This window comes from Dendrobates tinctorius, unplaced genomic scaffold, assembly GCF_039654945.1.
Source record: "Dendrobates tinctorius isolate UK_male_01 unplaced genomic scaffold, ASM3965494v1 ptg000019l, whole genome shotgun sequence".
NCBI classification, from domain to species: Eukaryota; Metazoa; Chordata; class Amphibia; order Anura; family Dendrobatidae; genus Dendrobates; species Dendrobates tinctorius.
Genome location: NW_027361687.1, coordinates 71,990,433 through 72,062,521, shown reverse-complemented (window position 1 = coordinate 72,062,521; position 72,089 = coordinate 71,990,433).

Below are 72,089 nucleotides of genomic sequence, written 5' to 3'. Positions count from 1 at the left end.
AACCAGGGAAACCCCAGAACAATGGTATCATGCAAATTATGCAACACCAAAAATCTGCAATTTTCTTGATGGTCTGGGGCGACCCGCATGACCACCTGAGTCCAAAACTGAGGTTTATTCTTCGTCAAAGGAGTAGCATCAATACCCCTCAAAGGGATAGGCGTCCGCAGAGGTGTCATAGGAAACCCACAACGTTTAGCAAAATCCAAGTCCATCAGGTTCAGAGCCACTCCTGAATCCACAAAAGCCTTAGCGGAAAATGTGGACAGGGAGCAGATCAGAGTAATTGCCAGAAGAAACTTCGGTTGTACACCACCCACAGCAAATGTGTGTGCAAAACATTTCTCTCATTTAGGGCAGACAGAAATATTATGAGATGCATCTCCACAGAAAAAACACAGCTTATTACGCCTTCTGAACTCCTGACGTTGCGCCCTAGACAAAACTCTATCACATTGCATAGGTTCAGACATTTGTTCAACAGGTGGCAACATTTCTTGTGTAATTTTACGTTCACATAAACGCCGATGAACCTGAATGGCTAATGACATAGAATCGTCAAGACCAGAGGGAACAGGAAATTCCACCATAATATCTTTTACGGTTTCTGACTAACCCTTCCGAAAGAGAGCTGCCAAGGCACCATCATTCCAGTCAGTAAGGACCGCCCACTTTCAGAATTTTTGACAGTATAACTCTGCAGAATCCTGACCCTGGCTCAATGCCAACAGGGCTTTTTCAGCATGATCAATAGCATTAGGTTCATCATACAACAACCCCAAGGCTTGAAAAAATGCTTCCACTTTAGTTAGAATAGGATCATCAGGTGTCAAAGAAAACGCCCAATCCTGGGGATCGCCGCACAGCAAAGAGATGACAATTTTAACCTGCTGCACAGAGCTCCCCGATGAGCTAGGCTTCAAGGCAATAAATAATTTACAATTATTTTTAAAATTCAAAAATTTAGACCGATCCCCAAAAAACACATCAGGAGTAGGGATCTTTGGTTCAGCAGCATGTGAATGAGCAAGATAGGTGGAAATTCCCCGCACTTCAGCAGCGAGCTGCTCCACACAATCAGACAATTGCTTAATCTCCATTAAGAAAAAATTCCTCCTACGGCCCCAGAGAAAAAGAGGAAAAAATATGAATTAAAAAAAAAAAAAATTCTGACACATTTTTTTTTTTTTTTTTTTTACAATTCCTTCCTGCTATTGAGTACCCTAGAATCTGCGGTATGGCTGGTGATTCTGTTATGAATGAGTCACCGGAGGAGGAAGAAACAAAAATGCAAGCTAAGTCCAGAAAACCGGAGAGGTTGGTAGCTAGTGGATTGCAGACCCCTCATCCTATTCACAACAACTAACAGTAGCCGTGGAGCATTCCTACGGTGGTCCTAGATGCCTCTTCACAGCCAGAGAACTAAATAAGCCTAAAGAAAGAAAGGGGAAATCTGAACTGCCCCAGAGCAGACCCCAAAGCAATAGACAGCCCCCAACATGTATTGTCTGTGAAAATAGATGAAAACACAAACACACACAGAAAGACAGGCAGAGCAAACGATGGGGCCCAACTAACTAGATAGGAAAGGACAGAAAAGATGCTGGCTGCAATCCGCAAAAACCCTACCAAAAATGTCCCAACACGTCTGATAGGAAAAACAGCCCTGAAGTCACTAGACTTCAAAATCCCTATATCAGCACTTCGATATATTCTGAAGACAGAGCAAAAGAGATTTAACCGTTCAGGGACAAAAATGGAAATTCAGCAGAGCCCCAGCTGGGGCTGGCAGAGCACAAAACTAAGCAAATCAAACAAAATCTCATGGAACAATAACAGAGCAAAACTTAGCTTTAGAAGACAGGAACTGAACTGGAGGCCAGAGCTCAGAGCAGAGAAATCACCAGCAACCCTACAGGGCATCGGCTGCCTTATATCCACTCAGAGATTCCGGATGTCCAATCGCAATCCACCTGTTCAGGTGACAGGTTTCTCCCATCCAAATCAGTTTCACCACCTCCTTTCACCAGCAGAGGGAGTTCATCGGACAAGGTGAACGAGAAAATGAGCTCACAACAGGTGAGTTAAAGGAGGGTGGGAGTGTAAGAAGGAAGACCGGCCTGCGGGTACCTGCGTCATGCCAGGTCCAGAACTGTCAAGTCTGCATCCAATGTTGGCAGGGGGAAAGAAAGGGGAACCAGACAGGTCCCATGACACAGGGAGAGGGGGTGTGGCTAAGCACAGCGAGAGAGGCAGCACGGAGTCGTGCCCCAGCAGAACTTGCGCGAATGGTCTGGTGAACCAGTGTGTGTTCAGTGCGCCATGCACCCGGCTAGCCAGAGTTCAGTGCTCATGCGGAGGAGCGGGTGCCAGATGCAGGACCCTTAGGTGCTTTCTACATTGCTGACAGACGTGCAGCAGCACACATTGTTGACAGAGACTCCAGGAGCTCTACCCACTTCTTCTGCACAGATTTATGGACTAGGGGTTCAGCGGGCAAAACCGGTGACCGTCCGTTGCCGCCAGAAGCTGGACCGTGATTTGCTAGACTTCATTTGAGGACATCACGACGGCCGTTGCTGGTACCCCAACTCCCATCGGACTGTACATGGATGAGGACCAGAGAGGACTATGATTAGTGCCGTTTAAATATCAGACTGTCGCGTTAACCCTTTACTTCCCTTTTTGATTGTTTACTGTTCACTAACTCCCTGCGAGGAGGTCATTGTTAAAATTTGGCTAAAAAATTTAATAACATTGTTATACAGTCTTGTTCTGCAATCCCTGCGTTACTGCATTTCCGCACCTGCTTATACTATCACCATGGATGTAGAACTGTAACGTACAATCACCAAGGACTGGGTCCAACACTACATCACTGGTACTCAAAGACTACGGAGCTGCATCATAACCCTCTTCTGCCTCAACCAATTTGCAATTTTGCACTGAGTTCACACCATACCCCAATCTTGACACAGGTCGTAATAGCACATCCTATATTGGGAAGGGGTTAAATAATTGCTCAGAGGGTAAATTTTTCTCATTAATTCATCTATAGTCCAAACAAGCGAGGTTCTTGTACACATCAGTCTTGGTTGAGCATACTATTAATCAATCTCAAAATATTTTAAAGCTTAATATCCCATGGGAGGTGTATGGCCACGTTAACAAACTTTACATCGGTAGCCCGAGAGCTTCAAGTTACTCCTCTGCTGCCAAAATACCAACCATGAGTAAATCCTGCTTACTTCTATATACAGAACCCATATTTGGGTAAAACTACAAATTCTACAAGAAGACTCATTGGAGATGTTGTGAAAAAAGCCTCAAGGAATTTTGTTATCTGTGTGAATTAATGTTACTGTACGAACAAGTGTTTTTCCACATCTGGGCACGGTTCAGGACAGTAGTCCTTCGTGAGCATCCTCAAAGCCCCTATAGATCTCATACATTAATAAAAAATGATATCCAGCCTTGCCTTTGGTTCCAATTAAAGTTGAATAAATCTTCCTAGATTTGCCGGCCGATTGTCCTAACAGAACCAATTTCGATAGATTCATTGAAGGTTGGTGGGTTACTCATTATATGCAGTAATAACCACTTGGAATTGATAATGAATCTTCAGAAGACAAGGTTATTGGGCCTTGAGTATTGTACAACTTGGTGCCTTTTTTATTTGATTCCCCCTGACAGTCACCATCATGCTCACCTTACTTTTCAACAACAGAGAATTCTTGCTAAAATTTTTGGTTCTTGGCAAAACAGAGACTTAAGAAATCCATGATCGTTCCTGTTCCTCTGCCAAATATATCTAATTACTATATAGGTGGCTCAATCATTGATATCTCTTGTGGTCAACTTTACTTGGGATGGGGAGGAGTGACCTGATATCTGAAAAGGGACTGCCGAAAATGGTCCTTTAGGAAGAGAAAACCATATAGCTATCAAATAGGTCCAGTTTATCATCATTGGTTGTCCTAACAGCAATCATTTCAGTGACGCCTCTTGTGGTCAACTTGACTTGGGAGTGTGAATAACCTGATGTCTGAAAAGGAATTGTCAAAACTGAGTAATGTGTTTAAGATGAGAAGATGTGCTTAGTGGTCAACTTTATTTGGGAGGGGGGCATCTTTAAGAAGAGATGTGTCTTGTGGTCAACATGACTTGGGAAGGTGAGTGACCTGATATCTGAAAAGGGACTGTCAAAATTGATTTTTTAGGAAGAAATGACCATGTAGCAACCCAAGAGGTCCAGTTTATCATCACTGGTTGCCTTAACAGAAATAATTTCAGTAATGTCTCTTGTGGTCAGCTTAACTTTGGAGGGGAAATGACCAGAAATCTGACAAGGGACTGTCGAAACTGGGCAAAGACTTTAAGAAGAAAAGATGCCTCTTGTAGAAACTTTGACTTGGTTTTCCTATCAGAACACTTTTCAGAGAGGGAAAGTGACCTGATATCTGAAAAGAGACTGTCGAAACTGGGTGACATATTTAAGAAAAGATTATGTCTCTAGTAGTCAACTTGATTTGGGAGGTGTAATGACCTAAATTCTGAAAAGTGACTGTCGAAACTGGGTAAATGTCTTTAAGAAGAAAACTTGTTTCTTGTGGTCAACTAGACTTGATAGGGGAAGTGACCTGATATTTGAAAACAGACTGTCAAAACTTGGTCTTTTTTCTTCGCTTTAACCTGACAGTCACCATCATACTCAGTATCTCCTTACTATTCCACAATAGAAAGTTCTTGCTCAAGTGTCTTGAAACTATGGAAACTTAGGAAATCCAAGATTATTATTTTTTCTCTGCCAAAACATTTAATTATAGGTGACTCCATCAGTGATGTTTCTTGTGGTCAACTTGAGTTAAGAAGAGGGTGTGTGATCTGATATTTTAAAAGGGACTGCCAAAACTAGGTGACATCTTTAGGAATAGAAGATGGCTCTTAAGGTAAAGTTGACTTGGAAAGGAGAGTCAACTGATATCTTTTGAGCGATTATTTGAAAATGGGTCTTTAGGAAGAGGAAACCATTCATCCACCCAAGAGATCCAGATTATCGTCATAAATTGGCAGTGATTAATCCCATTTCCGTAACTATGTCTAAACCTGATGTGGCAAAAATGATCCTGCTCCACTTTGAAGATGAGATGTATTTCTTTGCAGTAAAGTTCTTGAATTCAATGGTGGTAGGTGGTGTTCACTAGGTCATAATTGATGTCCAGGAATGCATGGTCAGCTCACCTTTCTGTGTATAATGCCCCCAGCAAGGGGGGTTTAATGAGTTGCTGTAGTTCTTATCCCACTAAGTCAGAGATGCAGATTCATAAACTTTTGTTTCAGTCTATACATGTGTAAGCAGGTTGCGGGATGCAGTGACAGACAGAAGGCAGAACAAGGGTTAACAAATGTAACAGTTTTAATTTAACAGGGGTTAACTCCTCGCAGGGAGATAAATGAGCAATAAACAAGATAGCGGCAGTTCTTTAAATCAATTAGGGATACTTTACACACAGCGAGATCACTAGCGAGATCGCTGATGCGTCACCGATTTTGTGACGCATCAGCGATTTCGCCAGCAATCTCTCACTGTGTGTGGCACGCATCATCGACCGCCCCCGCGTGCTAGAGCTGGGAGCTGGTATCCAAGGTAAATAGCGGGTAACTAAGCGCTACGCGTGCTTAGTTACCCAGTTTACCCTGGATACCAGCTCCCAGCGTGAGCACGCTGGTATCTAGGGTACACAGCGGGTAACTAAGCCACGCGCGGCACTTAGCTACCCGCTATTTACTTTGGATACCAGCGTCCTCGGTGGTCCTGATCGCTGGTGAGCCTGCCTGTTTGAGATCTCACCAGCGATCATGTAGCGACGCACCAGGGATCCTGACCAGCTCGTATCGTTGTCGGGATCGCTGGTGCGTCGTTTAGTGTAACGGGACCCTTATCGTGTCATAGGCTTCCCAGTCCACAGCTGAAGCTTTGAAGGCAGTGGTGCCAACGGATGACGCGGTGCTATTCCAGTGGGGTCCTGCAAACAACGGTCCGTCTTCTGGTTGCAGCGGTCGGTCTCCGGCACCTACCGCTGAGCCCCTAGCCTATAAGTTGGTGCAGCCAAAGCAAACAGGGTCGCAGCACTGACAGAGTCCAACATGGAAGTGTCAACTGGCAAGGTAGGCCGTAAATGTCTGTCCAGTACTTGTCTTTCTCTATGTGGCATGTGCGCTGTACTCACAGTTGCGAAGCGCAAGTGTCTCTCTCTGAGCAGCTGCCGTCACCTGAATGGCTGCTCTACACGGCTCTGCTCGGTTTGTGCTGCTCTGCGCGTCCACCGATACCATTAAATCTCTCACACAGTAAGTCTCTCACACAGCTGTCCCAGATCTGTGCTTTGCGGCCGGGAGCTTTTCTCAACCAACTCTCGCTCAGAGTACTCTGACCAACACGCCGGGCCGTATTTGCCAGAGGTTACATTTTTCTCATTAATTCATCCATAGTCCAAACAAGCGAGGTTCTTGTACACATCGGTCTTGGTTGAGCATACTATTAATCAATCTCAAAATATTTTAAAGCTTAATATCCCATGGGAGGTGTATGGCCACGTTAACAAACTTTACATCGGTAGCCCAAGAGCTTCAAGTTACTCCTCTGCAGCCAAACTATCAACCATGAGTAAATCCTGCTTACTTCTATACAGAACCCATAGTTGGGTAAAACTACAAATTCTACAAGAAGACTCATTGGAGATGTGAAAAAAGCCTCAAGGAATTTTGTTATCTGTGTGAATTAATGTTACTGTACGAACAAGTGTTTTTCCACATCTGGGCACGGTTCAGGACAGTAGTCCTTCGTGAGCATCCTCAAAGCCCCTATAGATCTCATACATTAATAAAAAATGATATCCAGCCTTGCCTTGGGTTCCAATTAAAGTTGAATAAATCTTCCTAGATTTGCCGGCCGATTGTCCTAACAGAACCAATTTCGATAGATTCACACAGCTGTCCCAGATCTGTGCTTTGCGGCCGGGAGCTTTTCTCAAACAACTCTCACTCAGAGTACTCTGACCAACACGCAGGGCCGTATTTGCCACTAGGCACTTGAGGGCACGTGCCTAGGGCGGGACTCTGCGGGGGGGCGGCACCTGAGCGGTGTTTTTGGTTTATTTTTGTTTGTTTTTAGTTCGGCGGTGCCATAATCATCCCTGCAGACAGGGGGCGGCAGAGTGGCAGTCAGTACACGTGGTGCTGGTGGCGACTCTCCCTCCTCCCTGCTGACACAGACACAGATACGTGCAGGGGCGCACCTACCATGAGGCAAGTAGAGGGCAGCATATTCTCTCCTACATCTGCTTGGGTTGCTCTCATACATGGCTACTCTGTGCGCACACGACCTGTGATGAGGTCACAGGAGGGGAGGAGTCAGGGGTCACATGATCAAGGCCCTCAGTGGATGCAGGACTCTGCTGTGCTGGTTGTCATGGTGCTGGATGAGGGGAAGTTTCGGTGTCGGGTCAGGAGGGGTTTACCCTACAGGGTGGATGTAGCAGAGCCATGTGTGTATGAGGTGTGCAGAGCGGAGCTGCGTGTGTACAGAGCGGAGCCGTGTGTGTACGAGGTGTGCAGAGCGGAGCTGTGTGTGTATGAGGTGTACAGAGCGGAGCCGCGTGTGTACAAGGTGTACGGAGCGGAGCCGCGTGTGTACAGGGTGTGTGGAGGGGATTCACATGTGTACTTGGTGAGCAGAGCCGCGTGTGTACGAGGTGTACGGAGTGGAGCCGCATGTGTACGAGGTGTACGGAGCGGAGCCACGTGTTTACAAGAGGTGTACGGAGCGGAGCCGCTTGTGTACGAGGTGTATGGAGTGGAGCCGTGTGTGTACGAGGTGTGCGGAGCAGAGCCACATGTGTACGAGGTGTGAGGAGCCGAGCCGCGTGTATGAGGTGTGCGGAGCCGAGCCGCGTGTGTACGAGGTGTACAGAGCCGAGCCACATGTGTACGAGGTGTATGAAGCCGAGCCGCGTGTGTACGAGATGTACTGAGCCGAGCCGCGTGTGTACTTGGTGAGCAGAGCCGCGTGTGTACGAGGTGTACGGAGCGGAGCTGCGTGTGTACGAGGTTACGGAGCAGAGCCGCGTGTGTACGAGGTGTGCGGAATAGAGCCACGTGTGTACGAGGTGTACGGAACCGAGCCGCATGTGTACGAGGGGTACAGAGAGGAGCTGCATGTGTACAAGGTGTGTGGAGCGGAGCTGTGTGTGTACTTGGTGAGCAGAGCCGCGTGTGTACGAGGTGTGTGGAGCGGAGCCGTGTGTGTACTTGGTAAGCAGAACCGCGTGGGTATGAGGTGTGCGGAGCAGAGCCGCGTGGATACGAGGTATGCACAGCCACGTGTGTACAAGGTGTACACAGCAAAGTCGTGTGTGTACTTGGTTACGGAGCGGAGCCGTGTGTGTACGAAGTGTATGGAGCTGAGCCATGTGTGTATGGAGCGGAGCAGAGCCGCATGAGTATGAGTCACATGAAGCAGAGCCGCATGTGTACAAGGTTTATGGACTGGAGCCATGTGTGTACGAGGTGTATGTATCGTGGCTGCATGTGTACAAGGTGTGCGGAGCAGAGCCGCATGTTGTGCGAGGTTTACGGAGTGGACCCATGTGTGTACTGAGTGGAGCCGGGTGTGTGAGAGTTGCATGGAGAGGAGCCGTGTGTGTGCGAGGCATGCAAAGCGGACCCGTGTGTGTATGAGGTGTGCGGAGCGTGAATGTACGAGGTCGGTGTATGGTGGGGAGCATTCATACCTTCCAACAGTCCCGGATCCAGCAGGACAGTTCCGATTTTGAGAGTCTGCTCCACTGTCCCGTCTGGGAGCTTACTTTTCCTGCGGACTCAGGTGTACACGGCGGAGCCCCGAGGAGCACTTTAAAATTCGCACGTGACGTTCCACCGGAAGTGACGTGCTGGAAGCTGACCAGGAATTAGGTAATTTCAGGAGGAGATTGTGACGGAACCATGGAGGCACTTCAGGGAATGCTTCAGATCCATCACCGTGTCCTTCTCCGACAGCGCGGACAGCGGGATCGCCTTGGAATCGGGGATGCTGGCCATGTGAGCGGATCATGATATGTCCTGCATCGGGAAGCTCAGGTGGGCACTACAATGGGAGTCGGGCTGCTGTAGTATCTTTATAGAATCTTTTGTTCTCTCACTCTTCTTTCTTTCCCTCTTTAATCTTTTTTTCTCTCTGTTTCTTTCTTTCCCCTCTTTCTTTCTTTCTCTCTGTTTTCTTTCTTTCTCTCTTTGTTCTTTATTTCTCTCTCCTTTCTTTCTTTTTTTCTCTCTCTGTTCTTTATTTCTCTCTCTGGTCTTTCTTTCCCCTCTTTCTTTATCTCTCTGTTCTTTCTTTCTCTCTATTCTTCCTTTTTCTCTCTGTTCTTTCTCTCCCTGTTCTTTCTTACCCCTCTTTCTTTCTCTGTTCTTTCTTTCTCTCTCTCTATTCTTTCTTTTCGCTCTCTCTTTGTTCTTTCTTTCCCCTCTTTCTTTCTCCCTCTCTCTGTTCTTTCGTTCTTTCCCTTCTTTCTTTGGGTGTATGCACACGCTGCGGATTCTGCTGCGGTTTCGCAGCGGATTTGGCAGCTGAGGATCCGCAGCAGTTTTTGCTGCAGTATACAGTATCATAATATCCTATGGATATTAAAAACTGCAGTGCAGACGGTGCGGATTTTTCCGCGCGGTTTTCCTGCGGTTTATAACCGCAGAAAGAGTTGACATGTCAATTCTTTCTGCGGATTCCGCTGTGGTTTGCCATCTCCTCTATTGTGGAGGTCTTTTGACCTGCAGATCTGCCAAATCCGCATCGTGTGCGCATACCCTTTCTCTCTGTTCTTTCTTTCGCTCTCTGATCTTTCTTTCCTCTCTTTCCTTCTTTGTTCTTCCTTTCTCTCTATAGATCTATCTGTTATTTATCTGTCTGTGTAAACATTCTTCACTGGAGTATGTAAAATAAGAGGTTGGACAAAGAAAGGACATCACAATTCTTTTTTCTTGTTAAATAATAGATCTTTATTTAGGTTACAAACGCGCATACAAATCTGGATTAAAAACGCACCAAATCCGCGTGGATTTTCTCATGCGTTTTCTGTCAAGAGATGCAGAATCCATGCAGAAAATTCCACAGGCAAATCCGCAACGTGTGCACATACCCTTATTGAAAAATCTGACACACTGACCATACACCAATGGCACCGATACCATTTTTTCAAGTATGTGTTTAAACCCGGAGTATGAATAAAGCCGTAGTCAGAGACTGGGCAGAAATAGAATAATAAAATCCATATTGTAACCCTACAGTGTCTGCTAGACATGGGATAGGGAGAGTTTATAGTTCAGTTACTACAGACACCAGACTTCTTGATGTTAACCAGTTAATGCTTTCTTGTCCACCACACTGCAGTGTCAAAAGAGGAAGACAGGTAGCAACATCGCATCAGAGAGCTCTTGACCTCGAAACAGAAGATCCTCAGATCCTGGTATTGTGACAAAATATTAAAAATAATATTTATTCATTGATATTACGCTATTACTGGGAACCTGACACCTCGTTTTGCCGCTATAAGATGCGGCCACCGCCATCAGGGGCTTATCTACAGCATTCTGTAATGCTGTAGATAAACCCCCAATCTAACCTGAAAGATAAGAAAAACAAGTTTTATTATACTCACCCGGGGGGCGGTCCGGTCCGATGAGTGTTGCAGCGATCCGGCAGTTTTTCAGCATCTGCCACATAATGGATCACTTACGGAAACACTGCGTTCAGCCTCATTCATTCTCTATGGGACTTGTGAACATGTGCGGCACTTGTGGTTTTACACTTGCAGTGAAACAAAGAAACACTGCTAGCAGCGTTTTTTTCCGTTGCTGCAAGTACAGCATTTGCCGGATGGCGGCAAAACCGCAAGTGCCGCATATGTCCGCAAGTCCCATAGGATGCGGAAAAACTGCTGGATCTGCCTCGAATGGCAAAAATCGCTGATTTGACAGTAACCTATGTCACTGACGACTGTGTCTGCCTTAGTCATACTCACCAATGGGGGAGGCAGCACTAAAAGTGCCTAGGGCAGCATAAACTCTAAATACGGCCCTGCCAACACGGGTGCTGCTGTGTGTCCATCAGTCTTGGGGAACACACCTCAGGATCCTGCACCTGGCCCCCGCTCCTCCGAGCAAGCACCACACTCTGCACAGCCGGGCACACGGCGCTCTGCACACACACTGTCTCACAGGAGCGCCCACTGAAGCTCTGCTGGAGCACAGCTTCGTGCTGCCTCTCTCGCTGTGGAGCGTGCGGCAGACTTGCCTCCGCTCTTACTGCCGGCGGGTAACTAACTCTTTCTTCGTGCGCTTTCTCCTCACTGCCTGACTTAGACACACCCCCTCTTCCTGAGTCAGGGGACCTGTCCGTTCCCCTATTCTTTCCCTCAGGCAACATGGGACGCAGCCTCAGCAGTTCCGGACCCAGCATGATGCAGGCACCTGCAGCCTGGTCTTCCTCCTTACACATGGAGCAATCCAATGTGAGAGAATGTGCTTAAGATTAAAAATTAGATTTATAGCCGTAGTTTACACTATGCTATCTGTATTAGTAAAAAAAAAAGCTCCAAGATCGTGGTGCCATTTAGTAGCCATATGGCAGAATCACAGTAATGCTTTAACAAGTCTACATTACCCAGTCATATACAGTAGTTCACACATAATGCTGCAAGCGAATCTTCACACAATTCCATTATACATCCACACTAGCCATTACAGTTGTCATAATAGCTCACATATTAACTTAGCTGTGTAGACTGGGATACCACCAGAGCCATTTCGACAGTGTTGGATGGTGGTCAAGTTAATGACAGCTCTTTTGTGCTTCTGGAGGCTTGGATAAGGAAGGGCAGTAAATAAGGCTAATGCGCATATAATGCTCTGTATGTGGTTCCTCGTCGTTCTGTGGTTGCTACAAGAGGGACCGTACTTCATCACTTCTTGAAGACCAATAAAAATCTTTGATATTTCTGAATTTTCTCTCATTCATTGCAGCAGTCATAAAGCAAACATACAAGGGCAGCAGCATACTGAATGTGCTGAGGTCTATGTGAAAATTGATAATATGAATGAATATTAAACTGCACTGCTGCCGTATAGACTACACTTACAGAAATTAGGTACTTAGGACACAAATTGACCAATAAGCATGTGCTCATCTGCCACAACAAGGTGTACCCTAAAGATGGAAACATTCACTCTCAAATTTAAACTTACCTCTCCTAGGTTGAGCCCAACAAATGAAGTTTGTTCCTCTAATATGGTAACTCCAGAGAAGAGTAAAGGTCTGTCAGCACATAGTGACTGGTCAAACCAAGCACAGTCGTCCTTACACTTTAAGTGAGTGGCCAAAAAGTTCAGTGCACCTTCCCACCTACTTTCCACCTTCAAGGTGCCCAATCAATAAATAAAATGTTTTGCATCAGACATTGGTGTATACGGTTCAGTACTCAGTTCCCTTATACAGAGGCTTAGTTCTCCAGTCCCTGTTGTCAAGTTGTTTAATGCAGTAATCCATGTACTCCTTGCTTTAACATTGATGTCCATTTGTTTAGTGTCAAGTCCCTGGAGCTAATATGATAGTGATGATTCCTTGTCCCTTGTGTGTCACACTATGACAGTGTTTGGTAATGAAGGGGGGCCCTCAAACTGACCCTGGGACTGGGACCCTAATTATCCCTGTTCCAGCGGTACTCTTAAAGGTAGAGAGGTCTGAGTCACTGACTTTACTATGCTCCTGTTAATGTGTTAATGTCCTAAGCAGTCCTCTCCCCCAGGAGGCTTGGGACAGATATGTTAGTCTATATACACATAAGACATACAGGGATATCTAAATGCAACTTACATAAAAAAAACACTCACCAAGGGTAGAGAGAAATATAGGGAAGGATAGGAAGGTGAAAACCAAATGGGAAGAGTATAATGGAGAAAGCATGCACCCAAAAGCAGCAGACAACAATCTCCAGCAGCAACTACAAACTCCAACTTTAGCACACCTACTCCGGCAGCAAGCCAGGAAGCAAAACTTTCACTAGCAGTGATGAAAAGTGGATTGCCCGCCAGGGCAGTGGGGTACTCGGTACCGGGCCGGTATCTCAGAGGGAAATGTCACAGTAGCGGTGACCCGGTCTGTGGCCCTGGGCGTCCATGTAAAAGAGGTTAAGCGTGGCTGATTAAAGTTTATAAGTGGATGATACGTGATGCCACCTGTGGTGCTCGGCAATGTAGGGGTTAAGCCAATGCTGCAGGCAGATCCTCTGGGACAGATGGTATAAGGCAACAAGATGTAATAGCTCCCCACAGGCAGAGCTGTAGTCCCAGGGCAGTGAGAATAGGTGTTGAGGAAGAGGGTGCAGTGTTAGGCATAGAGATGTAGCAGTGCTGAAGGGGTTGCAGGAAGAAGGCAATGACACAACAGGGTGCAGTTTCCTTTACCTTTACTTTGCTTTGCAAGTGCTGTCCAGGATCCAGATTACAGATGGAACAGGAGTTGGCCAGCCTGGAAGCAACTCAGGAATCTCTGTATGCAGAAGGGTTGTGTAGGCTCCTTTCTAGCGCTTATCTGAGGTACATGCAGTACTGAGTTACACTGAAGTTCCTCCTTCTTGATATTGCTCAAACTCCACTTGCATGGCAGACAGCTGTAGCCTCCTTCTTCTGGCTCACATGTTGCTGTTGTACCTCTGAGTCTTATGTGGGAGCAGAGCATTTACAGCTTCCTATTCCTCCAGTTTCTGCTGCAGGAACATCAGTTTCACAAACAGCTTCGGGGACCGGACTCCGGACCATGCGCTACGCTAGAAGTGAGCCTGAATTCTGTTCAATCCTCCAGCTCTTCTCCTCTCGTCCACACACTTCGCCCTCCTCACACGAACTGACCTGGCCCCCAGAGAGCAGCTCTTCTCCCAGTTTTGGTTCAGAGCTCCCTCTGCTTGCCCGGAGTGGGAACTGTGCTGTGTGTTGTATTTACCTGACAGAGAGACCCTTCATTGCTTCCAAGCATGACATCACACTCCCTAGGAGGAAGGTAATGCCACTATGGCGACCATACTCCTGGGAGCGCCACAAAAGGTCTGGTCAGGTTTTACAGAGAGAGAAAACAAGCAGGTTGGAAGCAGCTGTGAGATGAAGCTGCATGTCTCTAACCAGCATACAAAGAGTTGTTAACCTCTTCAGCCCAAAGGAAACAATGTCCATTTAATATGAGAAACAAAACACATGGGCTAAATGGGAGACCTGCCATTCACAGTAGGTAAAGATCACCTAACCCCAGATCTCCCAGGAGGACGTGACACACTTGTGATATTGTGTCTGATGATTTGTTTCCCTACTCCCTTAACATTATTGTTGTTAAGGTGACCAGGTCCCTGGTGTTCAGTGGTTATGTACTACAGTATTCTCAGTCACGGGTTACCAGTCAATAAATAAAATGGTATAAAATCTTGTCTATGGTGTCTCCCTGATTAATGCTTCAGACCATAGTGTCTATTGTTTCAGTGTTCAATTGTCTTATAAGGTGGCTTAGGGCCTCAGTCCCTGATGTCCTGTGACTAAAGGCCCCGTCACACATAAAGATGCACCAGCGATCCCGACAAAGATACGACCTTGTCAGGACCGCTGGTGCATCGCTACATGATCGCTAGTGAGCTGCCAAACAGGCAGCTTCACCAGCGATCAGCACCAGCGAGGACGCTGGTCTCTAAGGTAAATATCGGGTTACTAAGCAGCGCGCGTCACTTAGTTACCCAATGTGTACCTTAGAAACCTGCGTGCTCGCGCCGGGAGCTGCCAGCACGCAGGTTTCTAAGGTACACATCTAGCTGATCCCCGTCACACACAGCGATCTCGCTGGTGAGATCCCTGTGGCGTCACAAAATCAGCGATCTTGCTAGCGAGATGGCTGTGTGTGACGGGGCCTTTATTGCCTTGGTTGCTGGTGTCTAGTGGTAAGCGCCTAACTCTCTTGTGTCCAGTATTTTACCAATGTTAACAAAAGAAAGCTTCTTATATAAATATTGTACCAGAACCAAGCTCAGAACTTATAGCACCAAAAGAAATCTCATTATATACATATGGAAACAAAACTCAGTTCATAACACAAATATAGTGCAAGAACTAGACTACATAAATATGGTCACATAACCTGGATCATTACATAAACACAGCACCAGAACCTTGATCAGTACATAAATACAATACAAGAACCTGGATCAGTACATAAGAACATGGATCAATACATAAATACAATACCAGTATCAGGATTAGTGCATAAATATGATATCAAAACCCATATTAGTATATAAATACAGTGCCAGAATAAAGATCATTGCATAAATTTGGTAAAGGAACCAAGATCAGTACACAAATACAGCATAAGAACATGATTCAGTGCCAAAATGCAATACTGGGATCATGGTATAAATACAGCACCAGAAAAAAGCTCTTTATTTTTATTTTTTATGTAAATATGGTACTGGAATATGGATTAGTACATAAACACTGCACCAAAATAAATCTCTTTATATAAATTTGGCACCAGGAAACTGGATCAGCACATAAATGCAACACCAAAATAAAGAGTTTTATCTAAATATGATACCAGTATCTGAATCACTGCATAAATACAGCACCAGAATAAAGCTCATTGTTACAGGCTCACTTGGTGAGGTGGATTCTCCAAGATGTAGATCAGGGTGAGCAGCACAGACAGGATGCAATGATACAGTGGAGCCTGACATGCAGGATCACAGGTGGACTAGCAGAGCTAGAAGTATCAGAAGCAGTAGAGTTATAGGTGTAAACTAGAGTTGAGCGATACCAGCCGATACTTGAAAATATCGGATCGGAATGGATCGGCCGATCTTAAAAAAAAGTATCGGTATCGCCGATTCCGATACCGGGAACCAATGCAAGTCAATGGGGCCAAAATATCGGAATTAAAATAAACCCTTTCTTTCCTTGTAGGTTAATTCTACATGAAGAAAAACAACTAAGAATAATGTAGAATGTATTGTGGGAGGTGGAGGAGACATTAAAGCCATAGAGGTTTAGCCCAATCAAATGGAATAGCAGGAATTAAACTTTTTTTTAAAGACGTTAGGAGTTACAAAGATATTGACTATGTTAGCCTCATTTACATTTTGCCAGACATGTATGTCTTCTTCTTCTTTCTTCTTTCTTCTTCTTTCTTATTCTTCTTCCTTTTTTTACCTTCTTCTTCTTATTATTCCTTTTTTTACATTCTTCTTCTTCCTTTTTTTACATTCTTCTACTTCCTTTTTTTACATTCTTCTTCTTATTCCTTTTTTTACATTCTTCTTCTTCTTCTTCCTTTTTTTAAATTCTTCTACTTCCTTTTTTTACATTCTTCTTCTCCTTCCTTTTCTTACATTCTTCATATTCTTCTTATTCAACAATTATTATTCTACATATTCAACTTCTTCATCTTCTTCCTATTCTTCTTCATCATATTCTTGTTTGTGTCAGGCATTCCTGTAGTTGTTATCTAGAAAAGTTAGAAGTTTACACCTTCCGTTCTGCCTGTCACAAAAGATTTACAACAGGATTTGTCCGCGTTCAGTTTGGCCTGCAGCAGCAGGCCTTTTCCAGGGGCACCACGAGGAGGAACGGACTCACCCCCATACACTGCTTAGTCTTCTTCTGCTTATAAATAAGATAATATCATTTGCTCAGAGTATTAGTCTTATGCTTAATGTTCTTCTGCTTTGTTTTTTTATGCTTCTTTGTCTTCTCTCTCTTGTTGTTCTGCATCTTGGTGGTTGTCTTCCTGTTGTTTGTCCTCTTGAACCAGCTGACGGTACTGGCACCCGGAGGGGCAGCAGAAGGAACAAGAGCCAATGGCACTACCGAGGACCAGCTGACGGTGCTGGAACCCAGTTACTAAGCAGGAGGTACCTGTGCTACAAAGCACTACCAAGGACCAGCAGACGTTGCCGGAACTCGTATACCGAGATGGAGGCACCTAGGCCAAAGGCTCTGACGAGAACCAGCTGACGGTGCTGGAACCCGGAGGGGTAGCATAAGCTGCAAGAGCAAATGGAAATAGCGAGGACCAGCTGACAGTGCTGGCACCCGGAGGGGCAGCAGAGGGAATAAGAGCCAATGGCACAACCGAGGACCAGCTGACGGTGCTGGAACCCGGTTACTAAGCAGGAGGTACCTGTGCTACAAAGCACTACCAAGGACCAGCAGACGTTGCCGGAACTCGGATACCGAGATGGAGGCACCTAGGCCAAAGGCTCTGACGAGAACCAGCTGACGGTGCTGGAACCCGGAGGGGTAGCAGAAGTTATCCCTGAAAAGCAAAGTTGGCATGCCGCAAGCTGGCCGCAGTTACCGAATCACACAGTCCTACAGGGGGTGCTTGTCCTACTGGCACTACGGAACAAGCCTTTCTTACCAGAACCCGCAGTCCACATAGGAAGCACCTAAACTGCTGGCACCCTAGCCTCGGCTAACCCAACCGCAACACGACATGGCAACTTGGGGTGGCAAACTGACATTGACACTTCCCGGAAACAGCAGGCAGGGCTGGAACCAAGCTGGGCAGGAGGGAGTACCCGTGCCAAAGTCAGTTATGAGCAGCAACTGGCGATGTTGGAGCCCAGGGACAAGCACTTAGCAGGCTGAGGCCTGATGTGCTGTCAATTGGGAGGCAGCAGGACAGATTGCCATCAAAACAGCAGGGGAACAGCTGACGTTACTGAACCCCACAAACACAGGAGCTAGTGTTTTACTCTGTGAAGACGGCACTTCCGAGCAACAACTGGCTGTGTTGAAGCCCAGGGACAAGCACGGAGCAGGCTGAGGCTGCATTGAAGAAATTTTAAGATCGGTTGTAGACTTCTACTAATTTTAACCAAGCTCCACTTAGGCCTGTGGCTTCACTGATTTTCGTATTTCCCCGTCCTCCAACCCCGCCAGTTACAGCTCCGAAGTGGCGTCTGCACAATCCACACTTGTTCCTGTGTTACAGGTGTTCAGTCCGGTCAGTTAATCCCCTGATGTGTGGCCGGCAATGTCGCCTGCTCTGTCCACATTCCCATAACTAGTTATGGGAATGTGGACAGAGCAGGCGACATTGCCGGCCACACATCAGGGGATTAACTGACCGGACTGAACACCTGTAACACAGGAACAAGTGTGGATTGTGCAGACGCCACTTCGGAGCTGTAACTGGCAGGGTTGGAGGACAGGGGAAATACGAGAGACAGTGGAGCCACAGGCCTAATTGGAGCACGGTTAAAAATCAGTAGTGGTACGACTGTGTAGGCAGCAGGAGACTTTGCCATCCACACAGCAGGGGATCAGCTGACGTTACTGAACCCCACTGAGACACGGGAGCAAGTGTCTCTTTCCGTGTGGACGGCACTTCCGAGCTACAACTGGCTGTGTTGAAGCCCAGGAAATAGGAGGGTGTAGGCAGAGGCCTACTGTATTTGGAATGTGGAGACAGCAGGAGAGACTGCCATCCACACAGCAGGGGATCAGCTGACGTTACTGAACCCCACTGAGACACGGGAGCAAGTGTCTCTTTCCCTGTGGACGGCACTTCCGAGCTACAACTGGCTGTGTTGAAGCCCAGGAAATAGGAGGGTGTAGGCAGAGGCCTACTGTATTTGGAATGTGGTGACAGCAGGAGAGACTGCCATCCACACAGCAGGGGATCAGCTGACGTTACTGAACCCCACTGAGACACGGGAGCAAGTGTCTCTTTCCGTGTGGACGGCACTTCCGAGCTACAACTGGCTGTGTTGAAGCCCAGGAAATAGGAGGGTGTAGGCAGAGGCCTACTGTATTTGGAATGTGGTGACAGCAGGAGAGACTGCCATCCACACAGCAGGGGATCAGCTGACGTTACTGAACCCCACTGAGACACGGGAGCAAGTGTCTCTTTCCGTGTGGACGGCACTTCCGAGCTACAACTGGCTGTGTTGAAGCCCAGGAAATAGGAGGGTGTAGGCAGAGGCCTACTGTATTTGGAATGTGGTGACAGCAGGAGAGACTGCCATCCACACAGCAGGGGATCAGCTGACGTTACTGAACCCCACTGAGACACGGGAGCAAGTGTCTCTTTCCGTGTGGACGGCACTTCCGAGCTACAACTGGCTGTGAAGCCCAGGAAATAGGAGGGTGTAGGCAGAGGCCTACTGTATTTGGAATGTGGTGACAGCAGGAGAGACTGCCATCCACACAGCAGGGGATCAGCTGACGTTACTGAACCCCACTGAGACATGGGAGCAAGTGTCTCTTTCCGTGTGGACGGCACTTCCGAGCTACAACTGGCTGTGTTGAAGCCCAGGAAATAGGAGGGTGTAGGCAGAGGCCTACTGTATTTGGAATGTGGTGACAGCAGGAGAGACTGCCATCCACACAGCAGGGGATCAGCTGACGTTACTGAACCCCACTGAGACACGGGAGCAAGTGTCTCTTTCCGTGTGGACGGCACTTCCGATCTACAACTGGCTGTGTTGAAGCCCAGGAAATAGGAGGGTGTAGGCAGAGGCCTACTGTCTTTGGAATGCGGAGACAGCAGGAGAGACTGCCATCTCCACAGCAGGGGAACAGCTGGCAGTGCTGAACCCCACTAACACTCGAACGAATGTGTTTGGCTCTGTGGAGATGACACTTCTGAACACCAACTGACGCTGTTGGAGCCCAGGATCAGGCGTGGAGCAGGCTGGGGCCTACTGGATTTTGGCAGGTGTAGGCAGCAGGAGACTTGCCATCTCCACAGCAGGGGAACAGCTGGCAGTGCTGAACCCCACTAAGGCTGGTTTCACATTTGCGTTTTTTTCGCGGTATTTTAGCGCTAAATAGCGCATGCGTTTTTTTTTCCTATACTTTGCATGGGATGCGCTTATGTGCGCATACACATGCGTTTGTACGCGTTTTTCCGCGCATGCGTTTTTTTGCGGTATGCGCTCGGGCGCACAAAATGCATCCTGTTGCATTTTTTGGGTGTCCGACTTGTCTCAAAAAAACGCATGCGCGCGCAATGCGTTTTTTTACAGCAAGACAACCATTATAAGTCTATGGGTGCGCATATGTGTGCATTGGCATGCTTATGTATGTTTTTTTTTGCACATGCGTTTTTTTTTGTTAACCATGGAATTTAGGGGTTTGGGTTAGAGTTAGGGTTAGTTAAGGGGGTTTAGGGTTAGGGTTAGGGTCAGGGTCAGGGTTAGGGTTAGGGTCAGGGTTAGGGTTAGGGTTAGGGTTAGGGTCAGGGTTAGGGTTAGGGTTAGGGTCAGGGTTAGGGTTAGGGTCAGGGTCAGGGTTAGTTAGGGTTTAGGGTTTGGGTTAGGGTTAAGTATGGTTTGGTTAAGGGTTAGGGTCAGGGTTAGGGTTAGGGTTAGGGTCAGGGTTAGGGTTAGTAAAGTCATGGTTTGGGTTAGTGTGAGGGGCCACCTAATGTTTGGAAAAAACGCAAACGCGGTAAAAACGCACTAAAAACGCATACAAACGCATAAAAACGCTGCGTTTTTTTCATGCATGCTCATAAAAATGCTTGAAAAAAACGCAGCAGTTGTATGCTTTTGTATACGTTTTTTCAATGCGTTTTTTTGTGGGAAAAACGCGCTGCAAAAAAAAGCAAGTGTGAAATTAGCCTAACACTCGAACGAATGTGTTTGGCTCTGTGGAGACGACACTTCTGAACACCAACTGACGCTGTTGGAGCCCAGGATTAGGCGAGGAGCAGGCTGGGGCCTGTTGCTTTTGGCAGGTGAAGGCAGCAGGAGACTTGCCATCTCCACAGCAGGGGAACAGCTGGCAGTGCTGAACCCCACTAACACTTGAACGAATGTGTTTGGCTCTGTGGAGACGACACTTCTGAACACCAACTGACGCTGTTGGAGCCCAGGATTAGGCGAGGAGCAGGCTGGGGCCTGTTGCTTTTGGCAGGTGAAGGCAGCAGGAGACTTGCCATCTCCACAGCAGGGGAACAGCTGGCAGTGCTGAACCCCACTAACACTTGAACGAATGTGTTTGGCTCTGTGGAGACGACACTTCTGAACACCAACTGACGCTGTTGGAGCCCAGGATTAGGCGAGGAGCAGGCTGGGGCCTGTTGCTTTTGGCAGGTGAAGGCAGCAGGAGACTTGCCATCTCCACAGCAGGGGAACAGCTGGCAGTGCTGAACCCCACTAACACTTGAACGAATGTGTTTGGCTCTGTGGAGACGACACTTCTGAACACCAACTGACGCTGTTGGAGCCCAGGATTAGGCGAGGAGCAGGCTGGGGCCTGTTGCTTTTGGCAGGTGAAGGCAGCAGGAGACTTGCCATCTCCACAGCAGGGGAACAGCTGGCAGTGCTGAACCCCACTAACACTCGAACGAATGTGTTTGGCTCTGTGGAGACGACACTTCTGAACACCAACTGATGCTGTTGGAGCCCAGGATTAGGCGTGGAGCAGGCTGGGGCCTACTGGATTTTGGCAGGTGAAGGCAGCAGGAGACTTGCCATCTCCACAGCAGAGGAACAGCTGGCAGTGCTGAACCCCACGAACACTTGAACGAATGTGTTTGGCTCTGTGGAGACGACACTTCTGAACACCAACTGACACTGTTGGAGCCCAGGATTACGCATGCCGCATGCAGAGGCCAATGGGCAGCGGTTTTTATGGAGGTTGTTGACTACTACTGATTCTAACCATGCTCCACTTAGGCCTCTGGCTCCACTGTCTCTACTATTTACCCTTGCCTCCAACCCCGCCAGCTACATCTCTGAAGTGGCGTCAGCACAATCTACACTTGTTCCTGTGTTACTGGTGCTCAGTCCCGTCAGTTGATCCCCTGATGTTTGTCCGGCAAGTTCGCCAGCTCTGTCCTCATTCCCACTACTGGTTATGGGAATGTGGACAGAGCAGAAGACCTTGCCGGACACAAATCAGGGGATAAACTGATGGGACTGAGCCACAGGAACACAGGAACAAGTGTAGATTGTGCTGACGCCACTTCAGAGATGTAGATGGCGGGGTTGGAGGTCAGGGGAAATAGTAGAGACAGTGGAGCCAGAGACCTAAGTTGGGCACGGTTAAAAATCAGTAGTGGTTTGAATGTTGATGGAGCTGGTGACTTTGCCGTCCACACAGCAGGGGATCAGCTGGCGTTACTGAACCCCACTAACACAGGAGCTAGTGTGTTTCTCTGTGCAGACGACACATCTGAGCGACAACTGGCTGTGTTGAAGCACAGGGATTATAGTTCAGGTGGTAGAAAAATGAACACACCAGCAGACCTAGATACAGTTGCCAACCACTAATTTAGTGTGTAAGAGGAATGGCAAAGTCTTTGGAGATCCAGGCCTTGTTCATTTTCAGAAAAGTCAGCCGGTCAACATTATCGGAAGATAGTCGCGTGCGACGGTCTGTTAGTACACCACCTGCGGCACTAAAGACATGTTCCGATAATACACTGGCAGCAGGGCAAGCCAGCACCTCCAATGCATACTGGCTAAGCTCTGGCCATGTATCCAGCTTAGAGACCCAAAACTTGAAGGGGGAAGAGCCATCTGGGAGTACAGTGACAGGGCAAGACATGTAGTCTGACACCATCTGACGGAAGCGTTGCCTCCTGCTGACTCGAGGCGTCGCTGATGGTGTAGACAATTGTGGTGGACACACAAAACTTTGCCACATTTGGGCCATAGTGGTCTTGCCTTGTGCTGCGGCGCTGCCTCTGCTCCCTCTTTGTGCAGAGTTTCCTCCACTGCCTCGACGCACAGAGCTGCTTTGTAAAGCACTAGCAACAATGCTGTCGGGTGGAATGGAAAACATTATGGACTGCACCAGTGACTCTTCGCACTCCCGCAGTTTACGCTCCCGGTTCAACGTTGGTATGAGCCTTTGTACGCTGTCCCGGTAGCGAGGATCTAGGAAGGGTGTACACCCAATAATCAGCCGAGACGAGAATGTGGGCGATGCGGCGGTCGTTTCTCAGGCACTGCAGCATGAAATCAACCATGTGCTGCAGACTCCCAACTGCCAAAGAACCGCTGTCCCCTGTTTGAGGCGTGACCTCGGCCTGCTCTGCATCACCCCACCCTCGCTGTACATACTAAGTAGAGGTTTGTGTACCTCCCTCCTCTGGAGAGATGTCTTCCTCCTCCATCGACTCCTCCTCATCCTCCTCACAAAGTGTCCCCTGCCTAGGCCTTTGTGAGGAAACACGTAGCGCAGACTGTCCAGAAGCAGATGGCATTTGGGACTCCTCATCCTCCACCTCTTCCGAAACCTCATCCCTTAGTGCTTGCAGTGTTTGTTGAAGCAGGCAGATAAGGGGGACAGTCATGCTGACTAGTGCATCATCTGCACTCGCCATCCGCGTGGATTCATCGAAGGCACGCAAAACGAGGCAGATGTCCTTCATAGAGGCCCACTCAATGGTGCTGAAGTGTGAACGGCGCACAGTGCGACTTGTTTGCGCCTGATGCAGCTGGTACTCCATGACTGCTGCCTGCTGCTCAAACAACTGCTCCAACATATGTAACGTTGAATTCCACCGGGTGGGTAGGTCACATATGATGCGATGTTCCGGAAGGCCAAATCGTCGCTGCAGAGCAGCGAGGCGCGATCTTGCCGTGCTGGAACGCCGCAAGTGAGCGCACTCTATGCGGACCTTGTGCAACAGTGCATCAAGATCCGGATAGTCCCTCAGAAAGCTCTGCACGACCAAGTTAAGCACATGTGCCAGACATGGGATGTGTGTGAGGTTGCCTAGGCCAAGAGCTGCCACCAGATTTCGGCCATTGTCACACACTACCAAGCCCGGCTGGAGATTCGCTGGCCCAAACCACACATCGCTCTCCAGCTTGATAGCATTCCAGAGCTCCTGCTCTGTGTGGCTTCGATTCCCCAAAGAAATTAATTTGAGTACAGCCTGTTGACGTTTGGCCACGGGTGTGCTCATATCGGTCGTAACAGGCTCCTGCTCTGCTGTTTCTGAGGAACTTGAGTAGGAGGAGGAGTCTATGTGTACAGACTGGAGTCCTGCAATCCGTGGCGTTGGAAGAACACGTACAGCGCCACTCTCCAGATCTGTACCCGGCTCCACAACATTGACCCAGTGGGCAGTGAGGGAAAGGTATCGTCCCTGTCCATGGTTACTGGTCCACGCATCGGTGGTCAGGTGGACCTTGCTACTAACGGCGTTTAGTAGCGCATGTTTTATTTTGCCCTCAACATGTTTCTGCAGGGCAGGGACGGCTCGCCTGCTGAAATAAAAGTGGCTGGGCACGTTGTATTGGGGGACTGCCAATGCCATTAAGTCCCGGAAGGTGTCAGTGTCCACCAGCCTGAATGACAGCATTTCAACTGCCAGAAGTTTGGCAATGCCAGCATTCAGAGACTGTGCTCGGGGATGGTTTGCCGAGTAAGGGCGCCTTTTATCCCATGCCTGTGCTACCGATGGCTGTGATGGATGGGAACGTGCTGCTATGGGTGGAATCTGACAGGGTCTCCGGACAACAGTGGCAGAGGTTCTTCCTTGGCGATCCTGTGAGGAAGCCGAACCAGCAGTGTGTGAGCTGGAGGAAGAGGCCCCAACACGAACTGAAGAGGTGGTAGGTGGTGCTGTACGTTGGCCTACGTCTTCAGGGTGTCTCTACAACTCCAACTCGTGCTTGGTGCGCACATGTTTCCACATATTTGTGGTATTGAGGTTGCTGACATTTCTCCCTCTTTTGACTATCTGATGACACAGCTTGCATTTGACAAAGCAAATGTCATCTGCAACTGTGTCAAAAAAGGACCACGCACTGCAACTCTTGGGAGCGCCCGTTTTGCCTTTGGAATGAGGAATGCTCGTAACGGGTGCCGAAGTGGAGGGTACAGGCAACCAAGTCTTCCCCCTCCCTCTGCCTCCTGTTTTGGCCGGTAGGGGAATCTCTTCCTCCGAGCTGCTCCCATCACCTTCCTGCTCCTCACGCCATGATGGGTCAAGGACCTCATCATCTTCCCACCCCTCTTCAAACAGCTGCTTCTCCGGGGTTGTCTCGCCAGCACCGTACGCACCAGAAAGTGGCAACTGAGTCTCGTCATCATCTGATGCGTACTGAGGTGTGCTGACCATAGGCACTGGCCCACTCGCCTCTTCAGATTCAGAGGGACAAAGAAGTTGCGCATCACTGCATACTCCCTCTTCTTCACATTCAGGAATGCTGCTTGGCTGGCCCCCTCTTTCCAAGCCAACAGATTCCGAGAACAGAAGTAGAGAAGTCGATGCGTTAGCTGCCATCCATCCGACAACGGCTTCAATTTGTTCCTCCCGCAGCAGTGGGGTACGTTGAGGTCCTACAAAGCTGCGCATAAAGGACTGTTGCCTGCTAAAACTGGGGGATGCTGATCCACTGGTGCCCGCAGCAGGCCCAGAATCCCCACGTCCTCTACCTGCAGAATCCCCACATCCTCTCCCTGCAGAATCCCCACGTACTCTCCCTGCTGAAACTCCACGCCCACGCCCACGCCCACGCGCCTTACGCCCTGCCTTCTTCATCTTGCCAGACTGCTTAAGATAGGCAGAAAAGTACAAAGGGGGGCCTTAGTGTGCTTATTCCTGAACAGCTGGTTACAGGTACAAGAAACACTAATTTTATGAAGTGTGTGTGTGTGGACTACACTTTAATAGGATCTGATGTGGCCTACACAAGTTCCAAATGTAGTGTTTGGTGAACTTTTTTTGTGGTTTCTTTGTTGGAAACAAACTCAAAGTATGTGAACAAAGAATTGAAACTGATAGTATCACCAACTTTTTGGAGCTATTACAATGCAGGCAGGTAACCTACAATGCAAAAGATGAGGCTCCAAAAAAATTGGGTAATACTAATCTGGCTGCGCCGGCAGGGCACAAGCCAGAAAAAAAGGCTCCTCTATCTACTCCTATATAGTGTTTGCAACCAACCAATGTTGATAGATACGGATGGATGCACACTAATAGGAGAAGAAAAAATGAGCTGCACTCAAAGACAAATATGTGTGAGGCAGTGACGCACGTTGAGCGTCCTACAACCAGACGTAGCTGCAGGACACTCTACTCTGCGTGAGCTGCACTCACACACAGTCAGAGACCTCTCAGACAGCCGTGAACAGTGCAGCTTAGTGGGCACTGGCACTGACAGGCTGCAGAAAGGCTCCGCTGTGTACTCCTATATAGTGTTTGCAACCACCGTAGATGGAGACGGATGGATGCACACTAATAGAAGAAAAAATGAGCTGCAATAAAAGAAAAATGTGTGAGGCAGTGACACGCTGAGCGTCCTACAACCAGACGTAGCTGCAGGACACACTACTCAGCGTGAGCTGCACTCACACACAGTCAGAGACCTCTCAGACAGCCGTGAACAGTGCAGCAAAGTGGACACTAGCACTGAAAGGCTGCAGAAAGGCTCCGCTGTCTACTACTAGTGTTTGCAACCAACGTATATGGATACGGATGGAAGCACACTAGATTAAAATTATGTAAAAAATGCAGCTCAAAAATTAAAAGATGTATGAGGCAGCAGTGATCACACTGGGTGGCCTACAGCCTGACGTGGCTGCAGGACCCACTCCACAGCGTGAGCTGCACTCACACAGCCCTTGCAGACAGCTGTGAACACTGCTGCTGGGCAAAGAAGGCTACAGTGGTGGTTTATGTAGCCTGGGTAAAGCACTAGATGTTTGGTGGAATCGCTATTTCTAACTGTCCCTCACAGTCTTCTACAGCAGCCTGTCCCTAACTGAATTCACAGCAGAGTGAACCAGAAATGTCGGCTGCGGTGGCTTTTATAGTGCATCATGACATCATTTCGGCAGCCAATCTCAGCCATGCCAATAGTTAACATGCCTACATGCCTAACAGGATGTGCCCACACTTCGGAGGATTCCCATTGGCTTAATCAAAGCAAGCAGGCTCATAGCATGATGGGAACTTCCGATTCCGATTCCGGAATCCGATATGACAAAAGTATCGGAAGTCAGTATCGGAATTCCGATACCGCTAATATCGGCCGATACCCGATACTTGCAGTATCGGAATGCTCAACACTAGTGTAAACAAATACTAAATACTCAGACAGCACATAGCTAACTGAACCAACCTTAAGAGGGTTTGGGTGATGATGTCCAAGGTGTTTCATGGGTAACCACACTAATTCAGCGCAGATTAGTACAGAGCCCCCCCCTCTCCCCGACATCGCATACAGTCTCCCCGGCATCGCGCTTCTACTCAGGCGCACTTCTCTGCCCAGATGAGGGCAGAGCTTTGACTGAGCGACATGACTGCAAAATACTGACTAAGACTCCCTTGACAAGAGACAACGAAACGCGTCGGAAGACAGGGAGGCATACTGAATTATGAAGGTCTACCTACGGGAATTAATCGGGTGAGACCGTTCCTTTGCACCTTAGAGTCGCAGTATTTAATAATGTCTTGGATTTATGGGAGCAATCTGGGGTTACACAGGGATGTAGTTGGCACACAGGATAATGTGCTCATATGATACAAATGTCTACAAACTCCCTCCTATTTTTGCCTTATTGTTTACAGGCTATTGATTCATTAATTTGGTTGCTTCTAGCTTGATCACTGTGATAAAGTATGTTACTCTATTTTTTGGCAAATGAGATTTGATTCTGTCTGCTATCTTGCTATTTGAGTAACTTAGGGTACCGTTACACCTAGCGACTCACCAGCGATCCCGACCAGCGATATGACGCGGTCAGGATCGCTGGTGCATCGCTAGGTGGTCGCTAGTGAGCTGCCACACAGGCAGATCTCACCAGCGACATCGCAGGGGACGGGGATTGCTACTTACCTGTCAGACGAGGCGATCCTGCGCCCTCCCGCCCGGCTCCATGCGTCGCTCGTCGTCACAGCAGGAAGCGCCGCAGGAAGTGACCGACGAGGAATGGTCCAGCAGCTTCTCGCGCGATCAGCGATAACCAGCAGTGGAGCCGGTCGGAGGTAAGTATCCCATGCAGCGATATCGCTAGCCATATCACTGCAACGTCACAAAATTGGTGACTTTACAGCGATATTGCTAGCGATATCGCAGTGTGTAACGGGGGCTTTAGCCATGGATATGGTTTAGTTTTCCCTCTATGAATAATGGTAGGGGATAAACTATAGTTTATTCAGTAACAGTGGTTACGGCCTTAAGGTATGTGCACATGTTGCGGTTTTTTATGCGTTTCCGTGGCGTTTTTAGACACACGGAATTGCCTCAAATCCACAGTGCGGTCTGCAAACAATGTTAATCAATGGGAAATTCAAAAATGCTGTGCACATGCTGCGGGAAAAAAACGCGTGGATTCGCAGCATTTTTTTTTCCTTGCATGTCAATTCTTTGTGCGGAACTGCAGCGTTTCTTCACCCATTGACTTGCATTGAGTCAGGCACATCCGCAGCAAAACTGCAGATGTAAAAAAGATCTGCGGTTTAGCTGCGCATGTGCGTGCGAGAAACACTGCGGAAGAAGGGAAGTGTGTGGACGGAGAATGTGTGCATGTCTGTGGGTGTGTATGGTGTGTGGGCGGTGACTGTGTGCATGAATGGTGTGTGCGGGCTATGTGTGTGTGCGTGTGTGGGGTTCTGTAGGGCTGTGTGGGGTCTGGCGTGGCTGTGTGGGGGTCTGCGGGCTGTCTGGAGGTCTGCGGGGCTGTGTGGGGTTATGTGGGGCTGTGTGGGGTTATGCGGTGCTGTGTGGGGGTCTGCGGGGCTATGCAGGGGTCTGCGGGGCTGTGCAGGGGTCTGCCAGGGCTGTGTGGGGTCTGCCAAGGCTGTACAGGGGTCTGCGGGGCGGTGTGTGTGTGTGTGTGTGTATGCAGGCATTGTCCCATGGGACTACAAGTCCCGTCCAGCTATGCCTGATATAGTGACAGTGATTGACACATTAGCCAAGGATGGGAGAGTAGTAGTCCCATCAATTGGCTAATGTTTTGAATGTAAAAAAACATATACAAACACATATAATCTATACTCACCATCTACACCTAATCTCCGAAGCCCTCTCTCATCTGAAAAAAAATTAAAATAATAAACCAACACTATACTCCCTGTGTCCGACGTAATCCAATTAATACAATGGTCCCACGACGATCTCCTCTGGAGAGCTGTCACATCAGCTGATGTGACGCGACCGTTCTCCAGGGGCTCCAGTGATACAATGACGGAGATAATCCTCCACATTGTATCACTTCGCCGCCGACAGGTCACCTGAGTTCACCTGTCACTTTGCGGCACTACAGTGTGAGAATTTTCTCACGCTGTAGTGCCATAAATCGAGAGGCTTATCTCCGATGACACACTGCTAGAGGGTTATCTCCAGTCAGTGTTTCATCGGAGGTGTGATGCTTCAGGGAATAGCAGCGTCCGAGAGTGGACCCTCTGGGTCGCGGAACTGAGGCCCCCGAGAGCGAGCACTCCAGGTGGAGTCGACCCCTATACAGGGATCGTTAGGGGCAGGCCAGCGGGAGTCAGACACAGCGACAGCTGGAACCAAGAGGGGCGGCTCAAGGGACCGGGGTATACTACAGGCAGGACTAGAATACAGGACGGAGCACAGAGTACAGGAACGGGAGGTACTAGATGGGGCACGGAGTGCTGGATACCAGAGAGCACGAGGCGGACGAGACTCTGGGTAGCAGGTACAAGGTGGTGGGTGCAGGACAGGGCACTGGGCACAGAATACGGGGTGAAGGGCACAGAGCAGGGTACGGGCACAAGACTACAGGAAAAAGAGTAGGACGGACACAGGACAGAGGAACCAGGCAAGGAGCAGGAAGTAGCACAGGAAAAAGAATACTACTTATAGGAGGAACCACTATAAGGCAGCCAGGATTAACGTAGGAAAGGCACACGATAATCAGGCGTCTCCAGCAAGGAGGAGTTGCCTGATATACCCTGTGCCGGCAGGTGATTGGCCAGCCATAGCCTCCAGGCTGACGCTGCAGGGTTAAGAATTCTGCAGAGCATGTGGGTCACCCTCACACCCAGGGCAGCGGGGTACCCGGTACCGGGCCGGTGTCAGGGGGATGTGTCACAGCAGCAGTGACCCGGTCCGTGGCCCTGGGCACCCAATATCAATGGCGGTGACGTTAATAGTATAGTTTATATGGATAGTTCGTGACGCCACCCGTGGTGTTTGGCAAGTAAGATGTTGAGCCAATGCTGCATGCAGATCCACTGAGACTGATGGTGTGGTGCAGCAAAGATGGTGTAGCTCCCCACAGGTGGAGCTGTAGTCCCAGGGCAGTGTAGGTGCAATGGATGAGGAGAGGCGCAGAATGGTATAGATGCTGGTACCCAGATGTAGCGGTGCTGAAGGTGTTAGCGTCGAATGAATGGAGGACACCAGGGCTTGCAGTTTCAAAGCTTTACTCACAGTTCATGGTACCCACTGGTGCCTGCCTCCGTGCCGTGTCCTCCGGGGTAGAGACTCAATCAACCTCCCGGGCAAGTCAGGGTTCTCCTCTCCAACACTCCGCCAACATGTGCCTTTCCTGAACGACTATTCTATTGCGCCTTTTAGTGTGAAGAACTCCAGTACCGTGGTTACTCTGAAGTTCCTCCTGTCAGATGTTCCTAGAACCTCACTTTTATGACAGACAGCTGTAGCCCGATCAGGGACCTCCTGGATCCCGGCTCTCTATCCGTGTTGCTGTTGTGTCCCAAGTCTTAGATGGGGTAGTGCATTTACTGCCAACTACTCCACCGGTGTCTGCTGCAGAACCATAAGTGTCCATACAACCTCGGGGACCGGGCCCCAGCCTTGCACTGAGAACCTATAGGCAGGGTTCCTCTTCCAACCCACAACTCCTCTCTGTTCTCCTACTCCTTCGTTCCGTGCTGTTCCTTCTCTCTCTTATGGAAGCTTAGGCTGCAGTTCTACGTCTTTCTCCTTCTCTTCTCTTTCCCGTGCCAGCTGGCTCACATCACTGAGGCAGCTGCAGCATTCTTTCTAAACTGAACTCAAACTGAACTCAAAACTAACTTCAGAACTAAACTCCTCTCACCTGACCTCCTGTCAGACTGACCTGCAATTCTAAACCTTTCCACTCTTTTGTATGGATCTCAACTCCACCCACCTCCCAGCACATCTCGTGTTACGAAGCAAGGAATCACCAGAGGTGCGCCGGGGAGATCCGTTTCCCTGCACTCCGCAGGCCTCCTTCCCTCACTCTCCAAAATAGCGTTCTGGCGTTCTTCATCCTGCCTCGGCCCCTTTCCCGCCACTGGCTTCTTCTGCCCCTCCTTCTGGGGGCGGCATCTTCTTCCAGCGCCTCCATACCAAGACAGTATACGAACCCCTCGGGGGGGTGGGCCATGTCGCTGTCACATAGTAATTCAGGCAGGGAAGGTCCAATACTCTTCGCGGTCTTTTCCTAGGACCTCCCATCTCTTCATGCCCTTCTTCTCTGCGCCAGCGGCCATTTCTAATGTCCATTTTACAGTCTATTAAATCAGGTCTTCTGCACCTTTTCAAAAGTTCAAAGTCTCACAATTTCAGGTGCACAGAACCCGATGGCATCGGGTCTCGTCATCCTGTTCATGACGCCAAAATTGGGTCGCCCTCACACCCAGGGCAGCGGGGTACCCGGTACCGGGCCGGTGTCAGGGGGATGTGTCACAGCAGCAGTGACCCGGTCTGTGGCCCTGGGCACCCAATATCAATTGCGGTGACGTTAATAGTATAGTTTATATGGATAGTTCGTGACGCCACCCGTGGTGTTTGGCAAGTAAGATGTTGAGCCAACGCTGCATGCAGATCCACTGAGACTGATGGTGTGGTGCAGCATAGAAGGTGTAGCTCCCCACCCTCTAAGCATGAGCCGCAATGTGATCAGTGCTGAACTATCCTGTGAGTGGGATACAGGTGTGGAGCGTGGAAAGGAGTTCCCAACTTACCTAGGCGGTGGGGCACTACACCTTAGGCTACTTTCACACATCAGGTTTTCGGCGTCAGGCGCGATCCGGCGTCGTGCCGGAACGCCGGATCCGGCAAATGTTTAGTAAAACCGGATGTGACGGATCCGGTTTTCTGCCGGATCCGTCTTTTTCTTGACAGACAAAACCGGATCCGTCTCATCCGGTTCATCCGTTTTTCTATCCGTTTTTCGACGGATTACGCCGGATCCGGTTTTTAAAATTGACCCTTGTGGCCTTCCGAACGGGATTGGCTACTGGAAAACTATATATAGAGTGTTCCTACAGCCCTTCTTTGACAGGTTGTCGAGGAGAAAGTGCAGGTTGGAGAGAAGAGCAAGTTACTGGCGAAGATGGATGTTGTCATTGGAAATATTTTGAAGAATTTGGCAGATTTTATAGCGGAGGCGAATCGTTTGAGGGTGATTGTTCTGGAGAAGGAGAGAGCGAGACAGCAGCGCATCAGGCATCGTAGACGACGTTTGTGGATCCACCCCATCACAGCCAAGAGAATGACGCATGGGGTCTATTCTACACTCTGCATGGACCTTCGACGAAACCCGGATAAATTTTTTGGATATGTTAGGATGAAAATGGAGAATTTTGATTACTTGGTGGAGCGCATTGCACACCTCATAAGAAAAGCGGACACCTATTGCCGCTTCTCTGTTTCACCCGCAGAGCGTCTGATGGTGACTTTAAGGTAAGCCACATTTATTGGATGTGATCGCATCAGAGCACACTTTCACTGCAATCTTGTTGGTGGTAGTTTGTATCTCCAAGTGTTATAGCTCAGTTTTGGTATGTAATGCTGTGATTTAAAACTAATTTATTGTTTTTTAATTCCCCACAGATTTCTTGCAACTGGAGAATCCCTTTCGTCACTGCATTTCCAGTACAGACTCGGGATTTCCACCATATCTGGAATTGTGAAGTACACATGCCGTGCACTGTGGGACTCCTTAGCTGAAGAGTTTTTACCAGAGCCCACAACAGAGAGGTGGATTGAAATTGCTGACAAGTTTCAACAGATATGTCAGTTTCCCAACTGCTTGGGCGCTGTGGACGGGAAACATATCCGCATTGTAAAGCCAGCTGGATCGGGATCGGAATATTTCAATTACAAGAAATATTTTTCAATTGTCCTCATGGCCATCGCTGACGCGGAATACAAATTTATTGCGGTTGATATTGGGGCCTATGGCCGCTCCAATGACTCTCAAGTTTTCAAACTGTCTGCCATGGGGCGTAAACTGTATGGAAACACCTTCCAGTTCCCACCACCTAGACCGCTGCCGCAAACATCTGGTCCACCTATGCCATTTGTCTGTGTAGGGGATGAAGCCTTCCAGCTGTCAGAACACCTTTTGAAACCGTACTCTAGCAGAGGATTGACAAGACCAAAACGCATTTTTAATTACCGCCTCACAAGAGCAAGAAGAATGGTTGAATATACCTTTGGTATTCTGACAGCCAAATGGCGGGTCCTATTGACTGCGATCAACCTCAAGACAGAAACTGTGGACGAGGTGATCAAAGCGTGCGTGGTTCTCCACAATTTTGTTATCTGCAAGGAACCCATTTCCATTGAGGACACCTCTGAAGAAACCACCTTGCAAGATTACCATGACATTACCACTAGAAGTTCTGTGACGGTTTCAGTAATGAGGGACAATTTTGCACTATACTTTATGTCACCTCAAGGCAGAGTACACTGGCAGGATGACAGAGTGTGAAAGATTTGTGCCCTAACCAAACTTGTGTACCTTCTGTACCAACAGTATATACCTTTGCCAACCAAAGTTGGCTATCTTGTCATGGTCTCTATTTTTAGCTTTAGGCCACAGGTGTGTACCTGGTTGTGTTTTATGCAAAGTATTTCACCTTTTAACAAAAGTTGTGTACATTGTTATGAAATCACCAACAATAAACACAACTTTTTAGGTGAAATACTTTGCTTCAAACACAACCAGGAACACAACTGTGGCAAAAAGCTAAAATTTACCCACAGTTATATACCTAGTTTTGAATACCATTTCACCTTTTAAATACCCTGTATTTAACCTTTTTCGCCGCAGAAAGAAATGACAGACAACCAGTGTAAAATAATTTAACTTTTATTGAAAAATGTTTTTTTTAGTAAACTTTTTTAAAATTTTAATAAACTTGTTTAATAAAGCTTTGAAACCATAAAACTGGTCATTTTTATTTAAATACACACATTATAAATCTGTGTAGTGTGTGGTGGAAATACTGCTGGAGGGGCTGCGGGACACTTCGACACTGGGAGTGTGGAGAGAGGACTGGGATCGTGGTGGGGAAGGAATAGTTAGAGGTGAAGGTGTGGAAAAAACTACAGAATGGGTGGACATGAGGGAAGCAGAAGAGGTGGTGGGTGGTGGAGTGGAGGGTTGGGCAGGGACTGTAGGAGCAGATGATGTTGATGGCAAGTTGTATGGGGAAGGAGTTTGGTACTGGGCAGGTTGCTGGAAGTGGGGAGATGTCTGGTACGGGGCAGGTTGCTGGAAGTGGGGAGATGTCTGGTACGGGGCAGGTTGCTGGAAGTGGGGAGATGTCTGGTACTGGGGAGGTTGCTGGTACTGGGGAGTTTGCAGGTACTGGGGAGGTTGCTGGTACTGGGGAGGTTGCTGGTACTGGGGAGGTTGCTGGTACTGGGGAGGTTGCTGGTGCTTGGGAGGTTGCTGGTACTGGGGAGGTTGCTGGTGCTGGGGAGGTTGCCGTTGCTAGGGAGGGGAATGGTATGTAATAGGAGGGGGAGGATGGAAAGTGGCTGGAGGGGGTGTAGATGTAATAGGAGGGGGAGGATGGAAAGTGGCTGGAGGGGGTGTAGATGTAATAGGAGGGGGAGGATGGAAAGTGGCTGGAGGGGGTGCAAGTGGAGGAACTACTGTGGTGGGAGGAGGAGGTTGGGAGGTAACTTGCTGGAGAGCAGCGTGGCATGAATGCATTACATGCATCTGCTGGGCAGGAGAGAGCGTTTCCATGCGCTCCACAACAGACCTGAAAAAGGTGTGGTTTGGCGAAGATCTTGCTTCTGAATGCATGGTTTGCAGAAGTGTCTTCACCTCCAGAATGCTGGAGTTGATCTGCTGATAGCCTGCGGAGATTTGCTCTGACAAGACTTTTAGACAGTTCTGGAAAGATGCATTCAGATGCAAGAACTCTGGCGCATAAGTCTTTTCCTGACCCCTCTGCCGCAGCCGCCCAGTACCCGCAGGTGTACTAGAGGTGGCAGGGGCAGAAGGGTGGGGTAAAGGGAAAGCAGCTTCATGTAATGTAGGCGGCCACGATGCTCCTGTGCTGGTGGATGGGACAGATGGGTCGAATGTGTGGGAAGGCTGGGAAGGTGCAGATGTACCGGGGCGGTCGAAGTCTCCCTCGGTGCCGGTCTCCTCAGGGATCGCCTCAGAAGGGTCCAATCGTGCAGGCTCCCGAGTGCTGCTCACCGTGCTGTGGAATAAAGAGAAAAAAAAACAATTAAAATAGTGACATGGTATGGCCCTGGCTGAAAAAAAAAGTTACATCTAAACATTTTTTTGTCACATGTGGTGTGTAATATTTACCTTCTGGTGAGCATTGTCTCCCGGAGGAACGACAGGGCTCGTGCGTACTTGTACTTGCTCCTGCGTCCTCCAGATCCACTCGGGGCCCGCATCTCTTTATTGAACTCCTTCTTGAAACGATCCCTCACAGACCGCCACCGCTTCACAATTCTCTCCCCTGAAACGAGAAAGGACAAAGTGGTTAGTATACAACATCAGTGTTTCCCAAACTCCAGTCCTCATGGTCCCCAGGGGTCATGTTTTCAGGATTTCCAAAATAAATAGAAATCCTGAACACATGATCCGTGGGGACCACGAGGACTGGAGTTCGGGAAACACTGGTTTAAATCAAGCAACCGGTACTGTATATACTTACGCTCTTTAATCTGGGCCCGAGCTTCGAGGTCCTCCCAGCGGTCCACAAGGAGCGAACAGATTTCCTCCCAGAGTCGTCGGGTAACGATCAGGTCAGCGTGGCGGCGGTCACCCATATTCCAGAGCGGCTCCCTTTCTCTGACGAGATCGATGAGGCGGTCCACATCAATCCCTCCATCCTCACCGTCAGAGTCGGGAGCACGCTGTGAAGGCTGTTAAAGAAAAAGACAAAAATAACATAATTAGCCTCCACAAAAGAAATGAAATAAAAAGTGCAAAAAAAACAAAGCAAAAATATTTATACTTACACGCTGGTGACCGCCGCGTTGCTGTCGCCGATGACCCTGGGAGGCACTGCGAGGACCTCTTGGCCGAGCACCAGATTGGGAAGACTAGAGAAGAAAACAAAAAATGTTATGTCTTTGGATGTAGGCATTTGTTTGCTGTGTGTGGTCTGCAGAACATTGTTTTCTATGTGTTGTGTGTAGTGTGATGTTGTGTTTCTGCGTTTGATGCAAAAAACTTACCAATTGTGAGCCCACTCCAAGTGTCTGTCCACCCCTTCCTTCTTCTTCTGGGAGCTCCTCTTCATCTTGTGATTCCTGTTTTGAAATAAAAGGCAATGAATACACATATATTACAGAGATGATGGATTTTGGAAATAAAAACTTACCGTCAAACGCTGACGATGCGAGGGAGGGCTCCCAGAAGATGTGCTGTCTTCCTCATGGCCAGACTCCATGGCTGTGGGTGGTGTTTCTGCTGCTGCCATTGCTGCTGCATCTATTGGGTGGCTGTTCAATAAAGAGAAACAAAGGGCCAATGAATATCTTGATATTCCATAGCCCTAGTTTGGAGGAATGGGGGATTTGATAATTACCGTCTCTCATCTGCTGCTGGACTCCCCTCCCGTTGTTCAGCATGCTGCTCCATTTGGGGTGGTGCTGATGGTGCTGCTGCTGCAGATGTCTGCTGCCTTCTCCTGCTCCTGGTTCTTGGCTTGGGTGGCATGTTGGGTGTGGCTGAGGGTCCCATTGTCTTGCTTTTATATATGTCCTGTGGGCAGAGCTACTGAGCATGCTCAGACCAAAGAAACCGGATCCGGCCGCCGGATCCGGCTGTCGCCGGATCAGGCGCATTGCGGCGCTCATAGACTTTCATTGTATGAAAAAGCCGGACACGCCGGATCCGGCGTGTCCGGCTTTTTCGCCGGAGACAAAAAACGTTACAGTAGCCGTTTTTTCCAGACGCCGGATCGCGTCACATTGCCGGATCCGGCGAAAATCGGATGAAACGCATGGCCATCCGGCTCGATCCGGCTCTAATGCAAGTCAATGGGGGGGAAACCGGATCCGGCATTGCATTTCGCCGGATCCGGTTTTAGTCAAAAGCGCCGGATCGCGCCTGACGCCGAAAACCTGATGTGTGAAAGAGGCCTTAGGAGAAGGTGCAGTACCTCTGTGGCGACTGAGCCTCAGGGGCGCCACACGTGCGCCCGCGGCCTAAGGCGCATGCACGGGACCGCAGCTGTCCGGGAGGAAGGGAGCGAGAAGGAGACAGGTGGGACCCCGTGAGTGAGGAGAGCGGCACGGCGAGACACGGCCCGGTGAGTGGAAGCGGTGGCGGGCCCCGCCGCTGATGGAACGGCGGCGAGCATGGCCACCGACGTGACAGTACCCCCCTCCTTACGTCTCCCCCTCTGAGATTGGCCAAAATTTTTCTCAGAATAAGTGGGGCGTTAACATTCTCCCGAGGCTCCCAGGACCTCTCCTCAGGACCAAATCCTTTCCAATTGATAAGGAAGAAGGTTCTTCCCCTAACTCTCTTCATGACCAGAATATTTTTTACTTCAAAGGTGTTATCGGCCCCTACTGACTGAGGGGAAGGAAGCGGTGCAGGGCATAAACAATTAAGAACGACAAGTTTAAGGAGCGAGACAAGTAAGGCGTTAGGGACCCGGAGTGAACCCGGCAACCTCAATTTATACGCCACATTGTTAATACGTCCAAGTACCTCAAAGGGACCGATGTATCGGGGACCCAGCTTGTAAGAAGGGATTTTCAGACAGATATGCTTGGTCAAAAGCCAGACTTTGTCGCCAGGATGGTATGGTGGGAGATCTCTCCGTCTCTTGTTTGCCTATCTTTTTATACGGACACTAGAATTTACGAGAGCCTCTCTGGTCTCTTTCCAGACTTGAGAAAACTCCAAGGAGAGAGCATCTGCTGCGGGGACCCCAGAGGATGTGGCGATGGGCAGCGGAACACCAGGGTTCTGGCCTGAGACCAGAAAGAACGGTGACTTGGTGGTGGATTCATTAGGATGATTGTTATGGGCAAACTCTGCCCAAGGAAGGACAGAAACCCAGTTGTCTTGATGGGCGTTAGAAAAGTGACGCAGATAGGATGTCAATACTTGATTAATCCGTTCCACTTGCCCGTTGGTCTAAGAATGATAGGCGGAGGAGAAATCCAGAGATATACCCATGAGTTTACTGAGTGCTCTCCAAAATCGGTAGGTAAACTGGACTCCTCGATCAAACACAATCCATTGAGGGAGTCCATGCAGTTTGAAGATCTGATGGATGAAGATCTCGGCTAACTCAGGTGCCAAAGGTAAGCCGGGCAACGGGACAAAATCGGCCAGCTCGGAGAAGCGATCTACCACTACTAGGATAGTAGTACACCCGGAGGAGCGAGGCAAGTCAATGAAGAAATCCATGGTGATTTGCCGCCAAGGAGCTTCAGGAAGAGGCAGAGGGTGAAGAAGACCGGAAGGTAGACTCCTTGGTACCTTGTTCTGAGCACAGGTCGTACAGGAGGCTACGAATCCATCACATATTGGTGAAGAGAAGGCCACCAGTAACAGCGGGAGACGAGGATGAGGGTCTTCTTGGTCCCGACGTGTCCTGCAATTTTGGAGGAGTGCCCCCAGCGTAGCACCTCCAGTCTTTTACTCTGTGGAACGAAGGTTTTTCCCGGTGGGATAGGGGAAAGACTCATGGGTGCCACGGTGATAACTTTGGCAGGCTCGATGATATGCGAAGGGACCTCCTCCGTCTCAGGCGATTGCAACGACCTGGAAAGTGTATCCGCTTTGGTATTTCCATTTCCGGGCCGAAAATGGAGTGTGAAGTCAAAGTGAAAAAAATACAAAGACCATCTGGCTTTCCTGGAATTGAGTCTTTGAGTTGATTGGAGATAGGCTAAGTTCTTGTGGTCAGTGAAGATTGTAAAGGGATGGACCGCCCCCTCCAGAAGATACCGCCACTCCTCCAGAGCCATCTTTATGGCCAGCAATTCCCGATCTCCAATTGAATAGTTGCATTCTGCGGGGGAAAATGATTTAGAAAAGAAACCACAGGGAACCAAGTGCCCCGAAGACGTCTGCTGGGAAAGGATCGCCCCTGCTCCGATGCAGGAGGCATCCACCTCTAGGACGAAGGGCCTACAGGCCACTGGACGGTGTGAGATTGGGGCCGATGCAAAGGACCGTTTCAGGGCAAGAAAGGCGTCTTCAGCCTCTGAAGGCCAAACGTTTTATTTTGTCCCTTTCTGGGTCAGAGCGGTGATGGGCTTGGTCACCGAGGAGAAATGAGGGACGAACTGCCTGTAATAATTTGTGAAGCCTAGAAACCGCTGGATGGCCTTTACACTGACTGGACGTGGCCATTTGAGTACGACAGATAGCTTCTCGGGATCCATCTTCAACCCGGAGTCTGTGATGATATACCCTAAGAAGGGTACCAAAGTTTGCTCAAACAGGCATTTCTCTATCTTAGCATAGATTCAATTCTCCCATAGGCGTTGCAGGACGAGATGAACACTCTTCCTTTGGGAGGGTAAGTCGGATGAAAAGATGAGGATGTCATCTAAATATACCACGACACATGAGTACAGCAAGTCCCGGGAGATATCATTAACGAACTCCTGAAACACCGCCGGGGCATTGCAGAGTCCAAAAGGCATGACCAAATATTCATAATGGCCATCCCGTGTATTGAAGGCAGTCTTCCACTCGTCCCCAGCACGGATTTGGATCAAGTTATAGGCCCCCCGCAGATCCAACTTGGAAAAGATCCAGGCCCCCCTCAGGCGGTCAAAGAGCTCAGGGATTAGCGGAAGAGGATACCTATTCTTGATTGTGATATTGTTCAAGCCTCAGTAGTCAATACACAGCCAAAGGGATCCATCTTTCTTCCGGACAAAGAAAAAACCTGCGCCCGCAGGAGAAGAAGATTTCCGAATGAAACCCTTGGCCAAGTTCTCCTGAATGTACTCTGACATGGCCGAGCCAAAGTCTCTGCTGGAGACAGTGGATAAGTTCTCCCCCTGGGGGGGTAGCCCGGGAATCTACTCGATTGGGCAGTCATAGGACCGATGCGGCGGCAGGGACTCCGCCTCCTTCTTACTGAAGACATCGGCGTACAAGTGATAAGCCGTGGGAAGCCCAGGAAGATCGGCAGGAACCTGTAGCAGTCTGTGATGGGCAACCAATAGCAGACAGCGTTCATGGCAGGAGTGACCCCAGCGCAGAATCTCCCCTGAGTGCCAGTCTAGAACCAGCTCATGCGACCTGAGCCAGGGTAGGCCAAGGAGCACGGCGTGAGACAAGTTGGGCAGGACGTAAAAGGCTATTCTTTCCAGATGAAGTGCTCCAACTTGTAACTCCACTTCGATGGTAACCATGGTGATGGACTCAGGTAGCGGTTTGCCATCCATAGAGGCGATCGCGCACGGGTTTTCTAGGGTAACCACTGGAATCCGAGACGAATGCAATTACCAGCCACACCCGAGTCCACATACGCCTTAACAGATCTACGCTCCCGACCTAGAATAATTAGAGCTGAAATGATAAGGGGCAGAGAGGAATCTGAGTCACCTAGGGAGGCCTCTCTTATCTGGCCTAGGTGGAGGCGTTTCCCGGTCTCTCCGGGCAAGTGTGCAAAAAAATGATTGGCTCCGCCGCAATAAAGACACAAACCCTGCGTCATTCTCTCCCTCCGCCGTTGTTCAGACAATTTTATCCGGTCCACCTGCATGGGGTCACGAGTGGAACTACTAGGCAGCGCGAAGGAATGGGGAATGGGAGCTTGGCATAACCTAAAGGGTCTCCTCTCTCTAACTGACTCACGGGAGCGCTCTAGAAACCGTAAATCTATACGGGTGGCCAGGGATATGAGGTCCTCCAAGGTGGTGGGAGTGTTCCTGCCGGCGAGCTCGTCTTTTATTTTGCCCGAGAGCCCTCTCCAAAAGACCCCAACCAAAGCCTCATTATTCCATCCTAGCTCTGAGGACAGTGTCCGGAAGTGGATGGCGTACTGTCCTACGGTGAGGGAACCCTGACGGAGATTAAAAAGGGCCTCAGTAGTGGAAGCCAACCGTCCGGGCTCATCAAATACCCTGCGGAAAGTATCCAGGAAATCCTGTATCCTAGATACCATTGGGTCATCCCTCTCTCACAGGGGATTCACCCAAGCTAAGGCCTCCCCCTCAAGGTGAGACACAATAAACGCCACTTTGGCTTGATCTGAGGTGTATTGCTGGGGCAGGAGCTCGAAGTGCAACGACACTGGTTCAAAAATCCCTGGCATAACTTGGGATCTCCGCTATACCTAGGAGGCTTTCCCAAATGTGGCGGCGGGTGGGATACTGGGTCTCGAGGCAGGGCCGAGACAGCAGCAGAGGACTGAAGAGAAAGTAGTCGATCATCGACGGACGCCATGTAACTCAAGATGTGGGACTGGGCATCACACTGCTGCGCAAGCTCCTGCTGGAAACCTGCTAGCAGAGGGGCATTCCCTGGGTCGGTGGCCTAAAGAGCGGAAAGCCGGGTGTCCATGGATTTCATAAAGGACATTATCCGTGTCTGGTTTTCCCGCAAAAAGAGCAATTCTTTCTGCATAGCCGCTGCGGCACCAGCGGGCTCCATGGCCTGATTATACTGTGGCGCTTCAGGGAATAGCAGCGTCCGAGAGTGGACCCTCTGGGTCGCGGAACTGAGGCCCCCGAGAGCGAGCGCCCTAGGTGGAGCCGACCCCTATACAGGGATCGCTAGGGGCAGGCCCGGGGGAGTCAGACACCGCGACAGCTGGAACCAAGAGGGGCAGCTCAAGGGACCGGGGTATACTACAGGCAGGACTAGAATACAGGACGGAGCACAGAGTACAGGAACGGGAGGTACTAGACTGGACACGGAGTACTGGATACCAGACAGCAGGAGGCGGACGAGACTCTGGGTAGCAGGTACAGGGAGGTGGGTGCAAGGCAGGGCACCGGGCACAGAACATGGGGCAAAGGGCACAGAACAGGGTACGGGCACAGGACTACAGAAAAAGGAGTAGGACGGGCACAGGGCAGAGGAACCAGGACAAGGAGCAGGACGGAGCACAGGACAAAGAATTCTACTTATAGGAAGAACCACTATAAGGCGGCCATGATTAACGTAGGAAAGGCACACGATAATCAGGCGTCTCCAACAAGGAGGAGTCGCCTGATATACCCTGTGCCGGCAGGTGATTGGCCGGACATAGCCTCCGGCCTAAGGCGCATGCGCGGGACCGCAGCTGGCTGGGAGGAAGGGAGCGAGAAGGAGACAGGCGGGACCCTGTCAGTGAGGAGAGCGGCACTTTTGATGGTACGCCGACCTGCTCCAAATGCACCGTGTTGCATTTGGTGAGCTCGGCGCACCGTCAAAAGGATGCATACGCAGGCAAATGCATTCCTGCGCACGGCCTGCGTACCCAATGCTAAAGATACGGTACACAGATCGCATGCAGCATCATGCGCCCATAAGCGGAGCTAACAGGAGGAGGCGCAGCAGGAGGTGGAGCTTAGTGGCGGCCATGCGCAGACCGACACAGGTCAGTGAAACGCTAGTATGAAACTAGCCTAAGATCAGTGGAGAAATGTATTATTAATTCAGTGTAACTCCTAAAGCTCATAGACATATCACAAGAAAGGATGAAGCAATGCATATCCTGCCGGTCTGCAGTAATGTGAACTCTGCAGCCAATCAAGAGGCAATGGTAGACTGAAGTGCTCACATGAAGCCCCAACTTCACGTGGGGCCCACACTGATCGGTTGAATGGGGCATTTTTATCCCAGTAAACATGCTCAACTACTGCTGTATATATTCCCTATGGTTCTGCTAAGTGCTTTGCTTCCGGTAGCCCCATAGAGAATTAATGGAATGAAATCAGATGTTCGACCTGTTCCATTTTCTAACACGGATAAAAGTTCCACATTGGGGGTTAAAATTCCCTTATGTGGTAATTGGTGGGGGTCCTAGCGTGCATACCCCCACCGATCAGGAGATTACCGGACAACCCCTTTAATGAACATCAAGTGGCTCTTTTTACCGGAGTTAACTTTTACAATAGACAGTCATCACATGGCGCCATCTTGTGGCAGATTTGAGGAACTTAAGCAGAAAAAATCAAAAGTTTAAAATCTACACACCTCCTGTATCTGCCCTCTGCTACCACAATATGTTCAGATTCGGTGGGATTTTCTTGAACCCCCCCTTCCCACCATGGCCAATTTTGTGCTTGCACTTTTGTTTTTTTACTCCATCTTCCAAAGCCACATTAGTATTCTTTTTTATCAGAAAACATATTACATGTTATAATTCTGGTATTTCAATATATTTTTTTTTGCTTTACGCTACGCCATTAAATTATTTTATATTTCCATCGATCAGACTGTTATGGATGTGGTGAAACAAAGAATATTTTTTCCTATTTAGAATTTTTTATTGTAACATTTATTTTTTTTAGATTTTTGACATCTGCCTTTTTTTCTAAAGTTCTACAAGTATTTATTATTGCAGAAATGTGTTTCATAGGAGCATAAAGATGGTGACAAGGGGTTTCTTCAAGGATCTCACCGATTGCCATGTTTTAGGAAACTCAAAAATGAACATATTTGGCATTGCCTTGTGCGTAACTCTCCGAATTAATAAAATATCAAAATAGTTATCCCATAAGGTGAAAACGTAAAAAAAATAATAAAAAGCGTAGAAATGCAGTTTTATGGTCACTATGACAACCAAAAAGAGAATAAAAAGATAATGGGGTGTTGCAGAAACACTAAAATGGCACCAATAAAGAAAAACTACAGCTCATGCCGTAAAAAACAAGCCTTCATATAACTGTATAGACTGAAACATAAAACTTATACCTCATTTGAAAAAAAAACAAAGCGAAGAGGGGCCCTAAGGGCCCACATAACCCTGGGAAAACAAAAAGCAAAAAACACACAAAAATCCACATAACCCTGCAGGGTAATATCGAGCAGATTTCTGCACCTGAATTGTGTCCCCCCAATACTGGGGCCAGGGTGAGATTTTCTGGCCTTTTAATGAGTCTGGCAATAAAAAGGATACAGAAGAAAATGGAGGACATTTATAAAAACCGTCTAAAATGAACTTTCTTTTTTGCCCAGAGCAACCAATCACAGAGAAGGTTTCAAGTTTCAAGACCAGAGTCTGAAATGCAAGCTACGCTGTGATTGGTTGATATGTGTTCTTATGACTCTCTGCTTCTTCCTGGCTCCCGGATATCTCTCCTCTATCTGGTGGCTGACACCAGAGACAATAAAGTAATAATATATATGTTATACATTTATACCAAGACTAGATGGTGGCCCGATTCTAACCCATCGGGTATTCTAGAAGATATATGCAGTTTATTTTTGAAGATGTAATAATAATGCATTAATGCACCCCCCAATCCTGATATGTATGGTTCTCTCACCCCCAGTCCTGATATGTATGGTTCTTTCACCCCCAATCCTGGAATGCATGGTCCTCTCACCCCCCAATCCTGGAATGCATGGTCCTCTCACCCCCCCATCCTGGTATGCATGGTCCTCTCACCCCTCTTTCCTGGTATGCATGGTCCTCTCACCCCCCTATCCTGGTTTGCATGGTCCTCTTACCCCCCTTTCGGGGTATGCATGGTCCCCTCACCCCCCTTTCTTGGTATACATGGTCCCCTCACACCCCAGTCCTGGTATGCATGGTCCTCTCACCCCCCAATCCTGGTATGCATGGTCCCCTCACCCCCAATCCTGATATGCATGGTCTCCTCACCCCCCTTTCCTGGTATGCATGGTCCCCTCACCCCCCTTTTTTGGTATGCATGGTCCCCTCACCCCCCTTTCGTGGTATGCATGGTCCCCTCACCGCCCTATCCTGGTATGCATGGTCCCCTCACCCCCCAATCCTGGTATGCATGGTCCCCTCACCCCCCAATCCTGGTATGCATGGTCAACCTCACCCCCAATCCTGGTATGCATGGTCCCCTCACCCCCAATCCTGATATGCATGGTCTCCTCACCCCCCTTTCCTGGTATGCATGGTCCCCTCACCCCCCTTTTTTGGTATGCATGGTCCCCTCACCCCCCTTTCGTGGTATGCATGGTCCCCTCACCGCCCTATCCTGGTATGCATGGTCCCCTCACCCCCCAATCCTGGTATGCATGGTCCCCTCACCCCCCAATCCTGGTATGCATGGTGCCCTCACCCCCAATCCTGGTATGCATGGTCCCCTCACCCCCCCAATCCTGGTATGCATGGTCCCCTCACCCCCTATCATGGTATGCATGGTCCCGTCACCCCCCAATCCTGGTATGCATGGTCCCGTCACCCCCCAATCCTGGTATGCATGGTCCCCTCACCCCCCAATCCTGGTATGCATGGTTCCATCACCCCCCTTTCCTGGTATGCATGGTCCCCTCACCCCCTTTCCTGGTATGCATGGTCCCCTCACCCCCCTTTCCATGTAGCCGCGACCAATCAGCGTCACGGCCCTCTGTCCGCGACCAATCAGCAACGCAGCCCTGTAACCGCGACCAATCACTGCCGCGGCCCTGTACAAAAATAATATTAAAAAATTTAAAAAAGTTATTCTCACCTTCCGACGGCCTCTTGTCTTCTTTCCACGCACCCGGCCTCGCGTTCCCAGTAATGCTTTGTGGCTTAGACCGCTGATGACGTTGGTCTTCTTTCTCGCTCTCGCGAGAGTGATGTCGGTGTTCTTTCTCGCTCTCGCAAGAGTGACGTCATCAGCGGTCTAAGCCGCAAAGCATTACTGGGAACGCGAGGCTGGGCGCGTGGAAAGAAGACAGCAGGCCGTCGGAAGGTGAGAATAACCTTTTTTTTTAATTTTAATTCTGTATTTTACAGATTAAGGCCTACGCCGTTACAAACAGCTGCGCCTGTCGCTGATTGGCTGCGGCCTGGCGGGGGCTTGGCGGCCGTGACCAATCAGCGGCCCGCGATTTCGGTTAAAGACAGACACGATAAGGCATTTATATATATAGATATGACTTGTCAAGAACAGTTATTTTTCCCTGCAGCAGCAGTGGTGTATTATGAGGTTCTGCAGCAGCTGAAGTGTATTATGATGCTCTACAGCAGCTGAGATGTATTATGAGGACCTGCAGCAACTGAGGTGCACTTTGAGGTTCTGCAGCAGCTGAAGTGCATTATGAGATTCTGCAGCAGCTGAGGTGTATTATGATGTTCTGCAGCAGCCGAGATACTGTTATTATGAGGTTCTGCAGCAGCTGAGGTGTATTATGATGTTCTGCAGCAGCTGACGTATGTTATGAGGTTCTGCAGCAGTTGAGGTGTATTATGAGGTTCTGCAGCAGCTGAGGTGATTTTGAGGTTCTGCAGTAGCAGAGGTGTATTATGAGGTTCTGAAGCAGCTGAGGTGTATTATAAGGTTCTGCAGCAGCTGAGGTATATTATGAGGTTCTGCAGCAGCTGAGGTGTACTATGAGGTTCTGAAGCAGCTGAGTTGTATTATGAGGTTCTGCAGCAGCTGAGGTGTAATATGAGGTTTTGCAGCAGTTGAGGTGTATTATGATGTTCTGCAGTAGCTGAGGTGTACTATGAGGTTCTGCAGCAGCTGTGGTGCTTTATGAGATTCTCCAGCAGCTGAGGTGCATTATGAGGTACTGCAGCAGCTGAGGTGTATTGTAATGTTCTGCAGTAGCTGAGGTGTACTATGAGATTCTGCAGCAGCTGAGGTGTATTATAAGGTTCTGCCGCATCTGAGGTTTGTCTATTTCTCACTGAAAAGGACAGGAAATTTAATGATAGGAAGTACAGCTGCTTTCTTAACCCTAGCCGATTACCACACTAATGCCCTGCAGGACACAGACAGCCCTGGTGAGCAGAGGCAGTGCAGGTGCAGAATAGTAAGAAGCCTTCACACACCTGACACCGAAGGTGGTTGATTATTATCACACACTGCCATCACACACCTGACACCCATGAAGAAGGACTTGATCCGAAACGCGCATCGGGGCGCATTCCTGCACTTTGCCATGAACTTTACACAGTCAGCTGCCTATGCGTCTGCTTATCTATGCACCCACAAACCTGCTAATCCCATGGTTAAACTCACCTTTCCCATTCTCTGTGGGTATTCCTGCCCAGCAATCTATTGTACCCATTTTATTCTTTATTACTTACCCCCATCAACAAGACAGCTGCATACGTAAATATGAATGCATAGATGTGTCTCTGTGTGCCCACAATTTCTTTCATCTGTCTCCCTGACCCCATTTGTTTCACACTACACCTCCTTTCATTTGGCAGTCTCCTATAGACAGGCACATAGGCACATACCCTATGTATCCTTTTTTGATGGACCATTATTGTATATTTTAGACACATATGTATATACAGTAACAATTTGATTCATATGACATATTGCCTGACTGTTGTATATATATATATATATATATATATATATATATATACTAGCTGAAGAGCCCGGCGCTGCCCGGGCATAGTAACTAACTGTGGTTAGTTATAGCAAATTATAATTATCCTCCATCCCATAGTCCCGTGCCCATATACCCATCATACATGTCCACGATCCCATAGGCCCGTGCCCATATACCCATCATACATATCCTCCATCCCATAGTCGAGTGCCCATATACCCATCACACATCCTTCATCCCATTGTCCCATGCCCATATACCCATCATACATATTAGCCATCCCATAGTCGAGTGCCCATATACCCATCACACATCCTTCATCTCATAGTCCCATGACCATATACCCATCATACATATCCTCCATCCCATAGTCCTGTGCCCATATACCCATCACACATCCTCCATCCCATAGGCCCGTGCCCATATACCCATCATACATATTTGCCATCCCATAGTCGAGTGCCCATATACCCATCACACATCCTTCATCTCATAGTCCCATGACCATATACCCATCATACATATCCTCCATCCCATAGTCCCGTGCCCATATACCCATCATACATATCCGCCATCCCATAGTCCCGTGCCCATATACCCATCATATATATCCTCCATTCCATAGTCCAGTGCCCATATACCCATCACACATCCTCCATCCCATAGTCCCGTGCCCATATACGCATCATACATATCCTCCATCCCATAGTCCCGTGCCCATATACCCATCACACATCCTCCATCCCATAGTCCCGTGCCCATATACCCATCATACATATCCTCCATCCCATAGTCCCGTGCCCATATACCCATCATACATATTCGCCATCCCATAGTCCCGTACCCATATACCTGTCATATACACTCACTGGCCACTTTATTAGGTACACCTGTCCAACTGTGTGTTAAGACTTAATTTCTAATCAGCCAATCACATGGCGGCAACTCAGTGCATTTAGGCATGTAGACATGGTCAAGACAATCTCCTGCAGTTCAAACCGAGCATCAGTATGGGGAAGAAAGGTGATTTGAGTGCCTTTGAACGTGGCATGATTGTTGGTGCCAGAAGGGCTGGTCTGAGAATTTCAGAAACTGCTGATCTACTGGGATTTTCACGCACAACCATCTCTAGGGTTTACAGAGAATGGTCCGAAAAAGAAAAAAAATCCAGGGAGCGGCAGTTCTGTGGCCGGAAATGCCATGTTGATGCCAGAGGTCAGAGGAGAATGGGCAGACTGGTTCGAGCTGATAGAAAGGCAACAGTGACTCAAATTGCCACCCGTTACAACCAAGGTGGCCAGAAGAGCATCTCTGAACGCACAGTGCGTCGAACTTTGAGGCAGATGGGCTACAGCAGCAGAAGACCACACTGGGTACCACTCCTCTCAGCTAAGAACAGGAAACTGAGGCTACAATTTGCACAAGCTCATCGAAATTGGACAGTAGAAGATTGGAAAAACGTTGCCTGGTCTGATGAGTCTCGATTTCTGCTGCGACATTCGGATGGTAGGGTCAGAATTTGGCGTAAACAACATGAAAGCATGGATCCATCCTGCCTTGTATCAACGGTTCAGGCTGGTGGTGGTGGTGTCATGGTGTGGGGAATTTTTTCTGGGCACTCTTTGGGCCCCTTGGTACCAATTGAGCATCGTTGCAACGCCACAGCCTACCTGAGTATTGTTGCTGACCATGTCCATCCCTTTATGACCACAATGTACCCAACATCTGATGGCTACTTTCAGCAGGATAATGCGCCATGTCCTAAAGCTCGAATCATCTCAGATTGGTTTCTTGAACATGACAATGAGTTTACTGTACTCAAATGGCCTCCTCAGTCACCAGATCTCAATCCAATAGAGCATCTTTGGGATGTGGTGGAACGGGAGATTCGCATCAGGGATGTGCAGCCGACAAATCTGCGCCAACTGTGTGATGCCATCATGTCAATATGGTCCAAAATCTCTGAGGAATGCTTCCAGCACCTTGTTGAATCTCTGCCACGAAGAATTGAGGCAGTTCTGAAGGCAAAAGGGGGTCCAACCCCTTACTAGCATGGTGTACCTAATAAAGTGGCCAGTGAGTGTATATCCTCCATCGCATAGTCCCGTGCCCATATACCCATCACACATCCTCCATCCCATAGTCCCGTGCCCATATACCCGTCATACATATGCTCCATCCCATAGTCCCGTGCCCATATACCCATCACACATCCTCCATTCCATAGTCCCGTGCCCATATACCCATCATACATATCCTCCATCCCATAGTCCCGTGCCCATATACCCGTCATACACATCCCCCATCCCATAGTCCCGTGCCCATATACCCGTCATACATATCCTCCATCCCATAGTCCAGTGCCCATATACCCATCACACATCATCCATCCCATAGTCAACCATTATGACATCATAATGAGCGGCGGGGCTAGCAACCTATGATGACATCAGCGTCGCCATGGCAACCATTACGACATCATAATGAGGGGCGGGGCTTGATACACACACATTTTTTCCCCATTATGTAGATAGGGGCAAAATTGTTTGGTGAATTGGACCGCGCGGGGTTAAAATTTTGCCTCACAACATAGCCTAGGACGATCTCGGGGTCCAGACATGTGACTGTGCCAAATTTTGTGGCTGTAGCTGCGACGGTGCGGATGCCAGTCCCGGACATACACACAGACATACATACATACACACACTTGAGCTTTATATATTAGATATATATATATTCATTCATGCATATTTAAAATTAATTTAGTCAACCATTTGCATCGCATTTTAATAACATCATTGTTTGGTTACCCTAACTGGACATACACTTATATATATACAATACAGACCAAAAGTTTGGAGACACCTTCTCATTAAAAGCACAACACAACTGATGGTCCCAACCCCATTTATAAGGCAAGAAATCCCACTTATTAAACCTGGCACACCTGTGAAGTGAAAACCATTTCCGGTGACTACCTCTTGAAGCTCATCAAGAGAATGCCAAGAGTGTGCAAAGCAGTAATCAAAGCCAAAGGTGGCTACTTTGAAGAACCTAGAATATAAGACATATTTTCAGTTGTTTCACACTTTTTTGTTAATTATATAATTCCACATGTGTTAATTCATAGTTTTGATTCCTTTAGAGTGAATCTACAATTTTCATAGTCATGAAAATAAAGAAAACTCTTTGAATGAGGAGTGTCCAAACTTTTGGTCTGTACTGTATATATATCTAATATATAAAGCTCAAAGTGTGTATGTATGTGTGTATGTATGTGTGTGTGTGTGTGTGTGTATGTGTGTATGTCCGGGATAGGCATCCGCACCGTCGCAGCTACAGCCACAAAATTTGGCACAGTCACACGTCTGGACCCCGAGAGCGTCCTAAGCTATGTTGCGAGGCGAAATTTTAACCCCGTGCGTTCCAATTCACCAAACAATTTTGCCCCTATCTACATACTGGGCAAAAAGTGTGTGCATGTCAAGCCCCGCCCCTCATTGTGATGTCACAATGCCCCTATTTGCATACTGGGGAAGCAGTGTGTGCGTGTCAAGCCCCGCCCCGCATTATGATGTCACAATAGTTGCCATGGCGACGCTGATGTCATCATAGGTTGCAAGCCCCACCGCCGCTCATTATGATGTCATAATGGTTGACTATAGAATGGAGGATGTGTGATGAGTATATGGGAACGGGACTATGGGATGGAGGATATGTATGATGGGTATATGGGAATGGGACTATGGGATGGAGGATGTGTGATGGGTATATGGGCACTGGACTATGGGATGGAGGATATGTATGACGGGTATATGGGCACGGGACTATGGGATGGCGGATATGTATAAGGGCACGGGACTATGGGATGGAGGATGTGTGATGGGTATATGGGCACTCGACTATGGGATGGTGGATATGTATATGGGCACGGGACTATGGGATGGAGGATGTGTGATGGGTATATGGGCACGGGATTATAGGAAGGAGGATATGTATGACGGGTATATGGGCACGGGACTATGAGATGGCGGATATGTATGATGGGTATATGGGCACGGGACTATGGGATGGAGGATATGTATGATGGGTATATGGGCATGGGACTATAAGATGAAGGAAGTGTGATGGGTATATGGGCACTCGACTATGGGATGGCGAATATGTATGATGGGTATATGGGCATGGGACTATGGGATGGAAAATATGTATGATGGGTATATGGGCACGGGACTATGGGATGGAGAATATGTATGATGGGTATATGGGCATGGGACTGTGGGATGGAGGATGTGTGATGGGTATATGGGCATTCGACTATGGGATGGAGGATATGTATGATGGGTATATGGGCACGGGCGTATGGGATCATGGATATGTATGGTGGGTATATGGGCACGGGACTATGGGATGGAGAATAATTATAATTTTCTATAACTAACCACAGTTAGTTACTATGCCCGGGCAGAGCCGGGCTCTTCAGCTAGTATGTGATGGGTATATGGGCACGGGACTATAGGATGGAGGATATGTATGACGGGTATATGGGCACGGGACTATGAGATGGCGGATATGTATGATGGGTATATGGGCACGGGACTATGGGATGGAGGATATGTATGATGGGTATATGGGCATGGGACTATGAGATGAAGGAAGTGTGATGGGTATATGGGCACTCGACTATGGGATGGCGAATATGTATGATGGGTATATGGGCATGGGACTATGGGATGGAAAATATGTATGATGGGTATATGGGCACGGGACTATGGGATGGAGGATATGTATGATGGGTATATGGGCATGGGACTGTGGGATGGAGGATGTGTGATGGGTATATGGGCACTCGACTATGGGATGGAGGATATGTATGATGGGTATATGGGCACGGGCCTATGGGATCATGGATATGTATGGTGGGTATATGGGCACGGGACTATGGGATGGAGGATAATTATAATTTTCTATAACTAACCACAGTTAGATACTATGCCCGGGCAGCGCCGGGCTCTTCAGCTAGTATATATATATATATGTATATATACAGTGGGTACAGAAAGTATTCAGACCCCTTTAAACTTTTTTACTCTTGGTTTCATTGCAGCCATTTGGTAAATTCAATAAAGCTAATTTTTTTCCCATTAATGTACACTCTGCACCCCATCTTGACTGAAAAAGCCAGAAATGTAGAAATTTTTGCAAATGTATTAAAAAAGAAAAACTGAAATATCACACGGTCATAAGTATTCAGACCCTTAGCTCAGTATTGAGTAGAAGCACCCTTTTGCGCTAGTACAGCCATGAGTCTTCTTGTCAATGATGCAGAAAGTTTTGCACACCTGGATTTGGGGATCCTCTGCCATTCTTTCTTGCAGATCCTCTCCAGTTCCTTCAGGTTGGATGGTGAACGTTGGTGGGCAGCCATTTTCAGGTCTCTCCAGAGATGCTCAATTGGGTTTAGGTCAGGGCTCTGGCTGGGCCAGTCAAAAAAGGTCAGAGAGTTGTTCTGAAGCCACTCCTTTGTTATTTTAGCTGTGTGCTTAGGGTCATTGTATTGTTGGAAGGTGAACCTTCAGCCAAGTCTGAGGTCCAGAGCACTCTGGAAGAGGTTTTCATCCAGGATATCTCTGTACTTGGCCGCATTCATGATTTCATCAATTGCAACCAGTCTTCCTGTCCCTGCTGCTGAAAAACTCCCCCATAGCATGATGCTGCCACCACCATGTTTCACTGTTGGGATTGTATTGGGCAGGTGATGAGCAATACCTGGTTTTCTCCACACATACCGCTTAGAATTATCTCCAAAAAGTTCTATCTTTGTCTTATCAGACCAGAGAATCTTATTTCTCATAGTCTGGGAGTCCTTCATGTGTTATTTAGCAAACTCTATGCAGGCTTTCATATTCTTGGCACTAAGGAGAGGCTTCTGTCGGGCCACTCTGCTATAAAGGCCCGACAGAAGCCTTAATTGAGAATGACATAACGAAGGGCTTGCCCACACCTGTCCATGAAATAGCCTTGGAGTCAATTGTCCAATTTCTTTTGGTCCCTTTAAAAACAGGATGGCATATGTTAAGGAGCTGAAACTCCTAAACCCTTCATCCAATTTTAATGTGGATACCCTCAAATGAAAGCTGAAAGACTGAACTTCAACTGCATCTAAATTGTTTTGTTTAAAATTCATTGTGGTAATGTCTAGAACCAAAATTAGAAAAATGTTGTCTCTGTCCAAATATATATGGGCCTAACTGTATATTGGGGGCCAGGATGAATATATGGGGGAGCCAGGAAATAGGACCATGAAGGAAGGATATATGGTGGTCCCAGAGAGATATATGGGGAGGTAGGACAAGGGACATTTGAGGGCCAGTATGTATAGCTGTGCGTTATGAACGGGTCACCGAGGATGGCTGGAACAGGCTAAGCCACCAGAAAGCCAGAGAGGTTGGTAACTTAACGGATTGTAGACCCCTGATCCTATCAACACAACTAGCAGGAGCCGTGAAACGTTCCAACGATGCCCTAGACGTTTCGCCACAGCCAGAAAACTAACTAAGCCTAAAGCCAGAAAGGTGAAATCTAAACTGCCCCGGAGCAGATCCCCAAAGGGATAGACAGCCCCCAAACATATATTGTCGGTGAGATAAGATGAGACACAAACACAAGCAAAAAACAGACTGAGCAAACGGTGGGGCCCAAGCTGTCTAGACAGGACAGGACAGAAAAGATACTGTCTGTAATCACGCACAAAAGCCTAAAAAAAATCCAACACTTCTGATATACAAAAAACCTGATGCTAAACGACCTCACCCCCGCTAGATCAGTACTTTGGTATAAACTGAAAGCAAAGCAAAAGATACTAACATAACAGAGGACTGAACAAGCTGAAACATATGAAGCAGGGCTGTTAGGATTTGGTCACCGAGGAGGAGAGCAAGCCCAAGCTAAGCCACAGAAAACCAGAGAGGTTGGTAACTAAGCGGATTCCAGACCCCTGATCCTATCCACACAACTAGCAGTAGCTGTGGAGCGTGCCTGCGATGATCCTAGATGCCTCGGCACAGCCAGAGACCTAACAGCCTAAAGCAAGAAAGGGGAAATCTAAACTGCCTCAGAGCAGACCACAAAGGAATAGATAGCCCCAAACATATTGTCGGTGAGACAAGATGAAAACACAAACGCAGGTAGGAAAATAGACTGAGCAAACGATAGGACCCACACTGACTAGACAGGACAGGAAAGGAAAGACACTGTCTGCAATCACGCAAAAAACCCTGCAAAAAAGTCCAACACGTCTGATGCAAAAAATACTGAAGTCGCACGACTTCGCCCACTATATCAGCACTCTGGTATATTCTGAAAGCAGAGCAAAAAGAGGCCAATCTAATAAGGGACAAAAACACACTGGCACAAGAAGTAACATATGGATGATGATTCAGCACAGCCCCAGCCAGAGCTGGCTGACCCACACAAAACTGAAATAGACAAAACCAGATCAAATGTAAACAGAATATCAAATGAACACTTAGCTGAACATGCAGGGACTGAGCTGGAAACTAAGACCTCAGAAAGCAGGAAGAAAATCACCAGCAGGGATAGAGGGAGTCGGCTGTCTTAAATCCCAGTCAGAAAACCCAGATCTCCAATCGTCATCCTCATTATCAGGTGGCAAGCCTCTGTTAATCAGATCAGCTCCATTACCTGAAGTAACCACCAGAGGGAGCCCAAAAAGAGAACTCGCAACCCCTCTGTCAATTTGACCAGCTCCACTACCTTCAGTAGTAACCAGAGGTAGGCCAGAAAGCGAATTCACAACAGTACCCCCCTTGAGGAGGGGTCACCGAACCCTTATCCACGCCACAAGGCTGATCAGAATGGGCCCGATGAAAAGCAAAAACCAATCTATTGGCATGAATGTCAGAAGCAGAGACCCAAGAATTATCCTCCTGGCCATAACCCTTCCATTTGACCAAGTGCTGGAGTCTCCGTCTAGCCAAACGAGAATCCAATATTTTCTCTACCTCATATTCCACATTGCCTTTAACCAATACAGGGTCAAGAGATGCCGCCATAGGAACTACTGGCTCCACAAACCTCTTCAACAGAGATGTATGAAACACGTTATGGACCTTAAACGTAACTGGAAGAGCCAATCGAAAAGAAACAGGATTAAGGATCTCCAAAATCTTATAAGGTCCAATGAATCTTGGCTTGAACTTTGGAGACGCAACCTTCATAGGAATATTCTTTGACGACAACCAAACCATATCACCCACTTTAAACCGGGGACCAATGGTCCTATGCCGGTTGGGAAACCGTTGGGCTTTTTCCTGAGAGAGGGACAACTTATCCACCACTTGGTCCCAAATCTCTCATTCTCTCTACCACAGTGTCCACACTTGGGCAGGTCGAAGATTCCCCCTGCCCTGAAGAAAATCGAGGATGAAACTCAAAGTTACAGAAAAAGGGCGACATCAAAGTGGCAGAACTAACTCTATTGTTTAGCGCGAATTTGGCCTGGGGCAAAAATGAGACCCAGTCATCCTGATCAGCAGATATAAAACATCTCAAATAATGCTCCAAAGTCTGGTTTGTTCTCTCAGTCTGCCCATTGGTCTGAGGATGAAATGCAGAGGAGAAGGATAACTGAATTCCCAGTTTGGAACAAAAATCTCTCCAAAATCTGGAAACAAACTGGACTCCTCTGTCCGACACAATGTTCTCAGGAATCCCATGCAAACGAACCACCTGTTGTAAAAACAAGGGCACCAACTCAGAAGAAGATGGCAACTTTGGGAGTGGATAATCTTAGAAAATCTATGACAAATCACCCAGATAACAGTCATTTTCTGAGAGACAGGAAGATCGGAAATAAAATCTATTGAGATATGGGTCCATGGCCTCCTGGGCACTGGCAGGGGCATCAACAACCCACTAGAACGAGAACAGGGTTTAGACCGAGAACAAGTCCCGCAGGACTACACAAAATTCCTGACATCACGAGATAAGGCAGGCCACCAAAAAGACCGACTCACCAAATCTCTGGTACCAAAAATACCTGGATGACCAGCCAACGCGGAGCAATGAATTTCTGACATTACTCTCTTCCTCCACTGGTCAGGGACATACAATTTACCCATAGGGCAATGTTCAGGTTTGTCCTCCTGAAATTCCTCCAGGGCATGTCTCAAATCGGGTGAGATGGTGGAAAGAACTACACCCTCATTTAGAATGGTAGTAGGCTCGGTCACAATAAGAGAATCCGCAAAGAAACTCCTAGAAAGGGCGTCCACCTTAACATTCTTAGTGCCCGAAAGAAAAGAGACCACAAAATTAAATGCGTGAAAAACAAGGCCCACCTAGCCTGTCTAGGATTCAAGCATTTTTTCTGATTCAAGATAAATCAAATTCTTGTGGTCGGTGAGGACCACAACTTGATGTCTAGCACCCTCCAAACAATGTCTCCACTCTTCAAATGCCCATTTCACGGTCAACAATTCCCGATTCCCCGCATCATAGTTACGTTCAGATGGGGAGAATTTTCGAGAAAAGAAGGCACAGGGATTCATTTTAGAAGTCTCCGGATCTTTTTGGGACAAACGGCTCCTGCACCAATCTCAGAAGCATTTACCTCCACCTGAAATGGGAGTGAGACATCAGGTTGCCGTAGAACCGGGGTAGAAGTGAATCTCCGCTTAAGCTCCTGAAATGCCGAGACTGCCTCTGGAGACCAATTCACCACATCAGCGCCCTTTTTGGTCACATAAGTCAGTGGTTTGACAATACCAGAAAAATTACTTATAAATTTACGGTAGAAATTAGCAAAACCTAAAAACTTCTGGAGAGCCTTCAAAGAAGTGGGCTGAACCCAATCATAAATGGCCTGTACCTTGGCTGGGTCCATTTCAATAGTGGACAGGGACAAAATGAATCCCAAAAATGAAATCCTCTGTACACCAAAGAGGCACTTCGATCCCTTAACATACAGGGAATTTTCCCTCAAAATCTGGAACACAGTCCGTACATGTTCCACATGAGAATCCCAATCACTGGAAAAGATCAAAATATCATCCAGATAAATGATCAAAAACTTGTCCACAAAGTCCCGGAAAATATTGTTCATAAAAGATTGGAAGACAGAAGGGGCATTAGTGAGCCCAAAAGGCATCACCAGGTGCTCAAAATGTCCCTCCGGCATATTAAACGCCGTCTTCCATTCATCCCCGTGCTTGATGCGAATAAGATTATACGCCCCCCTGAGGTCAAGCTTGGTAAACCAACAGGCACTTTTGACTCTGGAAAATAAATCAGAAATCAGGGGTAACGGGTACTGAAGTTTAACAGTGATGTTGTTAAGGGAACGATAGTCAATACATGGCCTTAATGAACCATCTTTCTTGGCCACAAAAAAAACCAGCACCTAAAGGTGAAGAGGATTGTCTAATATGACCCTTCTCCAACGAATCCTTGATAAAAGATCGCAGAGCATCATGTTCGGGTACCGATAAGTTGAAAAGCCGACCCTTGGGAAATTTACACCCGGGCATTAACTCAATTGCACAGTCATAATTCCTATGAGGAGTCAAAGACGCAGACTTATTCTCACTAAATACATCAGAATAATCAGCCAAATAATCAGGAATATCATGAGACTGGGGAGAGGTGGAGAAAACAGGAGTGTCACTAAGAACACACTGACAACCCCAACTCACCACAGACACAGATTTCCAATCCAAAACAGGATTATGAGTTTGCAACCAAGGAAAACCCAGAACAATAGTATCATGCAAATTGTGCAACATCAAAAATTTACAATTTTCTTGGTGGTCCGGTGCGACCCGCATTATCACCTGGGTCCAAAACTGGGGTTTATTCTCCGCCAAAGGAGTAGCATCAATACCCCTCAAAGGGATAGGAGTCCGCAGGGGTATCATGGGAAAACCACAATGTTTAGCAAAGTCTAAATCCATCAGATTCAAAGCTGCTCCTGAATCTACAAAAGCCTTAGCGGAAAATGTAGACAAGGAGCAGATCAGAGTAATTGCCAAAAGGAACTTAGGCTGTACACTGCCCACGGCAAAGGTGTGAGCAAAACGTTTTTCTCGTTTAGGGCAGACAGAAATAGTATGAGAGGCATCTCCACAGAAAAAACACAGCTTATTACGCCTTCTAAACTCCTGACGTTGCGCCCTAGACAAAACTCACATTGCATGGGTTCAGACATTCGTTCAAAAGGTGGCAACGCCTCTCGTGTAGTTTTACGTTCACGTAAACGCCGATCAACTTGAATGGCCAATGACATAGAATTGTCAAGACCAGAGGGAACAGGAAATCCCGCCGTAACATCTTTTACGGTGTCTGCCAAACCCTTCCGAAAGAGAGCTGCTAGGGCATCGTCATTCCATTTAGTAAGGACCGCCCACTTTCAGAATTTTTGACAATATAACTCTGCAGAATCCTGACCCTGGTTCAATGCCAAAATGGTTTTCTCAGCTTGATCAATAGCATTAGGTTCATCATACGACCACCCCAAGGCTTGAAAAAATGCATCCACATTAGTCAGAATAGGATCTCCAGGTCCAGGTGTCAGAGAAAAAGCCCAATCCTGGGGATCCCCGCGCAGCAGGGTGATGACAATTTTAACCTACTGCACAGAGCTCCCCGATGAGTTAGGCTTCAAGGCAAGAAATAGTTTACAATTATTCTTAAAATTCAAAAATTTAGACCGATCCCCAGAAAACACATCAGGAGTAGGAATTTTTGGTTCAACAGCAGATGATTGAGCGAGAAAGGCAGAAATTCCCCCCACTTCAGCAGCGAGCTGCTCAACCCGATCGGAAAATTGCGTAATCTCCTTTAAAGATAAAATCCTCCTACGGCCCTAGAGAAAAAGAGGGAAAAAAATATATAAAAAAAATTCTGACACTTTTTCTTTTTTTTTTACAATTCTTTCCTTCTTTTGACTACCCTAGAGTCTGCGGTTAGGCTGGTTATTCTGTTATGATTGGGTCACAGAGGAGGAAAGCAAGACCAAGCTAAGCCACAGAAAACCAGAGAGGTTGGTAGCTAAGTGGATTGCAGACCCCTGATCCTATCCACACAACTAGCAGTAGCCGTGGAGCGTGCCTACGATGATCCTAGACACCTCGGCACAGCCAGAGAGCTAGCTAAGCCTAAAGCAAGAAAGGGGAAATTTAAACTGCCCCAGAGCAGACCCCAAAGGAATAGATAGCGCCCAAACATATATTGTCGGTGAGACAAGATGAAAACACAAATGCAGGTAGTAAAATAGACTGAGCAAACGATGGGGCCCACACTGACTAGACAGGACAGGAAAGGAAAGACACTGTCTTCAATCAGGCAAAAGACCCTGCAAAAAAGTCCAACACGTCTGATGCAAAAAATACTGGTCGCACGACTTCGCCCACTATATCAGCACTCTGGTATATTCAGAAAGCAGGTCAAAAAGAGGGCAATCTAATAAGGGACAAAAAACACACTGGCACAAGAAGTAACATATGGATGGTGATTCAGCACAGCCCCAGCCGGAGCTGGCTGACCCACACAAAACTGAAATAGACAAAACTAGATAAAATGCAAACAGAATAGCAAATGAACACTTAGCTGAACATGCAGGGACTGAGCTGGAAACTAAGACCTCAGGAGGCAGGAAGAAAATGACCAGCAGGGATAGAGGGAGTCGGCTGTCTTAAATTCCAGTCAGAAACCCCAGATCTCCCATCGTCGTCCTCATTATCAGGTGGCAAGCCACTGTTAATCAGATCAGCTCCATTACCTCCAGTAACCACCAGAGGGAGCCCAAAAAGAGAACTTGCAACCCCTCTGTCAATTTGACCAGCTCCACTACCTTCAGTAGTAACCAGAGGTAGGCCAGAAAGCGAATTCACAACAAAGGGCCCAGCGCTGCCCCCAGCAGGGAGCACGCTGAACCCTAGCAGCAAAGCAGAAAGCAAAAAATGGCACAACCAGATTAGATGCAAAGGATTAGCAAAAGAATCACCTAGCTGAACCATGCAGATCAGGCAGGGGACAAAAGAACTCCAAATGCACAAGGTGGAAATCACCAGCAACCACCAAGAGCAGCCAGCTCAATAATATGCTCCCAGCCAGTAATCCCAGGTTCCCAATTTTCGTCATCAGGTGGGGAACTTCCATCAACTTGTCCAGCTCCACTACTCTCAGTAACCACCAGAGGGAGCAGAGGGAGCTTCGGCTCAGAACTCCGAGCAAGGGAATTCACAACAGCTGTGGGAGCAGGATGGATATCTGAGGTAATATAATAAAATAAAGGGAGCCAGGCTGGGCGAGATTATTAAATAAAGGGGACCAGGATGAGGGACTTAATTACTGTTTGGGGGCCAGAATGAGGAACATGCTCTATTAGCTTATGGTGACAAGTGGGAAACATAATTTTTTTATCGTCCAATTAGGGGCATTATTACTACTGTAAAATAATTTACTTTTTAAGAAACTGTTTTCCATGGAGGGAACAAAAGGGAGGTCCTGTTACTGTGCAGCGTGGCACTACGTCACTTTTTTTCTTCATCTGGCATAGTATAGAAGCCAGGGAAAAAGTGGGGAAAGTGCTCTGGAAGCGATCAACTATTGATGACTGTGTGTTATTTTTTGCAGAGACGAGTCCTTGCTGGAAGAAGTGATGGCTGTCTGTGCTAGTTGAGAAAGAAAAGCGAAGATGATGAACTTCAACTACAGACATCCTTGGTGAGTCAATGTATTACATGTACACGCACACCATACACTATATACTGTATACAGAGCTCCCTGTGTATAGTTTCACCAGTGGTCACTGTATTTCCTGTGCAGCATACACTATATACAGAACTTGTGTGCATAATGTATAATGGTGATCACTGTAATACCTGTACACTGACACTATGTACAGATCTCCTGTGTATAATGTCACTGGTGATTCCTGTATTACCTGTACACTGACACTATATACAGAGCTCCTGTGTATAATGTCACTGGCGATCACTGTATTATCTGTACACTGACATTAAACTGACACTATACGCAGAGCGCCTGTGTATAATGTCACTGGTGATCACTGTGCAGAAAAAGATTTCCAGTTTGTCAAGGAGCGCTTCCGGCTGATTCATTAATTATTCCGAGTATTTCAAGGAATATCCAGAAAAAGAAGGGGGGTGCAGATCTAAGTGCAGAGTTTTAATTATGTCAGAGAGAAATAAAAAATTCTTCTCACCATTTTGGTGTCTTGTTGCTCAGCGTATAACCCTATGTTTGGGTACTGGAGTAATCGTCTGGATCTGCTGGCCTGCAGCTCAAAACAGGTGGAACGAACTACCTTTTAAGAGATTCATCAGAGAATGCAGAAAAGGATTTCCAGTTTGTCAAGGAGCGCTTCCGGCTGATTCATTAATTACTCCGAATATTTCAAGGAATATCCAGTTTATTATTAGACTTAAAAAAACAATGCGTTTCGGCTATGCATAAAATTAGCATACCTGATGAAGGCTAATTTTATGTGTAGCCGAAACGCGTTGTGTTTTTATGTCTAATAATAAACTGGATATTCCTTGAAATATTCGGAGTAATTAATGAATCAAACGGAAGCGCTCCTTGACAAACTGGAAATCCTTTTCTGCATTCATTTGTGATCACTGTATTACCTCTACACTGACTCTATACACAGAGTGCCTGTGTATAATGTCACTAGTGATCACTGTATTATCTGTACACTGCCACTATGCACAGAGTGCCTGTGTATAATGTCACTAGTGATCACTGTATTATCTGTACACTGCCACTATACACAGAGTGCCTGTGTATAATGTCACTGGTAATCACTGCATTACCTGTACCCTGACTGTACCTGGGTCTGACTGCTGGGACCCATTCAACAAAATGTGGGACTTTTTATCTGCATTAGACTGGAGTGGCATGTACAACGTGATTACTGATCCATTCATTCTCTCAGTGGCTGCACTTGTTTTTATTCTAGAAGCCCCAAAGAGACCGAATGGAGCTGCGGTCAGATATCCCTTCTGCTGGTCTGTTTTAGAATGGGGATAAGTATCCTATCAACGATAAAACATCCTCATTCTTCCGATTGGTGTAGTTTCTAATGGTCCGACCTAAGCAATCGCCTATCCTGTGGAGCCCATAGATCGGTGATAACTTGTTTTAACCAAAGATTCCCATTAAAGTAAACTACCGCATTTATATATCCCAGTTATGGGGGCGCTCAGTACATGTGCAGGAGCCGCCTGTGTTGTACAGCTAATGATTGACAGATATTTGCATATAGCTGTAGAAACCCCAATCCGACCCTGTCTCTCAACAATGCTCTTCTCCCACGATTGTTCAGTTTGGCTGGACCGCCAGGTCTCAGCAGACTTCTGGTGGTCCCAAACTTCTTCCATTTAAGGAATATGCAGGCCACTGTGCTCTTAGGAACCTTGAGTACTGCAGAAATTGTTTTGTAACCTTGGCCAGATCTGTGCCTTGCCACAATTCTGTCTCTGAGCTCCTTGGCCAGTTTCTTTGACCTCATGATTCTCATTTGGTCTGATATGCACTGTGAGCTGTGAGGACTTTTAGAAACAGGCGTGTGCCTTTACAAATCAAGTCCTATCAGTTTAATCAAATACAGCTGGACTCCAATGAAGGAGTAGAGCCATCTCAAGGAGGATCACAAGGAAATGGACAGCATGTAACTTAAATATGAGTGTCTGAGCAAAGGGTCTGAATACTTATGACCATGTGATATTTCAGTTTTTCTTTTTTAATAAATATGCAAAAATTTCAACATTTCTGGGTTTTTTTCAGTCAAGATGGGGTGCAGAGTGTACATTAAGGAGAAAAAAAATGAACTTTTTGGAATTTACATGTATATATTTGTGTGTGAATATATATATATATATATATATATATATACAGCTCTGGCAAAAATGGAGAGACAGACCAATGCAAAATTTTCAGTTTGTCTGATTTTTCTCTTTATAGGTACCGTTGTGGCCAAAGTATTGACACCCCTGCAATTCTGTCAGATAATACTCAGCTTCTTCCTGAAAATGATTGCAAACACAAATTCTTTGGTATTATTATCTTCATTTAATTTGTCTTAAATGAAAAAACACAAAAAGAATTGTCCTAAAGCCAAATTGGATATAATTCCACACCAAACATAAAAAAAGAGGGTGGACAAAAGTATTGGCACTGTTCGAAAAACCATGTGATGCTTCTCTAATTTGTGTAATTAACAGTACCTGTAACTTACCTGTGGCACCTAACAGGTGTTGGCAATAACTAAATCACACTTGCAGCCAGTTGACATGGATTAAAGTTGACTCAACCTCTGTCCTGTGTCCTTGTGTGTACCACATTGAGCATGGAGAAATGAAAGAAGACCGAAGAACTGTCTGAGGACTTGAGAAACCAAATTGTGAGGAAGCATGAGCAATCTCAAGGCTACAAGTCCATCTCCAAAGACCTGAATGTTCCTGTGTCTACCGTGCGCAGTAGGGTGACCGGATCTCATATGGGGGGGAAAAAATGTCAGAATCTTGTTCGTCTGGACCCCACAAAACGATTCCCCTTTCCAGATATTGAGATAGCCAAAATTTGAGCTCGATCAAACGACTTAACCCGTGCCGCTCGTCGCTCAAAGTTTGAAAAAATCCAAATTGAGGTATTTTAAGATTTAGGTATTTTGCATAGTCTGTTAGACTATAAAGAATGTGACAACAACATTGCAGAAATAGCCCTGACCAAATTTTCGAACCATTTGTGGTATGATGAACCATCAGAGCACGCTAACCTACATGAGTTGATAATTTTACATAGTTATCTAATCTATTCTAGAGCTTTTGTTAAAGTAGTTTTTGAAACGTCAGAATATAACGCTCGGCATTTGCTTACAACTTGCAGGACATATTGCTTTTGTTCTTCATCTTTTGTCAGAAGGTCGTTAAAGTCGGTTACTTCCTACCTCTTTTAATTTTTCTTTCCTAACTTTTGGATTTACAACCCTAGCGTGCTCTGATGGTTCATCTGTGCTACTGAGCAATTTATTAGCCATTAACAACTTTTCATTGTCTGTAATGGTGGGATCAAAAAACGATAATCCCAACAACTCTGCATTCAAATACCACAAATGGTTCGAAAATTTGGTCAGGGCTATTTCTGCAATGTTGTTGTCACATTCTTTATAGTCTAACAGACTATGCAAAATACCTAAATCTTAAAATACCTCAATTTGGATTTTTTTCAAACTTTGAGCGACGAGCGGCACGGGTTAACGTCGTTTGATCGAGCTCAAATTTTGGCTATCTCAATATCTGGAAAGGGGAATCGTTTTGTGGGGTCCAGACGGACAAAATTCCGACATCGATTTTTTGCGGTCACCCTAGTGCGCAGTCTCATCAAGAAGTTTAAAGCCCATGGCACTGTGGCTAACCTCCCTAGATGTGGACGGAAAAGAAAAATTGACAAGAGATTTCAACGCAAGATTGTGCGGATGTTGGATAAAAAACCTCGACTAACATCCAAACAAGTTCAAGCTGCCCTGCAGTCCGAGGGTACAACAGTGTCAACCCGTACTATCCGTCGGAGTCTGAATGAAAAGAGACTGTATTGTAGGAGACCCAGGAAGACCCCACTTCTTACCCCGAGACATAAAAAAGCCAGGCTGGAGTTTGCCAAAATTTACCTAAAAAAGCCTAAAACGTTTTGGAAGAATGTTCTCTGGTCAGATGAGACAAAAGTAGAGCTTTCTGTGCAAAGGCATCAACATAGAGTTTACAGGAGAAAAAAAGAGGCATTCAAAGAAAAGAACACGGTGCCTACAGTCAAACATGGCGGAGGTTCCCTGATGTTTTGGGGTTGCTTTGCTGCCTCTGGCACTGGACTGCTTGACCGTGTGCATGGCATTATGAAGTCTGAAGACTACCAACAAATTTTGCAGCATAATGTAGGGCCCAGTGTGAGAAAGTTGTGTCTCCCTCAGAGGTCATGGGTCTTCCAGCAGGACAATGACCCAAAACACACTTCAAAAAGCACTAGAAAATGGTTTGAGAGAAAGCACTGGAGACTTCTAAGGTGGCCAGCAAAGAGTCCAGACCTGAATCCCATAGAACACCTGTGGAGAGATCTAAAAATGGCAGTTTGGAGAAGGCACCCTTCAAATATCAGGGACCTGGAGCAGTTTGCCAAGGAAGAATGGTCTAAAATTCCAGCAGAGCATTGTAAGAAGCTCATTGATGGTTACCGGAAGCGGTTGGTCGCAGTTATTTTGGCTAAAGGTTGTGCAACCAAGTTATTAGGCTGAGGGTGCCAATACTTTGTCTGGCCCATTTTTGGAGTTTTGTGTGAAATGATCAATGTTTTGCTTTTTGCTTCATTCTCTTTTGTGTTTTTTCATTTAAGACAAATTAAATGAAGATAAAAATACCAAAGAATTTGTGTTTGCAATCATTTTCAGGAAGAAACTGAGTATTATCTGACAGAATTGCAGGGGTGTCAATACTTTTGACCACAACTGTATATACATATATACACACATACAGTGGGGAAAAAAAGTATTTAGTCAGTCAGCAATAGTGCAAGTTCCACCACTTAAAAAGATGAGAGGCGTCTGTAGTTTACATCATAGGTAGACCTCAACTATGGGAGACAAACTGAGAAAAAAAAATCCAGAAAATCACATTGTCTGTTTTTGTTTCATTTTATTTGCATATTATGGTGGAAAATAAGTATTTGGTCAGAAACAAGCAATCAAGATTTCTGGCTCTCACAGACCTGTAACTTCTTCTTTAAGAGTCTCCTCTTTCCTCCACTCATTACCTGTAGTAATGGCACCTGTTTAAACTTGTTATCAGTATAAAAAGACACCTGTGCACACCCTCAAACAGTCTGACTCCAAACTCCACTATGGTGAAGACCAAAGAGCTGTCAAAGGACACCAGAAACAAAATTGTAGCCCTGCACCAGGCTGGGAAGACTGAATCTGCAATAGCCAACCAGCTTGGAGTGAAGAAATCAACTGTGGGAGCAATAATTAGAAAATGGAAGACATACAAGACCACTGATAATCTCCCTCGATCTGGTGCTCCACGCAAAATCCCACCCCGTGGGGTCAGAATGATCACAAGAACGGTGAGCAAAAATCCCAGAACCACGCGGGGGGACCTAGTGAATGAACTGCAGAGAGCTGGGACCAATGTAACAAGGCCTACCATAAGTAACACACTACGCCACCATGGACTCAGATCCTGCAGTGCCAGACGTGTCCCACTGCTTAAGCCTGTACATGTCCGGGCCCGTCTGAAGTTTGCTAGAGAGCATTTGGATGATCCAGAGGAGTTTTGGGAGAATGTCCTATGGTCTGATGAAACCAAACTGGAACTGTTTGGTAGAAACACAACTTGTCGTGTTTGGAGGAAAAAGAATACTGAGTTGCATCCATCAAACACCATACCTACTGTAAAGCATGGTGGTGGAAACATCATGCTTTGGGGCTGTTTCTCTGCAAAGGGGCCAGGACGACTGATCCGGGTACATGAAAGAATGAATGGGGCCATGTATCGTGAGATTTTGAGTGCAAACCTCCTTCCATCAGCAAGGGCATTGAAGATGAAACGTGGCTGGGTCTTTCAACATGACAATGATCCAAAGCACACCGCCAGGGCAACGAAGGAGTGGCTTCGTAAGAAGCATTTCAAGGTCCTGGAGTGGCCTAGCCAGTCTCCAGATCTCAACCCTATAGAAAACCTTTGGAGGGAGTTGAAAGTCCGTGTTGCCAAGCGAAAAGCCAAAAACATCACTGCTCTAGAGGAGATCTGCATGGAGGAATGGGCCAACATACCAACAACAGTGTGTGGCAACCTTGTGAAGACTTACAGAAAACGTTTGACCTCTGTCATTGCCAACAAAGGATATATCACAAAGTATTGAGATGAAATTTTGTTTCTGACCAAATACTTATTTTCCACCATAATATGCAAATAAAATGAAAAAAAAACAGACAATGTGATTTTCTGGATTTTTTTTTCTCAGTTTGTCTCCCATAGTTGAGGTCTACCTATGATGTAAATTACAGACGCCTCTCATCTTTTTAAGTGGTGGAACTTGCACTATTGCTGACTGACTAAATACTTTTTTTCCCCACTGTACATACATACACACATTTATACATACACACTGTAGAAGATCGGGCTCCCTCGGCTGCTCATAGAGGTAGACACAGGCACGTTTCTTTTGCTGGTTTATTTAAAATACGGCATAAACCAGTGCTTGCTCAAGAAAGTAAACGTCCTTTCTGGCATAATGGGAAAACAGAAGATATTATAGCATAGCTCATATGCCTGCGGGGATCAGCCTGCTTTAGATGCAACAACTGGGTTCAGTATGAAATGTAGAACACTCAGGGGGCTATTTACCTTCTAAACCCCACCCTGAGGAGGAGATATGGCGACTAGCTCCCACCCGCCCTCCAGCTGTGCACTTATAAACCTAATAAATCAAAAGTGATGTGCTCCTATAATTGAAAGGTGGCGCACTGAAGGGACACACATCAGAAGTCAGTGTATGTGTCCATGTCCCGGATTGTCAGCGTCTTGAGGGCAGCGGACACCCGCCCCGTCCAAAGCGTTGCCCCCTTTTATACACGCGGTGGTTCCGCATGGGTTCATTGAATCGTGCGGAATCACCGCATCCTATACATTGTACGGGTGACTTTATCTTGGAGACTGGGCATCTCCACTAGACATGCTGCGGTCTGCAAAGATGTACCACATGTGCGTATACGCAGGGAAGCCAGAGGCGTCTCTGGATGCATAGTGGAGATGAGATTTTATAAAATCCCCTCCACTATGCTGTAACATCTGGATGCTGCGGCTGTATGCAGCGTCCAACCCACAGCATTTGCTGACCGTAGGAACATACCCTAAGACGATAACCTTAAATAAGTCAGAAAGGTTGTGTTGAAAAAAGAATTGCAGTTGCATTCATAGAAACAACTATTATCATACTATTCAGGAAACAACAGAAAATATAAATCCAACGTTTCGACAACATTGCCTTTGTCAGGGATATCTGTACTGAGTCGGCTGGCGGGATCAAGGTGATGCGGTTAGGCTTGTGCGGTCATAATGGCTGATTAGGGTTCTGGAGCAAACTGCCAGGGTTCAAATCCCTGAAGCTAATAGCCTCAGTGACACATATCTCCCCCCGCAGCACTTTGCCAGTGACTGTCACAACACACACATACACATCTACACACACATATATATATATATATATATATACACACACACACATACATACAATTACACACACACATATATATACACACACATACATACAATTACACACACACATCTATACACACACATACTCGTATATACACACACACATACATACAATTACACACACACACATATATATACTGTCATGATCCAAGGTGGATCTGACAGTTTAAATGCACAAAGTGAACTTTTTTTTCCTTTGGCTTGGTGCCAAAGTGGGTTGATTGCCCCCGGTGGCCATTAGAATTATTACACGTGGTGTCGTTCATTCTAAGTTGCCCCGGTGGTGGTGAGCAGTAGTGCACTTTAGTTTCTTTGGTTTAATGTGCACTTAATTACAAATCAGGTGTTAGGCTCTATAAAAGGAAGCCAGGTTTGTTCAATCACTGTTGGTGATATTGATTGTGTGTTAGTCATTCACAAGGAAGCCTGGGTGAATGAAGGAGTTGAACATGAGTACTGCGCAGCCCAGCTCAGCCAGAGGGGACGAGTGGCAGCTACAGTAGGTGGTCTGCAAGAAGGGCTGGCATGGCGTGGTGGAGTCACAGTTTATGGTGTTGGCAGGAAGTCCTTGCATGGCTTGGTGGAGTGACGACTATGGAGAGAGTTGCACTCAGCATGCGGGACTTGGTTGCTGAGAGCTGTACTCAAGCATGCTTGACTTTTTGGGCAGGAGCTGAACTCATCTTTGGGACTCTGTTACTGAACAGCTGCAACTGGTGGTGGACTCAGCTCCAAGGCTGCACTATGGTGAAGGATCCAGTTATAGTGATGGATCCGGGTGGAGGAGAAGATGCACGCAGGTGGTGGGCTCTGTTGCTAGGAGCGTACGCAACAGAGCAAAGCTAAGTGGTGTTTCCCCTGTTTTGTCATCTTTCCTCATGTGTGTTTTAGTGCAGTGGTGGGATTAGTTTCCGCACCGCCCAATTCCCTAGTGAGGGTTTAGGTGAGGGCGAACTAGGGTTTTTAGGTTCCTGTTGCGCGCCCGGTGCGGAACCGGCATAGGGAACGTTAGGAGTGCAGGGACACTGGCTCAAGGGAGCTCAGGAGGTCTCCACTTCCCTATTCCCTATTGCAGGGCCCACCATTGTTAATGTTTCCCAGGTTTCCCTTATTGTTTAAATTCGCCTTACTGGAGGCGGGGTTTCCAGACTTGTATATACGTGTAACGCCGGGGTCACACTAGAGAGGAATATGGACGAGTGAGAGGCGTTAAAAGCACGCATTACACACAGACCAATGATTCTCTATGGGTTTGCTCCCATCAGTCGTATATTTCTCGTCCATATTCTACGGTCCGTGCCAATTGCAGCATGCTGCGACTGTCAGCGTATTACGGCAGTAATACGCCAATGCAAGTCTATGGGTGCGCTAAAAATACGGATTACACACGGACCACACATGTGACTTGCGAGAAATACGCACCCGGTGTCCTTTAGAAAAGCCGGCAATTCAGTGCGCTATACAGTAAACTCACACTGACAGGTTTAATAAAGAAACGAAAGAATAGATATATACACATAGAATGCATATATATATATATATATACGTCATTGAGACACATATATATATATAGCCGCTAATTCAATTGCCGGCTTTTGTGAAATCATTCCCCAAGCCGACATGAAATGACACATGGTTTACATACAGTAAAGCATTTAATTTCATGTTTTTTTTGTATGTCTTTCATTAGTAATTAGATGAGGGTTGATGTGTAAAATTTGGGAGGTGTAAGTGTTAATTTAAGAGGTTAATTTTTGTAAAAAAATGTGTGGGCTCCCGCATTGACAAAATACCGCAGGAGCCCACACATTTTTTTACAACGAATTAACCCCTTAAATTAACACTTACACCTCCCAAATTTTACACATCAACCCTCATCTAATTACTAATGAAAGACATACAAAAAAAACCATGAAATTAAATGCTTTACTGTATGTAAACCATGTGTCATTTCATGTCGGCTTGGGGAATGATTTCACAAAAGCCGGCAATTGAATTAGCGGCTATTCTACTATGAAGAACTCTGTGAAATATATATATATGTGTGTCTCAATGACATGTATGTATGTATGTATATATATATATATACACTCACTGGCCACTTTATTAGGTACACCTGTCCAACTGTGTGTTAAGACTTAATTTCTAATCAGCCAATCACATGGCGGCAACTCAGTGCATTTAGGCATGTAGACATGGTCAAGACAATCTCCTGCAGTTCAAACCGAGCATCAGTATGGGGAAGAAAGGTGATTTGAGTGCCTTTGAACGTGGCATGATTGTTGGTGCCAGAAGGGGTGGTCTGAGAATTTCAGAAACTGCTGATCTACTGGGATTTTCACGCACAACCATCTCTAGGGTTTACAGAGAATGGTCCGAAAAAGAAAAAAAATCCAGTGAGCGGCAGTTCTGTGGCCGGAAATGCCATGTTGATGCCAGAGGTCAGAGGAGAATGGGCAGACTGGTTCGAGCTGATAGAAAGGCAACAGTGACTCAAATTGCCACCCGTTACAACCAAGGTAGGCAGAAGAGCATCTCTGAACGCACAGTGCGTCGAACTTTGAGGCAGATGGGCTACAGCAGCAGAAGACCACACTGGGTACCACTCCTCTCAGCTAAGAACAGGAAACTGAGGCTACAATTTGCACAAGCTCATCGAAATTGGACAGTAGAAGATTGGAAAAACGTTGCCTGGTCTGATGAGTCTCGATTTCTGCTGCGACATTCAGATGGTAGGGTCAGAATTTGGCGTAAACAACATGAAAGCATGGATCCATCCTGCCTTGTATCAACGGTTCAGGCTGGTGGTGGTGGTGTCATGGTGTGGGGAATTTTTTCTGGGCACTCTTTGGGCCCCTTGGTACCAATTGAGCATCGTTGCAACGCCACAGCCTACCTGAGTATTGTTGCTGACCATGTCCATCCCTTTATGACCACAATGTACCCAACATCTGATGGCTACTTTCAGCAGGATAATGCGCCATGTCCTAAAGCTCGAATCATCTCAGATTGGTTTCTTGAACATGACAATGAGTTTACTGTACTCAAATGGCCTCCTCAGTCACCAGATCTCAATCCAATAGAGCA